This window comes from Cornus florida, unplaced genomic scaffold, assembly GCF_030987335.1.
Source record: "Cornus florida cultivar Cherokee Brave unplaced genomic scaffold, ASM3098733v1 CherokeeBrave_3.0.0_Hap2_Chr11, whole genome shotgun sequence".
NCBI lineage: Eukaryota > Viridiplantae > Streptophyta > Magnoliopsida > Cornales > Cornaceae > Cornus > Cornus florida.
In genome coordinates, this window is record NW_026775581.1 from 41,877,519 (window position 1) to 41,949,607 (window position 72,089).

At 36.3% G+C, this 72,089-nt stretch overlaps 2 protein-coding genes across 5 annotated transcripts; both read left to right on the forward strand.

Annotated features, from left to right (window-relative positions):
- Positions 1-5,402: 5,402 nt before the first annotated feature.
- On the forward strand, positions 5,403-55,278 carry LOC132282982 (uncharacterized). Of its 4 annotated transcripts, none has more exons than XM_059784839.1 (27): positions 5,403-5,644; positions 6,129-6,878; positions 13,777-13,888; positions 13,995-14,092; positions 20,514-20,615; positions 28,231-28,299; positions 28,651-28,773; positions 28,845-28,994; positions 29,158-29,289; positions 29,389-29,468; positions 31,068-31,162; positions 31,271-31,338; positions 34,525-34,626; positions 34,724-34,788; positions 43,111-43,218; positions 43,321-43,396; positions 44,336-44,472; positions 44,562-44,721; positions 44,869-45,048; positions 45,168-45,284; positions 45,609-45,764; positions 53,339-53,506; positions 53,641-53,753; positions 53,987-54,110; positions 54,575-54,670; positions 54,752-54,814; positions 54,904-55,278. In XM_059784839.1, exons 1-27 carry the CDS (start codon positions 5,486-5,488, stop codon positions 54,934-54,936), a joined length of 3,636 nt encoding a protein of 1,211 aa, XP_059640822.1. In that variant the 5' UTR covers positions 5,403-5,485; the 3' UTR covers positions 54,937-55,278. The 4 variants fall into 4 exon arrangements, with proteins under 4 accessions (XP_059640822.1, XP_059640821.1, XP_059640824.1 ...); XM_059784838.1 differs by having other exon boundaries at positions 20,514-20,684; positions 54,904-55,277; XM_059784841.1 differs by lacking the exon at positions 20,514-20,615.
- Positions 55,279-59,189: 3,911 nt separating this feature from the next.
- On the forward strand, positions 59,190-70,303 carry LOC132285034 (isoaspartyl peptidase/L-asparaginase 1). The gene is given in 5 exon segments (XM_059787190.1): positions 59,190-59,534; positions 62,797-63,030; positions 67,741-67,827; positions 69,437-69,808; positions 69,810-70,303. Coding segments are annotated over 5 exon segments (960 nt in total). The 5' UTR covers positions 59,190-59,372; the 3' UTR covers positions 69,915-70,303.
- The last annotated feature ends 1,786 nt before the right edge of the window (positions 70,304-72,089 follow it).

Here is a 72,089-nt window from a genome sequence, read left to right on the forward strand (position 1 = left end):
GCATGTTTTAAATTCTCTTGACCTGATTTATCTTGGGGGCATTTTGGGCATTCCAGGTTGTATATTACTTTTGGTTTGGACCATGGTTGATCAGAAAACATGATTTTAGGGGGGGTTACTTCACAACTTTTTCCCAAAAAAATCTATTTAAGCCTTCAAATTGCAGCATTTCCAAAACAAACCTGGGAGCATGCCATTTTCCGTTTTTATTTAAAAATTTTAAGGTTTCATAACTCTTTCATCCGGACTCCGAATCAGGCGATTCTCGAGTATAACTTTATTTATTTTTCATCGTCTTTCCAACGGTGTGCACGGTAGCACCCAGTTCCATGTAAAATGACCATTTTCCCCCTAGGGTTAAACTTAATCGTTTTCAAAACTTCATTTCCGCTTTTGTTTTCTTTTGAATTCCACGGCTTCATAGGAAGCAACTTTTGTGTCTTAGGGATGACGCACATCCCTAGAGACATTGTTTCTTTGATTCGCTTCCGCATTCGAGATCCGTTATCAGGTTACCTTTCAGGTCATCACTAATGCATTGGGCTAAAAAACCAGGACTGTCATAGAGAGTCTTTTGCACGCAATATTGTCTTTTCAAAACTGTCATTCAATATATTGTAGCATTGAAGACATTGTAACATTTGAATACAATACATATGCATAATAGAGAACCGAAATCAACACCAACACAAAATAGAACCCAACTTACAACAACATCATTACTTATCCCTTGTACACAAAGGCACAAACCAAAATTAGAACAGAGAAGGAACAACAAAAAAAACTTCCAATTAAGAGAGCCTTTGCAATTATAAGAATTAAACCACCATAGGGCCAACTACAGGTACTACCGGTGATGGTGGCAGCTCCATTGGTGATGGCAATTGTAGTGCAACAGTATGGCTTTGATTAGTCACCGCCCATTTTCAATATTTGCAGGTCTTAGTTCGACATTTCAAATATATCCTACCAGGATTACTATCGGAGTCAGATATGTAAACCACCGCCTTTAGCCCACACCAACATTTCCTATTATATAAACAATCAACTACTGATATGATGCCCTTGATGATGAAGCCATCTTCCTACAGATCACCAAACAAAAGAGTGATAAGATGCCAAAAAGAGCGATACAAAGTCACAACGCTCATAGAGAGAGAGAGAGAGAGAGAGAGAGATAATCACCTGGATATTGAGATTTGAGAACGAATGAGATAGAATTGTTGAAAATCGATGGTGAACGAGAGAGGATTTGTTGAGATTGACTGTTAGGGCTTCGAAATTTGGGGCTTTTCTGATAGGGATGGTGGTTCCAAGGGTCGCACCCCAAAAACCAACAGTTTGTGATACCAAAAGATAATGGTGTAGAGCTATGATGAATGTGGCCAAGTTTTACATTTAGAAATTACCACTACTACTTTTCACTAAAAATATAGTTAGGGCAAGTAGGGATCGTCCCAAGGGATTAGTGGGTCGTGCTAGGTTAAGGAATCAAGATTAAGGTTAGTAGGTCGAGTGATCAAAAGATTGATTGGTGGTTGAATTACACTAAGATGCAATTTAAACTAAAGTAGGCAACTAAATGTAATGGAGAGAAAATAAGAAAGAGATCTTGGGGTTTAGAGATCACCACTAAGCATAGTTTTTCTACACCCTTAATGAATGATTAATGAGGGGGAAAACATGTATTGCAACAAAGTGTGTGTGTGTGGTTGTTTCAACAAGCATGGATGACAAATTAAGCATATATTGTCTAAGCAACATGGTGGATAGCACAATATATCAAACAAAGCCATTAATCCTTTCTTTAAGCTCATAATCCCAACACATCATAAGATTAGAGATATGTGCTACTTGCTTTCATAAGTATGGAACATCAAACAACAAGCATGGATTGTCCTCCCATTTAACATCTAAACTACAATTACACTACAATTAAGCTAATGACATGAAATTAAACTAAGGGAGAGACACAATCCATCAAGAAATGAGTATGAACCATCAAATAAAACACAAGAGCATTCCATTAAGTACTATGTCTTGATAATCTCTAGATCTATAGCATTAATACACATAGACATGCATCAACAACACAAGAAATAGAGACAAACACATGAACATCTATTCTAGCATTAATAGACATATTGATAGAATGAAATGATCAATTGGAAGTATTAAACCATACAAATCATTGAATCAAGATGTAGAAAGCATGCTTAGGGCTAACTCTAGCCCCAAGAGGATGTCTAGCCACACATGGATGGTGTCCTCCAACCCTCAAAGGCTAATTCCATGGTAGAGAATGCTCCTCTTCTTGGTTGATAGAAGAACTCTAAGCTTGTGTCTCTAGCCTCCTCCTTTCTTTTCTTCTTCACTAAGAATATCAATATTGTGCCTCTATCTACTCTCAAGCATATCAAGTATATCCCCTAAAAAAGTGGCTCATATTCCTTATATAGGTAGGTCAAATATCACCCCAAATGAGCTGGGCTCGTACACCAATATTCCTTCCAATGATTGGATATGAGACAACTTTTGATGAGCTGGAATTTGAATTTTCTCGGGATTTGGGAAGTTCGATCGATCGAACTTGTGGTGAGATCGATCGAACATGACTGAGATCTATCGAATTTAAGCTGGATCGATCCTCTATGGCAGCGCCTTTTTGGATAAAAACAAATCTGAGATATTTTGAAGATATTTTTAGGAAAGAGACAAATGTGGTAGGTAGGTTGGTACAAGTGGATAAGATGGAATCTTTTCGATCGATCGGAAGAAAGTTGGATCGATCAAACTTTGTGGGATCTTTGGATAAGGATAAAAAAGCTTGGATCCATCTTGGAATGCTGAGATCGATGAACTTTCGATCGATCGAATATATTCTGAGATCGATCGAACTTGCTGAATTTTCACCATTTGCTTCTTTTTGCTCCTTTCTTTGATTCATCTCAAGATTGCTTCAATTATACTCTTATTTAGCTGAGTTAGCTTATTTCGGGGATAAGTACCTGAAAATGAAAATAATACAAAATCAATCTAAAGCGGGAAAATAAGATAGATAAAGGTTCTAGAATGCTTAAGTTTCGGGGATTTAAATGCGCACTTTTCAGTGCTCATCAAGGGATGAATATATGTATATATGATGAATATATATAAAAGGTTAATATAATACGTAGTCTATAACGGTAATAAGGGTATAAATGGTATTCTAAATCATGGCCAAGGCACATGGGTCACATGCTTCCTCTACTTGTTAATTCTCAAACAGTCAACTAACAAAGTTTGATTTCTTACAACAAATTGAATAGTTTAAGGAGTTAAGTGTATTCCTTAAAGTTCCCGAGAGAAAGAGAAGAAAGTTCAGGGGGTTTAGTGCACTTTACCCTAAGATATATGACAACAAATGTAAGCTATTCGTGTCCTAATATTATTTAGGTAACATGAAATTCAGTGTAAAGCATGAGCACATAAAGGGGAAATTTTAAAAAGAGTTGCGAAGGAGTTTTAGATGGAAACAAAATTATAATAAGAAAGAAAATAATTATAATGAGAAATTTATACACTTAATGTAGAAATATGAAAGTTGAGAAATAATAACAAGATCAAAAGTAATAATGATCTTAAAATCTTCAATAAAGAGAGTATTGGAGGATTTTATCAATTCTATTAACTAGTTTACATAATTAATTTTTTTTTTTGTTTTTTGCTCCTTGTCTAATAGAAGTATTGAGAAAATGGTTTCGATTAGACATGAGATGAGAAAAGTTGATAAAATATACATCAAGAGTCAAGCTTGTTTTCTTAAATTGAGTGTAATAAGTTTGTAGTTGCGAATTTGTGATGTAAGTTATAAATGACTAAGTAGATGTCTTGATAGTTTAGTTGATTAGTATCTCTTATGGATTTTAGAGTATTAGATTTCGACTTTTTGTATCTACTAATCTAACTTCTACCACTTGCCTTGTAAAAAAAAAAAAAGTAATAAATGACTTTAAAAAGAAGAAGAAAGACATGCAACAAGCAAAAGATGATATAAGTCATAATTTTGGATAACATTATTTAATATTTCTTTATTATTTTTAATATTTTAATTTACCTTTAAATAATAAGGTCAATTTTATTATTTTACAATCAAGTTATGACTTGCAAATTTTATTATTATTTTTTATTTTTTATTTTTTTATTGGACTCGCAAATCATATATATCAATTTTTTTTTTTTTTTTTTCCTAAATCCATATATATCATTTAGGCTCAGTTTGGTAGAGTGGAAATGGGAGGAAAGGGAAGGGAAAGTGATGGAGGGTGACTTAAAAATTGTATTTTGGTAAAATAGGTGGAAGGAAAGGGAAGGAGAGGGAAGGATTTGGAGGGTTATGTATAGCCTTCTACAGTGATTTGTTTAACCTCCCAAAAATGGGAGGAAATGGAAGGAAAGGGAAGGCAATGGTTGATGTAATATTTGTGATGCCAATTTTACCCTCAAAACAATATACATACAAGTTAGCAGTTGCAAAAAGAATGGAGAGACGGCGGGCAACGGCGAACCCGAATTGGAATAGCGGCGATGGCGAACCCGAAGTGGAACAGCGGCGAAGGAAACTTAAAAGATATGGGTTTTGATTTTCTGAACAATCTGATATACCAATACGGGTTTTGAATTTTTGATTCTTGCAGACAGAAAAATAAACTGAAATATATGGGTTTGGGATTCTTGTAGACAGAAAGATAAACTGAAATATATGGGTTTGGGTTTTGAACTTCTGAATCTTGTATAGAGAGAGAGAGATAGAGAAAGAGAGTTGAGAACGATAATAGAGATGGAGGCCGAGATTGGGGAGGCTGAAATGATTTGCCCTGGATCGGAACCTTCAAGAATGAAGGTCGCTACCGCTGGATTTGGATCGTCTAATTCTTTCTTGATTGACCTTCGTTCAAGAAAGAAATTTTTCTTTCCTTTTCTTGTGGCCTAGCTGCTAATATAGGAGAATATATATATATATATATATATATATATATATATATATAATAGAGATGGAGGTGAGACTAGGGAGATGAAGATTTGCTCTTATTTTTAAAAATATAATAAGGGTATAATAGTAAATTTATTATTATACTTCCCTTTCCATTCTTTTTTCAAACATAATTATTATCCTTTTTTTTTTTTTTTTAACTAACCAAATACAACGGAGGGTTAAAATTATCTTTTTCTTTCCTTCCCTTCCCTCATAACTAATCTTATCTTCTCCTTCAAACTCACCGTACCAAAAATACCCTTAAAGAACGGTGTCCTAACGAAAGTCGAACTCCTAGTTTACCCTTCTCCCGTTGAGACAAAGTGAATCCTCACGTGCCTGGAGTGGAAATGCACGTGACTTAGTAGAGGAGATTGAGAGAGACCAGACTAGTTCCCCGCCAAATGCTAGGTTTTCATTCGGAAACAAACCCTCGAACCAGTAGTAATCAAATTCGCAACAGAGGGAGAAATGGGGGAAAGTGAGAGAGAAATCGAAGTCCGAAGTCTGAGTGGTGAATCAACCACCATATCTCTTCATCCAAACACAACCATTCAAGAACTCAAACTCCTCTTGAAGCAGAACTTCCCTCCCGCTTCAAACTCATCCAATTTTCACCTCTTCTTCAAGGTAAATTCCTCCCCCCCCCCCCCCCCCCCCCTCTCTCTCTATATATATGTATATGTACTATTGAAGTTCCCATTTCTTTCTCAAAGCAACAACTCTCTCTCCCTCTCTCTCTAGATATAATCTTCATTTTTGTTTCCATAATCCTCATTGCTTGGCACTTCATAACTTTTAAAAGTTTCCTCTCTCTTTCAGTTTGCTGATTTAATTATTATTTTTTAAACATGTGACATTGATGCTTTTAGGCTGATTATTTCATCTCTCTGATGTTATGTGTGTGTGTGTGTTTTGGTATGAGTTTTCAGATGATAATTTGATTTCATTTGAATATATATATATATATATATATATATATATATATATATATATATATATATGTAGAGAGAGATAGTTCACATTGCTGATTGTTGTGTAATAATTCTGCAATATTTTTTGGTTGATTCTGTTGTCTCACACCGATTCTCATTGTCTGCTAATTTTGTAATAGGGTGTGAAATTAAGTTTGCACACTCAGATTAGTAGTCAATTGACTGGGTCTGGAGACTTCATAGTTCTTGTTCCATTTACAAAGAAGGAGGATCGGCAACAAATCCAGCAATCCTGTCAATTTGCAACGCCCTCAAAAGATCTGAGTCAATGTTCAGCCTCAAAATTTGCTGATTCAGCATGGTCTGATATGATGCAAGACCTGTCTTCTTTACGGGACATATCAAGCAATGAAAATCAACAGAATATTGAGTCAGAAAGCATGAATTCTGTAGATAGAAATGAATTGAATAGGGGATCTTCTGTTAGTCAGTCTTTGGGGAACAAATGTAAGAGAGGGTTCAACTGCGGTAAACAGGAAGAACACACTGATGACCTTATATTGGGCATCTTGCGATCATCCGAAAAGACTGAACTTGATGAACAAAATTGGCAAAGACTTACTCGGGTTTTGGAGTTGGTGGATTGTTTATCCAATCCAAATTCTGGGAACTGCATGTTAATGGAAGCAAACCTACATGATGGTAATAAGGACTTATCTGCGAATAAGAATAGTTTGTGCGTTTGTCCGTCTTGGCTGAAGACTATTATAAAGGCGTTTTCCTTCTTAAACATTTATTCTGCATTTCGTCAACTGCGACGGGAAGAAATCACATGGACTGGTTTGAAGGAAGCACTGGAACATCTCCATAAATTTGGACTTCAAGTTGGTATTGCTGACCTAGAGCATCTTTCTGTACTTTGTCCTAAGGTAATTGATTGAACTTTCTGAAAAATGTTTCATCAAATCATCTCTGGCGTTTCATATTAAATAAAAAATGTAGTAATTTTACTACTTCTCCCATCTGAAACTTGTAGAATTCTCCGCCTTATCTCCAATTCTGAAAAGATACCTTTAATAAAGAGTGGGGTTTTTAGATAATGTATTTATGCACACATGGGACAAACATAATACGGTAATCTCCGTCTATCATACTTGTTTAATCACATATACTTGCTTTAACTTGTCAAATTCACAAAACAAGGGGCTATAGTTGGTGGCATGTGATCTGATAGCTGTCTAGTGTACTGCAATTGAGTATGCTTCTTTTGGGGGTGGGGGACGGTGGAGGGAACACATAAGTAAATGATCTGTCTCTCATACTGTAATAGCATATTTTCTGTGTAAATCTTCTATGTGTGTTTGGCTGTGCCTGTGATTGTTGATGCTGGCATATTTCCAGGTGTTGTATTTGTCCAACCCCTATAGCTTTAACACGTGGGCCTATATATTTTAAAGGACCAATTTGGAACTCATGTATGAAGTATCAACTAATATAAATATAATGCATGAAGCACTATGAAACACAAATAATTCTATTCGTGATCTGCATCCACTTTGTATTCGTATGCATACATTGTCTAGTGGATACATGTATGATACTTCTTATAAGTATCCATAATTTGGAAGTATCTTTTATTTATTTATTTTGAACATGAATTCAATACTTGTCAAATATTTTGAGGCATATGTTTCACACATTTGAATAGTGAGATGCAGATTTTGTAGTATAGCATTTGTAGCCAAGAAATTAAAACTCGGTGCGACTTGGTGGTCTGCGACCAAGTCAACTAAATATCTTGATGAGCTTGGGAATCATGACCAACTTGGTGCAACTCGGACGGGAAGGCCATGTCATTACCGCCACGGGCCAATATGACCACCCAACTTTTTCCCCAGTTTTTGTCACTTCTCTCTTTTCCAAATGAGTATTTCAGTCCCCAAACATATTAAACAACAGATATACGAACCCAAAAGCAAAGAAACACAAGATATGACAGTAGATCTTCGACAAAGGTTTTCCGATCTGATGAATAATAATTTGGATTGTAATTCTCTTATTTCTATTTTTCAAGTAGATCAGACATGGAAATGTTATTTAACTTAAGTCTAACATATATGTTATTCCATCTTGATACGAATCTTTCTATCTACCAATTTTTTGAATATTTTCAAAAGGGATAAGTAAGTGATTCACAGTCATACAATATGTAAATCATTTGTATATATTTTTAATTTCTGTTTTTTTTTTGTTACCTAACTAATTGATTTTTTAAATTTTTAAAAAAATTACTTGTATAAGTACATTATTAAATTACAAAAGTACCATCATGCATGTTTATTAGACATAAATACTTTGTATCACACATATATTTCTACATCAATATTTTTTTCTATAAAAGGGTGAATAAAGAATCGAATAAACAAATTAGAAAATTATAAAAAAATAGAAATAAATAAATAATTTAGACTGCACATAAATTAGTCTACACAGCATTTTGATAAAAAATTAAATGAAAATATAAAAATTTGAACATATATTCAATAAAATCCATTAAATATATATTTGGTAAATTTTTGCTAATAATTCAACACCCAAAATTTAAGTTATAGTCTACTCATGTTAGAACACCTTTATATTTTTACTTTAGTGTGTTCTTGGAATTCTGGAGTTAAAAGTCATGTATCGGCTCGTTTCGAAAATATTTGTGCAGTTGAAATTTTTTAACAGTAGCATAGATACCATTATGAAGCCTTCGTTACCCCTTGCAGCCACGACATTGTACCTGTGTTGTTTCCTTGATTATAGCATAATGTCACGAGTAATAACAAAGTTCTCAAGTGATTGAACCATTTTTTCTAAGAAGAAGGTTGAGATATAATGAGGGTAAATTATGTTAAATATGGTCGCGAGTCCATCTTCATGCAACATAACTCTTAGTTTTCCATGTGAATTTTAATTATAAGTTAAAAATCATAAATATTGAACAAATTCATGAATAAGATTGTTGGTCATAATATATACTTGTATATCACTTCAAATAATTATGAGTTGTAATTTAGGAGAAACTTGAGAAATGAGTGTAGATGCAATGAAGATCGGGGATCAAGAGATACCAATAGTGAGCAATTTCAGTATCCAGGCTTGTGTTCGTAGAGTGGGATTGCTTGGAGATGATGTTGCTCCAAAGGGTGAACTTAAACCATGGTGGATTCATGTTTCTTTCCCTTTCTAACATCAAGGATTCCAAGTCGAACAGATGGATTCAGTTTCATTGGCATCTCCCTCAATCCATCTTTAGGTAGTCTGCTGCTTTTGTTCTCTGTTTCGTAGTGCTGTGTCTTTGTTGCTTTGATCTGCTATGATGTCATTTTGTTTTTGAGGGTATGCTCCTATTTTCTCTATGCAGTTTGGTTTTATATCTAAATTTTCTTACATGCCGAAAAGAAAAGAAATTAAAGTATGATAGGTCATATGTAGCAGCGCTTCTAGCATATTATGTGATCAACATATATCTTCAAAATTAAAAGATAAAATTTTATGGAAATGTTATAGACTGTTTAAGCTTTAGGAGATAAAATGGTGGCTGCTAATAAATAGTATGTTCCCTAAAATGAGCATGGCTGAACCATAGTTGTTACGATATGATTAAACACAAAAGGATAAAATAAAAATGATTACATTCATGAAATGGTTGTAAACTTGTAGCATTATTTAGAGATAATTGAAATTGACTAGGATGGTTTTCTTTTAAGCAGTAAAGACTAATATTGAACCAACAAGTAAGGGTAATGTTATCCGTATTGAGAGTAATGCTAATTAACATGGATTGATATAGTAAAGAAAGATATGATAGCATATGAGTACTAAAATTAATGCCTTAGAGTAGAATGGGGAAATATTCTTCGTGTAACAAATAGTTGGGACTCGGTTATGTTGAGTTGAGGTTTATACATATGAATATATATTACTTGGTCCGATGGTGAAATTTTGGGTTGTTGAGCATAATAATGGGGACTGAGTCTAAGAGGTACATTGTGCAAAATAATGGCAAAGTTAGGTTTTATCAAGTCCACCCTCCAACATCCAACTAGGTGGGACCAATATAGGTTTATGACTTTTTTTTTTTTGATAAGTAAAATTCATTAAAGGTGCTCAAAAGAGGAGCGCTCCCAAAGAACAAAAGGCGCCCAAGGTGACATTACAATTTCAAGCTATCTACAAAATCCAAAAGAATATCCAAAGATATACAATTTCGCCCATTAACCCAAAAAAAGAGAGAAGATAGTATATTGAATACTCCTCGCCCTTAAAGGATCTCATATTCTTCTCATGCCACAAACCCCTCCATAAACAAAGGGAAGTGGCCCTCCAAGCATCTATGAATCGGGTCTCCTCTGTACACCCTTTCCAAGGCTTTAACATATCCACCGTGGACCCTGAAACAATCCAATCCACACAAAAAATGACCAAGAGCATAGACCAAACATCCCTTGCCACTGGCAGTGCAGCAAAAGATGATTCACAGATTCTCCCGACTTCTTGCACATGCGACACCAATTCACCTCAATTTGATGTTTCCTTATGAGGTTGTCGAGAATGAGAATGCTTCTAAGGGCAACACTCCAAGCGAAGAAAGCCACCTTTAACGGGGCTTTAGTCTTCCATATAGCTTTCCAAGGGAAGGTGGGGCTTGGAGACTCCATGAGGCTTTGGTAAAATGACCTAACCTCAAACACCCTTCCACACTATAACGTCCATACCCACACCCTCCACCACCTGCCTATAAATCAAACCTAAGAAATCTAAGACCTTCAAAAGCTCACAATCATTAAAATCTCTACGAAATTGCACATCCCAAGCCACCCTTCCATTATCGAGCTGATAATGGTCAGCAACCACAACATACTCATTCACAGAGATCCATAATTGATTTTTTTTTTTATTTTTTATTTTTATTTTGAACACATATCCGATACTTCTCAAATACTTCGACCACGTATCTAATACTTTTCAGATACTTCAAACATATTTTTAACAAGTTTTAAACCTTAAAATGTAACTTTTCCAACAATAATTTAATAGTATATTTTTTAAGAAAAGTTCAAAATATAATATTAAGTGATGACTAGGGATGCTTGATTTATGTTTCGTGAAATGAACTCCTATGTTACATTAATGATCGCATATAGATTCATAATATTTTGAAATATTGACCAAAAATATATTTATTTATATATATAAAAATATGATTTATTAATTTTTATTGTCGTATCCCTACCGTACCCGTGTCCTTTTTTTTTTTTTAGATTTGCCGTATCGCCGTACCCATATCGTGTCGTATCCATATCCGTGCTTCCTAGACTACTCTATAAGGGCTTTGTAGTAGCTGTATGCACATAAAAGATAAAGTAAAGAAGATGTCTTGTGCAAGAAATGTTGGAGTGTTTGATACTGACACAGCTTAGGCATTCAAATTTTTTTAGTTGTCCATTAGACACAACGATTGTGACCGCATTAGCAGCTTGTTCTAATTGTACTAGAGTGAACTGCAAACATGCAGGTATCCTAATTCAACTCAGAAATGGTCTTCATTTCATCTATGGACTGGATTATAGACAATTTATGTATGGACAACATATGATTTTTTTGATTTTTTTTTGTGCCCGGGGCGCGCGGGGGGGGGGGGGGGGGGGGGGGGGGGGGGTGGCTGGTTTGAATTATTAGTATTTTTGTTTTTTTTTTTTAATGTAATATTTTTCTTTGTAAAGTATTTCCAGAGGTTGGATCTAAGAAAAAGCATTTCATAACTCATCGAGTGCACAAAATAAGAAGAATATTAGGTATAGGAGTTATATTTGAACTTTTTGTCAGTTTGTCCTTTTCCTTCAAATTTAGATTTTGAAAATAAGACTCAAAAGGACCCAAATTGAGATTTTTACAAGTTTTGGAGGGTCACATATTATTTTTTACTATTTATAGGAATCCTATGTTATAGGAATTTTACAAAAATTTGGAGGGGCCACAAATTAAATCTTTTACTATTTTATAACTCACTATTTGTAGGAGGTGTATCTTTTAGGTATTTTGAAATATTTTGGGGTGCCATCTCTTAAGAGTTCTGCCCTGCCTTCCCTGGGGTATCGCACTAAAAGGATGCAAGTACTTGGCTCCATCATTTAAAAGCTACATATATTTTGCTAATACAAACTGCAAAACTTCTGCCATTTCTAGAAATATGAACTATGTGAGTTATGCGGTGCGGAAGCTGTTAGTTGATTTAGTTGTGATTAACTCCCTAAATGACCTAAATGAGATTAATAGGTTAACTTGCCCAATTTTTGTGATTGATTAAATTACCTAAGCAATATGATCAATTAAACATCCACAATCACAGAGATAAATATTGAAAGGTAAAGCGAGTAAAGTTCAAGAGATGACACTAGGATTTTAGTGAGGAAACCCCATTTGGTAGAATAGACCAATTGGTGTGGGAAAAACCTTGTGGACTGTGCAGTCCAGAGCAAAACGATCCACTATGTTTGAAATAAAGTACACTGAACTTTGACTCAGGCTCACACCCTATCGTTCTACCAAAAACCAATTGTTGACAATCTTCGGCTTTGCGATGTCCCGTCCAACAGCTCGACTCCAGGCTTACTCTTGATCTCTGTAGAAGGATTGCTGGTAGATCAAATAACACTCCACGAATGCTTTGACCCCTTCAAAGTGTGATCGCTTTACCCCTTTTCTTCAAGATTTGAATTTGATGTAGAAGAAATAGATCTGTTTTTCGGAATCTTTGAATCTTCAATTATGCTCCAATTCCAATGAGATAGAGAACAACACAACTAAATCACTCATGTATAAATGTGCGTGTTCTCAAAACAAAAACAGAAAAATCAGAATTGATTTTCTGAAAAATATATCTCAAAAAGGCTTCTTTCAAAATAATGAATTTGTGTTCCAAAAGCCATACCTCAATGTTGAATGAAAGAGAGATTATATAGAAGTTTGGAAGACCTAAGAATACTTGGAAGCCAAGTCAAATTCGTGCATAGCATTTTGGAAGGAAGTCTAAACCAAATAGGAATCAAAACAGACCATAAAGGTAAGTTACCAAAACATATCTGAAGACCTTGAATTGGTTCAGGGTGGTTGAATCGGTTCAAGTTGGCTAGTAAGTTTTTGAAGAAAACAATATAAACTTTCTGTGATACTTGAACTGGTTCAAGTTGGCTAGACTTGAATTCCACCAAAAAGCCTCAAAATTTGAACCTGTTCCAAAATTCTTGAACCAGTTCAAGGTGGGCAGAATGTAAACACTTCTTAAAAACTTGTGTTTCAAACTTTCAAAACTTCCTAAGTCTTCTCACACACTCTCGTACCTTTCTAAAGCATTGTTCTCATCATCTCGGAGTGTATTAAAGCATGAACACTTGAACTTCTTCAAATCCGCTTTCGATCTTCAATCTTGAAATTCTTAACCGAAATTTTACAACTCAATCGGACTTGTTTTGACAACGAAATTAGCCAATTACAAAATATATATCTCACAAACTACACATGCTGAAGTCAGGATTTTATTCTCTGGAGTTGGTTCTAAGAACAGTTGCAACAAATAGTTTTTTCATGCGAACCATATTCTAAATCAAACAACCTCCTTTCCATACTTGTTTCTCTTTTTTTTGTTGGTATAATCAGTTCTCATATGTACTATTAAATCATAATGTGAACTTTTTCATTCTCTAATCCATTATCATACTAGATTGTGATTTTGTGACCTTCACATTATTCAAGCACATATACATACTATTTCCTTTTCAGGTTGTACATTTTGTTAACAATGAAACAGAGGGTACGAAATCACTCAATGTCCTTGTTATTGTCAAATCTTCAACGGAGTGGAGAAATCAAGTTGAGGCAAATCCTTGTACTGGTATTAGTGATGATATATATGTTTATTTCTGCCATTTTCCTAGTTGATTATGATTGCATAGGCATCCAAATGGGTAATACATTGGTTTTTTATTCTTTTTTAATAGCTCTGAAACGTTCACCTATATCGAAGATTGTCAATGCAGTGAAGAAACGGGAAGGTGCATTCAGAACAAATCTGTTGGGGACTGTTAAATTGTTAATGGTAGTTGTACTTCAAATTCTCTACCTTCTAAACTTTCTGGATTCTTTTACTAGTATGCATACCTGTTCTTGACATCTCTGACTTCTTGCGGTCTTTCATATGATGTTTGTTTCCTTAGTGTGCATCAATTTGGAATTTAACCAATGATACAAAAGCTAGTTATACTTTCAATGCCTTCTTTAAGCCTGTCGTGTGATGGTTTGTACTCATATATGCAAGGGTAATAATATATTTTTCACCTTACGATATTAGAGGTTGCAACAATGTACTAATGTATTTATTTGGAAGCTGGTGAGCCATAGTTAAAATTATGTGATTCGTTTACTTTCTTTTCATATCTTTATCTCTCAGATACTTATCAAAAAAAATATCTTTATCTCTCAGATAAAAACGTTGCAGGACTATGCCTCATAGAAATAGTTAATTTGTATACACTGTAGTACTTCTACTTCTCAAAAGTTCAACTCTGTTGAATTGGAAACTTAGGCAGGCCACTGTCTACCTAATTTTGATAGGACTATGACTTAAAAATGAAATTTTTACCCAGGATGCATGATCATAAGAAATCATACTGTTGGCCCCAAGGTTTCAAGCCAAGGGCAACTTGGTAATTTTGATGATAGCAACCTATTAATGCGGGAATTTAAGAGTTTACTCGAGTGTGATGCATTTCAGGATATAATACAAAAGTCAAGTACTATGTAGATCCATGGATTAAATGAACAAGCTTGTATATGGATCAAGCTCATGGCAATGAAACTCAAAGTTGAAGATCAAGTTCAAGACCATGGGGCAAAGGGTTCAGTGAGAGCTAGAATATTTGTAAAGTAATAGTCTGTCGCATGTTGATTTGAAAGCTCAACCCTTAGGAATCAAAATACAGACCTAAGCTGAAAGTTAAATAAAATGTTTTCAGTGGCCTAGCGGTATGAGGCCCTTACTTTCCAAAGGGAAGTCAAGGGTTCAAGCCTCGGTGGAGGCACGTGTGTGTGAGTACAAAAAAAAAAAAATAATATGGTCCTTAAGGAAAAATAACTTAGCCCATACGCTTGAATGATTTTCATGAAAAAGGGGTAATAGAGTCATTTGGGGTCACTATGTTTCACTTCTAGTGCCGAAACACTTTAATTCAAATTTGGGAAGTGAAATGGACGTTGCTTGTTTGTTCAAGTCATCCTTATCTAAGTGATCTGGCCACAACAGTGGATAAGTATGAAAGTACCAGGTACATGCTACAAGATGTCTGCTAGTTTCACGCTAGATGTCTTTCCCTTCTGCAATTGGCAAACAACCTAGAGTGAGAAATCTCAGGTTAGACCAACAAGACATCTACTTGCAAAAGGCAAGACGTTTGCAGACAAAGGATCAGGAAAAGTACTGAAACTCATGACTCTCCGAATAGACCTGTTTCCAAAAAGTCTCAAAAGTACTCTAACACTATAATACAAGGTTCCCTCACCCGTTTGTGTATCACTGTAGCAGAACTGTACATATCTATTGAAAAAGATTTTTGAGCACTTTATTTGAAATATATATATATATATATATATTAAAGCTAAAACAGTTTTGGGGGGAAAACCTTTGAGCAATCTCAGACTTAAGATCTCCATTGAAAATCAATAAGTTGATTCATTCTCTAAAAGTTGGGCTTCAATCGCTTACTTCATCTATTACTCTAGAGAACGAGAGCGCTTTATTGTATATCTTTCTATTGAGAGAAATTTGTAGTGAGCTTCAGTTGTAAAAACTGTCCAGAAAAAGGGATACCATTGTTGACCTGTAAACTGCAATATCTTGAGAGAGATAGAACAGAAGGTTGGTGTAACCTTCTTGAAGTCTAGGTGGGTGCTGCTCACTTAGAAAGGGTTGCTCGCGGAGCAATTGTAAAGCTCATGAAAGAAGAGAGTAAAGATTCCTTCTTCACCCGTGAAGTGAGGTGGTAATTTGTGAATCCTTGAGAGGTGTTCTTAAAGTGAGGATATAGGTAGGGTTGCCGAACCTTTTAAATCTTGGTGTTCTGAGTCTGCATTTCTCTAACCCTAACTCCTTATCTACTGAGCATTGCATACTCTGTTTTTGTGCCGAAAATTGTTAATTTCTGTTAGCACACTGAGCACAAAACTGTCTCACCTTGGTAGCACACAAACACTTAGTTTTCATACTCTGTTTGTGCACAAAGTGATGAGCTCCTGAATACTACTCTTTACATTAAGCTTTCATTAGATATACTCTGTTTTGTGCAACAAGTGTAAACCCAGACCGAAAAGTTGCTAAGCTTGCCTAAAAACTCAATTCATCCTCCTCTTGAGTCATTGTTTGATGAAACAGTGAAGGTCAGTCGACCCACATACCACCCGAGAGTAGATCTATGGCAAGCTCTAGCAGTACTCCTAAAAGGAAGGTCAGTCGACCCGCATACCACCTTGGTTCGATGAAACCAACTATAGTTATTGGAAGGCCAAAATGATGATATACCTTCGGATCTTAGAATATCAAGTGTGGGATGTCATTGAAAATGGACCAAAAATCCCCTTCAAAAATAGATGGAACTCCTAAGCACAAAAGGCAATGGTCTGTGGCTGATTCAAACTTGATGAAATCAATTATAAGGCCATGTCTAACATGTATTACACTTTATGTGAAGATGTGTTCAACATAATTTCATCATGTAAGACTGCCAAAGAAATCTGGGATAAACTTGAAGTGACCTATGAAGGCACTAGTCAAGTTAAAAGGGAACTCCTAAGGACAAAAGAGAATGGTCTGCGGCTGATTCAAAGTTGATGAAATGAATTACAAGGCCATGTCTAACATGTATAATGCTTTTTGTGATGAGGAGTTCAACAGAATTTCATCATGTAAGACTACCAAAGAAATCTGGGATAAACTTGAAGTGACCTATGAAGGCAGTAGTCAAGTTAAAGATACTAGGAGGCTATTTCAAGTGGAATGCTCCTAAAGATGAGCCTTCTAAGAAAGATCCTTTCACTTGCTTCGAATGTGGAAAGCCGAGACACATCAAATCCGACTATCCAAAGCTTAAAAAAGAAAGTAAGGAGAGCAAGAAAAAGAAAATAGCATTCAAGGCTACTTGGGATGATTCCGACGAAAGCTCATCAGATGAGGAATCATGTGAAAATGAGGTGGCCTATTTTTGTCTCATCTCACACGAGAATGAGGTGTATGATTCTCTTGACCCCTCTAATGATGCTCCTTCCCATGAAGAGCTTCAAATTGCCTTTGAAGAGCTACATTTAGAATTAAAGAAAATTGCTTTGAAAAATATAGCTCTTAAGAAAACGAGGAAAGAGATGATTCTTCTTCTGAAATTGAATCCTAAATTGCTCTTGAAAACATTGATTTAAAGAAAAATGTTAAGGACTTAACTACTTCCTTAGCAAAGTTCACAAATGGTACTGAGAATCTTAATGCTTTGCTTGGGAGACAAAAGGTATGCCAATGACAAATCCAGGATTGGATTCAATCCTTTAATCAAGCAAAAATGCTTGGTAACGAAGTTTTTCAAGGTTGTCTCTTCTATTCTCCAAGACTACTTGTGAACATTATGAAGGAAATGGACATAATGCTATTTTATGCAAATTGAAGAAGAAGAGAATTAGGAAGATTTGGAGTTCTAAACTTTCAACTCCTTACTTCTAAGTTTGTAGTTTTATGAATTGACAAAGTCTTGATGTACATTTAACTGATCAAGTTTCTATGGATAATGGGTTTTATAGTTATGTAATGTACATCAAATATACACACACACACACACACACACAACATTAATGTGCATCATGTTGGAGAAGAATTTCTTACCGTATGCTTTGCTTTTTTGTTCTTTATTGTTTGTTTAGTTTATGTATGTGTGTGTGGTTGATGAGTCAAAAACATTCACTAACGATAAAAAGCATAGGAAATAAGAAATAGAAAAAGGAAAGAATTTTCATAGCATATATCTTACCCCAGGATGATTTTAAATATGACAAAGTTTTCTCAATTGGGAATTTAATTTTTCTAAATAAACTCTAAATTTTGTGCAAATGTCGTGCATATGATACTGTTTACGCTCATGAATGATAAAAAAAATAAGAGACAGAAAACTTCATGTGCATATTTACTGCGTGTAAGGTACATTGTACAATGCAAACAACTATTTATCCATTTTAGGCTTTATAGAAGGATGAGGGAACGAGTCTTCGTGATCGCTCATTAGGCACTATAGAAGTATGATGGGAAAGGTGTTTCCGATTTCTCAAAAGGGACATTGAGTTTTACAATGGTTGAGGAACTGAGGGCTAAGGAGTATGAAGAAAAACATGTAATAACTAGAGGTACAAGGTTCTCAGGATAACACCATTTTCTGATGTAAGACTTGAGGTTTCCTAGTGGTCATTGTTTTTAAAGCATTGGTGATGCAGCAGCTGGTAGGGGCGATTCAAGAACAGAATACAAGTAACTAAGAAAGAGGTTAAGATAGAGATTGAGAGAGAAATAGAATAAGAATAATAGGGGAAGAAATCAGAATGAGGGAGAAGAGAAGAATAACAGAGGGGGAAATCAGAATTGAGGGAGAAGAAACCACAATAATTTCTGAATAATAATCAATAATCAATATCAAAAGCTGTCTTTCACAATGTCTAAGGGCCCGTTCGGCATGCGCTTTGTTTTAGGCGTTTTGTTTTTGGCTAAATTAGAAATAGTGTTTTTGCTGTAGGAGTGTTTTGGAAAAAAATCGGAAGTACGTTTGGGAACGATGTTTTGCTATGGAAATGTCGAAAACAGAAACATGAACAGTTATGGTTTTGGGCCATGAACAGTTGTCAAAATAAGAAAAAACAACTTTTTGGTGTTTTGGTTTTGGGCCACTGTTCACGAAGTGTTTTAGCACTGTGTAAAATAAAACAAGGCCGCACCAAACATGCTTTTGTTGCCAAAATCGACGCTGTAGCAGCCCAAAAACAAAAACAGCAGAAATAAAACACACGCATGCCAAACGGGGCCTAAACCAACATATAAATAGGCCTCGAAGAAAAACCCTAAAATTCCTATTACCATCAATAAAACTCTAAAATTCAATAATAATTATAAAAGCAAAAGTCCTAATTCTATCTTTCTCTCCTGCGTCTTCAATAGTAGGTGTGGGCCATATGGACTTCAAGCTCTTGGGCCAGGCCAGTTCTCCATCAATTGGTTATTTTTTTTGTAGATTTTTTTTTTCCTCTTGAATTTCTTCTATTTGATAAATTTTAAGGGAATGCATCAACACGTGCTCACTGCCATTGTTCTTAAACTCTTCACATTTTAATGAAAAAAATCCATTAAAACTTATCGAAATGACTTTGATTTTCTATTAAAATAGGCCAAAATGTAACATAAGCAGCTTTGTTTTCCTACGATTGTTGCTGTTAATAGACAGGTAGGGATCCAGGCTGAAACTCCCCTCCATCAAAGGCACCCCTCCCAGACCTCAAAAAAGAAAAGTGTGTTGAAGTTAACAGCTACTGTTTTTTTTTTCTTCTTTTGAAACCAAATAAGTTATCTTTTCAATTTATTTCACACATAAATCTGCACTGAACTAGGTCCTCTGGATTTTAGTTGTCAATTTTTTGGATTTATTGTTTGTTTTAGTTGTCAATTCTCTGGAGTTATTCTTAAGTGAATCTTTTCGTTTATCTACTTCTCTTTCTTTATTACTGATTAACTAATTGAGGTATTTGAGCAATTTGTTGATTGGTAGGATCTCACAATGCTTTAAATCATATAGAGGACCCTTTTCTGTCCGATCTAGAATCTCCAAATTTGACAACCTTGCCGCGGCATGTACCTGCTGTCATTGAAGCTTGGCAGAAGCTTCTTGCAGTCTGTTTTACACTATTAATGACATAATCCTTGAATTCCTGAGCATGGTCAAGTTGGATTGTAGAGTTAGACCAAAGCAAGATCGTGCTTACCTTTTCCACTTTTTTATCAACCAATGTGGTACTAAATTTTTAAGAACCTTTTATGCACGCTTCAAGCACACAAAATTGAAGGATACAATAAATGGAGGAATTTGACTAGCACACTGGCGTGTTGCCTTTAGCTTTTTCTCTTCCCCCCAACCAAAAAAAAAAAAGAAGATAATTTTTAGTTTTTTCCATTATAGGGGAAGAAATTTTGATTGCCTAATAAATAGAAAGTACAATTTGTGTTTTCCATATACTCTGCATGGGGAGAGGATTTTTCTTGTTTCGAACCAGTGGCCTCCAGGTCACAATGGAGCAACCTTACAGTTGCGCCAAGGCCCGCCCAGACCCCATTCTAGCATATTATTAAAACACTCTAGCATATATATATGTATATATATATTTTTTGTTGCACATTCACAACACATCTTTCATATTTGGTCTGTTGGGTAATCAGAAATGTTTCTATGCAGCGTAAAAGTGGATTTGAGAGTGCCAAGTTCTTTTCCTTGGAAGATCTACTCACATTTGTGAAGGAAGGTGGCACTGTTGCAAGTGAAAATGAAGCCAAACGGGTAAGGAGAAGTTTGGCTTCAGGTTTAGGTTCATCTTCAGGTTCTCATTCATTCGAAGCACGATGTCATGTAGGTATTTTATCTTTTTATTTGTATTTATGTGGTTGGGGTGTTTATTCATGTATCTCTTGTTAGATGCTACAACTGGCTTGTTGGCATGGAGGAAAACAAAGAGAAAGAAAAAGAAGAAATAACTATTAAATTTGAGGGTTCGTAAGTGTTAGCATATATAATATCATGATTTATGGTATGACTTACCATAATAGCAGAGATTTGACTATGCTATAGAATATGCCATAGAATATGCTTTAGAATAAGTTGTGATTTGATTTTGATTTGATTTAGTTTCTTTTTTTGTAATATGAGCATGTGCTCATTTTATCTATAAATACTAGAGCTATGAATGAGTAATTCATATCATTCAAGCCTTTACGCAATTCTCTCCTTTCTCTTCTTTTTATATATTTCTACTTGGTATCAGAGCCAACACCTTTTCACACCTTTCAGCAGCCTTGCTACTTGTGCGACAGCTACCTTAGGCTGTTTGTGACATCGTGTGACATTGCCTACACATGTTTTGCTGTGTTGCTGTTTTGTGGTCGAAAACAGGTATTTTTAAGTTTTACAATTTCTTTTTCACTCTTCTAGGGTTGGGTAAATTGGGATAGTTGGTTTCCAACACCTAGAAGGGCTTGGGTAAAAAAAAAAATTAGTCTACAAAGAGGTTCCGGATATTAAGAAGGAGGCTGTCTGGCTATATGTAAGTGGGCAACGCTCCTTAAAAAAGGTATGTATTTGGATTTTTCGGGAATGGTCTGAGGAGACATTGTTATTGTTTATGGTCTAAGGAGGCCCTTTGATTTATTAACAGAATTTGTGGTGTTTTTGGAGTTTTTTATTGTCGTGTGACAAATTATGGCAGATTCAGGGTCCTCGACTGTTAATCCTCTTGACTCAAGTTCTGTGGGTGGTGGTGCCATTTTTCCCACTAACTCATCAAAAAATCTAGAACTTCAAATCAACACAGTGAAGTTGGATGGTTCCAACTATTTGATTTTGGCACAATCTGCCAAGATGTTCATTGGTGGCAAAGGCAAGATTGGTTATATTACTAGTTCTGAGAAAGAGCCAGTTGAGTCAAAGAAGGCATATCCACAGTGATTTGCAGATAACGCTATGGTTATGTCTTGGCTAGTCAATTCGATGCAACTAAACATTGTTGTTGGCTATATGTTTATGAAGATTGCTAAGCAGATTTGGGATTCAGTTCAACGCACTTATTCTCAGAGGCAGAATAATGCACGAATTTTCCAGCTGGGGCGAGATATCACCAGGATTTCTCAGGGTGACTTGACAGTTTCAGGTTACATCGCCAAGCTTCGTGCTATTTGGGAGGAGATGTCATATTATGATTCCTTCCACTGTTGGAAGGATCCAGATGATGCAGTTTTATATGTAGGAATTGTGGAGAAGAATCGAGTGTTTCAGTTTCTTGCCCGGTTGAACGACGAGTTTGAGTATGCTCGTGTTCATTTATTGGGCTTATCTTCATTCCCTACTCTTGAGGATGCATACTCCTATGTGTTGTCAGATGAGAGCCGCCGGACTCATCCATTAGGTGTTGCTTCTGTTAATCGTTCTGCTATGGCAGTTTGGGTTCCCAACCTTTTAGGAACTTCACCATCCCAGTCAGTTTAGAGCACTACCACCGGTCCTCCTCTGGGACGACGTGGACGGTGTGACCATTGCGGAAAAATTGGTCACATCAAATCTCGTTGTTATGCTCTACATGGACGTCCACCGCAACAGAAACAACAGCCTCGATCCTCTGCACATTCTGTTACACAACCAGTCTCGTTGTCAACTCCTGACAACCCTGCCTCTACATCTTCTACCACAGTTACCTCGACTCAAGCTGATTTGGACAAGTTTAAGCAATTCTTCAACCAAATGGAGGCATCATCTCAGCCAACCTCCACTTATGCCCACTCAGGTACTATTGAGTCTGCATATAGCGTATCTACATCTTCAACACCATGGATCATTGATTCTGGTGCTTCAGACAATATGACTGGTATGTCCTCACTTTTCTAATCTTATAGTATCTGCTCTGGCCAACGCAAGGTCCACCTTGCGGGTGGGTCTCCATCTTCCATTGCTGGGAAGGGTCACATATCAGTTACTCATTCATTAACTTTGTCAAATACACTTCATGTTCCAAAGTTGACTACAAATCTTATTTCTGTTAGTAGCGTTACCAAACAATTAAATTGTAGTGTAACGTTCTTTCCCTCTCATTGTATTTTTCAGGATTTGGTGTCGAAATAGACGATTAGCAGTGGGCGTGAAGTGGACGGTTTATACCTGTTGGATGCTCCTTTGTCACCTTAAGCACATTCAACTTCATTTTCTAATATCGTTTCATCTAATAAAGCCCAGCTTATGCGTTGGCAAATGCGTTTAGGACATATTTCTTTTGGTTATTTGAAACATTTATTTCCTTCCTTATTTTGTAACGTGGTAGTGTCAGATTTATCCTGTGAAACATGTCATATGGCTAAACATGTTCGTTCCAATTATCTTGCTAGTAGTAATAAATCTGCTTTAACACCTTTTGATTTTGTTCATTCAGATGTGTGGGGTCCTTGCCCAGTTACTTATAGTCTTGGATTTCGATATTTTGTGTTGTTCATTGATGATCATAGTCGTGTTACTTGGGTTTATCTTATGAAAACCAAAAATGAGGTATACACCATTTTTAAAAATTTTATGACAATGGTTCAGACTCAATATGGTCGTACCATTAAAAAATTCAGATCTGACCAGGGTACAGAGTACACTTATGGGGAGGTACAACGATTATGTATAGAATTTGGGATTGAGCATCAGATTGCTAATGTTAAAACTCCTCAACAGAATGGTCGTTCTGAGAGAAAGAATCGCCACATCTTTGACTTAGCCAGAGCAATCTGCATTGGCATGAATGTTCCCGAGTCATTTTGGGGAGATGCAGTTCTTACCGCTGTTTACATCATTAATAGGACTCCTTCTAAGATTCTTAACTTTGCAGCCTCACTCTCAATCTTACATCCTAATTCATCTATTTTTTTGATTCCTCCGCGAGTCTTCGGGTGTGTGTGCTTTGTTCAACAGTTGGGGTAGACTTGTACAAAGCTTGACCCCAAGGCTTTGAAGTGTGTGTTTTTGGGCTATTCTCACTCTAAAAAAGGTTATAGGTGTTACCATCCTCCCGGTCGTCGGCGGTTATATCCATGGATGTTTCTTTCTTTGAGCATACACCACACTATAGTGGTTCAGTTGGTTCTCAGAATGAATGGTTCCCATTGAATATAATGGATGATCACCTTCTTCCGTCTTCAACTCCTCTACCATTACCTATTTCTTCTTCTATAGTTCCTCCTCGTAATACCCCTCCAGTAGGGGGAATTGTTCCTTTTTCACAGGTTTATAGTCGGAGACAACAGGTACAAGCTTCTACTCCTACGATCGACTGCCCTGTTCCTTCGGCACCAGCTCCGCCTTCTCAAGCTATTGTTTCGCTTGATGATCGCCCCATTGCTCTTCGCAAGGGTAAACGTTCTTGTAATTACCCTATTTCTAATTTTGTTTCTGATTATGCTCTCTCACCCTCCTATCGGAGTTTTCTTGTTTCTGTTGCCTCGGTTCCTGTTCCTTTTAGTGTTGCAGATGCACTAGCACAACCTCAATGGCGTGATGCTATGACAGAAGAACTACAAGCACTTGAGAAAAATCAGACTTGGGACATGGTTCTGCTTCCTATTGGACGAAAGGCTGTGGGTTGTCGTTGGGTGTTTACAGTTAAGCATAATCCAGATGGGTCAGTTGCTCGTTACAAGGCCCGATTGGTTCTAAGGGTTATGCTCAGACTTATGGCATAGATTATCGGGAGACTTTTGCCCCTGTTGCCAAGATGAATACCATCCGTGTATTATTTTCCGTTGCTGCCATTCGATCTTGGCCTCTATTTCAGTTAGATTTCAAGAATGCCTTTCTCAATTGTGATTTGCAGGAGGAGGTGTACATGGTTCCTCCTCCGGGCTTTCGTTCTCCTTCTCATTCTGGTATGGTATGCCGTCTTCAATGTTCTCTGTATGGCCTCAAGCAGTCTCCTCGAGCTTGGTTTGATCGCTGTGGCACTGCTATGCTCAAGTTTGGTTTCAATCAAAGTGCAGCTGATCATACCTTGTTTTTACGTCATTCAGGCGATAAGACGGTTGCTCTCATTGTGTATGTCGATGATATTGTTCTTATTGTCGATGATACTACCGGAATTGATGAGATTAAGAGTTATCTCGGCCGTCAGTTTGAGATTAAGGATCTTGGTCCCCTACGGTACTTCTTGGGCATTGAGGTGGCTCGCTCCAAGACTGGCATTTTCATCTCTCAACGCAAGTATGTTCTTGACTTGCTTTCTACTTCTGGGCAGCTTGGCGCTTGTCCTGCTGATACTCCGATTGAGCAAAATCATCGGTTGGCTGATTCTGAGGGGGAATTGTTATCAGATATTGGTCAGTATCAACGACTTGTGGGGAAGCTCATCTATTTATCCATGACTCGACTTGACATTGCTTATGCCGTGAGTGTCGTGAGTCAATTCATGCACTCTCCTTGTGCCCCTCACCTTGATGCAGCTATTCAGATCTTTCGCTACTTAGAAAGGTGTCCAGGCCGTGGTATTTTGTTTGCCAATCATGGTCACTTACGTGTTGAGGCTTGGACAGATGCTGATTATGCAGGATCAATTTCAGATAGGAGGTCTACTTCAGGTTATTGTACGACTATTGGTGGTAACTTGGTTACTTGGCGCAGTAAAAAGTAGGATGTTGTCTCTCGATCTAGTGCAGAGGCAGAGTATAGGGCTATGGCTCTTGGGGTAGGTGAGTTGCTTTGGTTGAAAACCTTGATGACAGACTTGTGCCTTCCAGTGTCACTTCCATTCTCACTCTACTGCGACAACAATTCTGCTATTAGCATAGCAGCAAATCCCGTTCAACATAACAGGACTAAGCATATAGAGGTGGACCGTCACTTCCTTAAAGAGAAGATCATCTCTGGTCAAATTTGCACTCCATTTGTCACAAGCTCTCAGCAGCTTGCAGACATTCTTACAAAGGGCATCAGCAAGATTGTGTTTGAGAATGCATTGTCCAAGTTGGGCGTTTCAGATATCCACGCACCAACTTGAGGGGGAGTGTTGGCATATATGATACCACGATTTATTGTATGACTTACCGTAATAGCAGAGATTTGACTATGCTATAGAATATGCTTTAGAATAAGTTGTGATTTGATTTAGTTTCCTCTTTTGTAATATGAGCATGTGCTCATTTTATCTATAAATACTAGAGCTGTGAATGAGTAATTCATATTATTCAAGCCTTTATGCAATTCTCTCCTTTCTCTTCTTTTTATATATTTCTATAAGTTTGGATGGCATTCTATTTTACCTGACTTGTGAATGTGTAGTGTTTTCCATGCAATGTACTTGTTGCATCGAATCCCATTTTGATCAAACTTGTTTTACTGTACTTCATTTCTATTATGCCTTGAGAGATCTGATATCAAATGTTTCGGAGCTTATCAGGATTTAGATTCCCTTCATATGAAACGAAAGGGCTACAATTAGAATGGTAAGGTGGCATGGATTCTTACAGTTAAATAATTGTGAATAGAATTTTATTCTGTTTTTGTTCTGTATAGGACTTTGTCTTTCTAGAGTAGCTCATTGCTGGTTTTTTCCTCAATTCATTTCATAGTGTTGCAAGCACCTTACTTCTCACAATTTCTGTGTCTTTAATACAGTTACATTCTGTTACCCCCTCTTAATAAAGAATTTATGCATAGTGGGAGTTGTGAATAGTGTTGTAGAATCATAATTTTGTGAAATTACTTCATTTTCTTAATTCCAAGAAAAGTAGCATCCGAGCGTGGGAATTTTACTTTGTAGAGAATCTATGGGTGGTGGGAGTAATGAATAATGTCGCAGAATTAGTATTGTGTGAAATTTCTTTATTATCTTGATTTTAAGAAAAAGAAGCATGGGAATTTTAGGAGGAACATGGAAACACCAAAGAGGGGATTGGCTTTATATGGTAGTATATATCCAAGAAAATGACGAATCTATGCCAGATCCTGTAAAGTATAGTATAATGTGTTGGCAAATTTGTTTCAACAAAACTCTATCGAGTTATATTTTAGTTTTTGTTGAGACGTGTCCAATAAAAGCTTCAGGACCATGTACATTGTCAAGCAAAGTGAAGTTCTTTGACCTCACGAATGATCAGTGGTCACAAAATGAAAGTTATGTCAGTGATGTGAGGCCATGGTCCCTCCTAGCCTCCTCTAGCTCCGACTTGTCCTCTCCAGTTATTTTTGACCAAGACTCACGCCAAACTCTGCTATTGCGTTCCTCACGCGATCCGCCCTTCCTCTGGCCCTTTGTACAAACCTTGATGTTGTGTGGAAATTCCTTGCAGTGTTGAAACCCTTGTCGCTCTAGGATTGTTCATGCTCAACACTCCAAACACACTAACCATCTATTTGCATGGATGATGAATGAAAGAAACAAAGTCTAGAAATTAGATTGCTAGGATGAACTTAGATATGTCTCACAATTTATGTTCTAGGTATGCTTTGTGTTTTCTTTTTTTACTTTGCATATTATTGAGAACTGGAGGATGTTTCGTAAAGCTTGGAGGTTAAAAGAGATTAGGGTTATTTGAGTTCAATCGAAAACGAGTTCAATCAATTGAAACTGGGCCAGGATATTCCCCTATTCTTTGTACTTCAGGATTTCAAAAACGAAACATTCTAAAATTATGCATTCAACACATTATTTTGAAGATCAAAGCATGAACTTTGAAATCCCTAACATGTTCAATGATCCCTAATATTGGTGAGTGCACATTTTAAAAGTTAAAGTTCTTTTTAGCTCTTGCTTGAGGCTTTGAATTTCTGTTTTTCCCTTGGACCAGTTTTAACTCAACTAACTTTTGAAACAATATTAATAGTTGAAATAAACCATTCAGACTTTTTTTTATTTTTTTTATTTTTAAATTTGCCCAGTCCTATTGACCTCCAGTGTTGATTCACAACAATAGTTTGAGGGATGCAGCAGTTGGGTCTGAAGGCACTTAGTGGTTACTGGTGCTGAATTTGAGGTGTTGGCAGCATCTAAAAGTCTGATTGAGGGTCTGTCTGAGTCAGTACTCTTTGTTGTACTTCTTAGTATTTCATTGTGTATTTTTCTTGTCAGACCTATAGCTTTTCTCGATTTTGGTTTTCCACGTAAAAGATCGGTCTTGTCTCTTGTAATGGTTACTTTATTTATTTGTTTTGTGTGCTTATTAACACATGAACTGAAGCAAGTTAAAAAGATCAAAGGAGACCCTCCATCTGATCATTCAATGGTGATTTGTGTGCACCCCCCTCTCACAGATCCTTGACTAACCAAGATTATTAGTGTTAGTCTGTGCTGTTCAGATTAAAATTTTTGTTGTCCTTTAATTATTCAATCCCGTATTTATTTGGATGAAGTCCAAGGTGTTCTTCCTAAAACTTTTTCATTTAGCAGGACACAAATCAATTGCAACCTATGGAAATGGTTGAACATCTGAGAAGGGGCATTGGATCTCAAGGGCAGGTTTTTTTTATTTATTCTCTTGTTCTGAAATTAGTTCTTTTTTTTCCTTTATATTTTTATTTTTATTCTATATATATATATTGAAGGGAGTGGGGGTAGGGGAAGGAAACTGACTGTCCAACTCAAGGGACCTCTTTTGACCTGGTGGCCTCACACTTCAAATAAAAATCTATATATATATATATATATATATATTCTTTTAATCTGCTATACATATGCTAATCAGGCCATTATGGCCACGGTAGAACCTTGGAATGCCTATGTCTAGAATTTTTTTTTTTTTACCCTTCAGTAGTGTCTAGAACAATTCTAATGTAGAAGGCGATGCCGATGGGACACTGTTCTGTGCAGGTGGTGCATATTGAAGAAATCAGTGCCAGGGTTGCCAACCATGTCGAAGTACCAAATGAACTTTCAGATAACACAAAATCTGCTCTTAAATGTATTGGAGTGACTAGGTTATACAGCCACCAGGTACAAATGTTGTCTTGAACTTGTCCTTTCCAAGATAAATCTAATAGTGTTCTTTTTTGTGGTATCTGTAGGCTGAGTCAATTCGGGCTTCCCTCACTGGCAAGAACATAGTTGTGGCAACAATGACATCCAGTGGAAAATCTCTTTGCTATAATGTTCCAGTTTTGGAAGCATTGTCCCAAAATTTGTTAGCATGTGCTCTGTACATGTTTCCGACAAAGGTTCATAACAAAAGATCTCGTCTAATTTTGATGTTTCATTCCTGGTGTTGTGTCGTTGGTTTTACAGAATTCACTAGAGCACAAACTTTGTATTCTAATTAATTTTTGTAAGATTGTTGTGTTTTTGGTAGGTCTTTATATGATCCAAATTGTCATCATGCAGGCCTTAGCTCAAGATCAACTAAGAGCATTGTTAGCCATGACAAGAGGATTTGATGCTAACCTGAATATTGGTGTATATGATGGGGACACTTCTCAGGCAGACAGGATGTGGTTGCGTGATAATGCTAGATTGGTATTTTAGTTAAGTTTTGGTTGTTTTAGATAGGATATTTTTCTTTAGCTGGCCAGCTCACCTTATATTATACTGATTTATTTATCTGCTCATGTTCAGTTGATCACAAATCCTGATATGTTACACATGTCAATCTTGCCATTTCATGGACTTTTCCACCGAATTTTATCAAATCTTAGGTAATGTTTGTTGATCATCTCTAATTTTACTCACCACATGACTAAAAGAGCATTATTTTTGTTACTCTGCTAACCCGATTCTGATGGGTGACGAGGGAGGTAGGTATCTTTCATTGGATGATACTTTGGAAAAGTGTTAGGTCAATAATACTTAGGTTGACTAATTTCGTTACAAAAGCTTGATTCTATACTTTGTTTAACCTTTAGATAATTTCTAGTTAGAGTGAGTTAGTTACCTCAGTCCAAGGGCTTATTTGGAAGTAAAAGCTATATTTCAAGGGCAACAAAGTAAATCCAACACTCATACACTCACCATTAGGGTTCATGCATTCATCAATTGTGTTTGAAGTGCATAAGCTTGTTTTTGGAAGCTGTCTTAAAAAAAATCCTAAAAATGGAGCTGGTTGATCGATCAAAAGCCACTGCCTATTTGTCGATTGACCAACACTTGGCTTGATTCGGTTGAACTCTGTGAATGTAGTTTTCATATAGAACTGAATCTCTTTCAAATGTAGTCTCTATAGGCTTTCAAACTCCACATAGAGACCACCCATGTTAAGAAAACAAATGCAAGCTATCTACCATTGTCTTTGTGCATAGTTATAGCATGTAGAGCATAATTATGATTGCATTGTAGCAATTCTTTGCCAAAGCTTTCTTTCTTTCATTTTCATCATTGCATCTAGTACTATGATTTTGTGTTTGAGGTGATGGTCATCAATACTGTTTTGCTTGCAAAGACTTCAACACCAAAGTAGTTTTGCACAACAAACACATTGCATGGACGACTAGCCATGTAGATCAATGTGCTTGTAAAGAAGCAAATTGCGGGAGGAGCGAATACTGTTAAAGGAGGAGTATCCTGGAGGCTCGAGTGAAGTGTTTGGTTCCAAGATGTAAACGGAGGTTTTTAGGGTGGAAAACTGGTAACCTAGTTGCATAATCTCTCTCTTTCCTCATAGTGGATTTGATCTACTTGAACTAGGTCCCATGTTTTTTTTTTCTCTTTGGGGTTTCCATATAAAAGATTTGCATGTTCATTGAGGGATTGTTGTGTTTCTACTTTACAATTTTTTGTAGGCTTTCAAACATGATGACTAGATTGATTTACATGCTTGCAAGTTAGTTTAATTTTCTGAATTGTCATTGAAAGGGCTAGCTCAGTGCAAAGGGCTTCCGCCATTGTAGGGTCTGGGAAAAGTCAGATGTATGCAATCTTACCTCCGCATGGAGAGGTTGTTTAATTTTTTGAATTGTCATTATAGTAGTTAAAATCTAAAAAATCAGTTAAAAAACAGTTCATTTGGTAATTAAGACCTACTCACCCCCCTTAGTTCTAGGTTACATTCTTTATTTTTTTGGATAGTTGAGTCTCACATTTTGTCTGGTTGATCGTTCTGTATATTTTTGGAGATATGAGCTTAGTCTTTGGTCATTTTTATAGTTCGTTTATACCTCACATGTATACCTCACGTGTACATTGGTCGCCTTCCCAATTCATGTGCTCTTAGTGATATCTTTACTTTGAAAAAAATAGTCGTATTTATTACGTCTATATTTGTTATGTAAGGAGGTTTTCCTTGTATTCTTATTTATCAGGTTTGTCATCATTGATGAAGCCCATGCTTATAAAGGAGCATTTGGTTGTCATACTGCTCTTATATTTAGGAGACTTCGCCGGCTCTGTTCTCATGGTACTATTTTCCTTGTATTGTTTATGACACAGATGAGGGATTTTAGTTTTATTCAATTCTTCCTTCTTTGAATTAAAATATACCTTCACAGCTTGCTTGTTTGTGCAGTGTATGGTAGTGATCCTTCTTTTGTATTCTGTACTGCAACTTCTGCAAACCCACGTGAGCATGCGATGGTAAGAATTTTCATAAACAAATCACAGTGTACTCCTACTATTTGTGGCAATGTCGAAGTTTTTGTTTTTGGCGATGGTTGACTTCAATGGCCATACTCGAATCCTTGGCTTTGTCAATAATAGATAAACGGTTCGGATTGGATCAGTTTTTTAGAATAATTGGAACCGATTCAGGTCTCACGGTTCCAACAAAATTGTAACCGATCAACATTTACCTCTGTTATTCAACTATTCTTCGAGTTCCTCTGGTTCTTGTTTTTTCTACGAAACTTAATCTTTCAGCATCGCAAATTCAAGAACTTCTTTTATTATGCCGAGGCCAAAACAGATCAAGACTAATGTTTCGCCAACAAAACCTTATTATTAAAGTGACAGCAGGCTTTTTCCCTAGTTCTCGTGGATTACGCCAGGGGGATCCTCTTTCCCCCTTTCTGTTCATCATTGTTATGGAGGCCTTTAGTAGATTGATGGGGAGGACGGAAGAGCTTGGCTTTATCCAAGGATTCTCTATGGGTAGACTTCCCAATCAGCTCACAATCTCTCACTTGTTTGCGGATGACACTCGTTTTTTGAGGTGCTAGAGTTGATCAGCTGAGATACTTGAGATGTGTGTTGGCTTGCTTTGAAGTTGTTTCCGGACTGAAAATCAACATTGGGAAGAGTGAGTTAGTCCCAATTTGGTTGGTGTGCCTTGTCGAGGAGGATTTCTGTTTGGGACCCGGTTGTTGAGAGATTTGAAAGGAGGTTGGCGGGTTGGAAGAAATAGTACTTGTCGAAAGGGGGGAGAATCATGCTCATGAAATGTACCCTTTCAAACCTCCCTACTTATTTTATGTCACTTTTTCCGATGCCTAAGATAGTGCTCCAAAGGCTTGATACAATTCAGAAAAAATAGTTGTGGGGTGGTGTGGGGGATGAGTTCAAATACCATTTAGTGAAGTGGGAGAGTCTGTACCCCTATTTCAAATGGTGGTTTAGGGATCCAAAGGTTGGATATGTTTAATAAGGCCTTGTTGGGCAAGTGGCTGTGGAGATTTGGGAGAGAGGACAAAATTATGGAGGTGGGTTGTCTCTTGTCATTTTGGGGAGGGAGATGGAGGGTGGCTTTCTAGGGAGGTGAGAGCTCCAGCGGGTATGGGATCTTGGAAACTCATTCGGAAGGGTTGGGATGAGTTTTCCAAACGCATCCAGTTCAAAGTTAGGAGCGGGAGGCACGTCAGATTTTGGGGGGATCGATGGAGTGGGGACTTTGTGCTGGCTTGTATATTTCCTCGTCTTTTCAGGATTGCTGTGAATAAGCATGTTGTAGTTGCTGACCGTTATCGGCTTGATAATGGAAGGGTGACTTGTGATGTGCAGTTTCGCCGGGAGTTGCATGATTGGGAGCTTTTGGAGATTTCAGATTTTCTTGCTCTGATTTACAACCAAGTGGTGGAGGGTGTGGGTATGGATGTGATGGTGTGGGAGGGGTCATTGAGAGGGGTGTTTGAGGTTAGATCTTTCTACCAAAGTCTTATGGAGACCCCTGGCCTTTCCTTCTCTTGGAGAGCTATTTAGAGGACTAAAGCACCCTTGAAGGTGGGTTTCTTTGCATGGTTAGCTGCCCTTGGAAGTATCCTCACTCTCGACAACCTCAAAAGAAGGCGCCAGGTTGTAATGAACTGGTGTTGCATGTGTAAGAAGTCGGGGGAATCTATGAACCACCTTCTAATTCATTGCCCTATGGTGAGGGACATTGGGCTATGTTCTTGGCTGCCTTTGGTGTGGCTTGGGTGTTCCTTGAGTCCACGGTTGATTTGCTTGAGGCTTGGAAAGGGTGTATAGGGGAGAGCAGAGTCAGAAATGCTTGGAGGACCACTCCCCTGTCTTTGATGGGGCTTGTGGCGTGAGCGAAATAGGAGATCCTTTGAGGGGGAGGAGTCTCCTATTTGGTCTCTTAAATACAATATTTTGTCTTCTTTATTTTTTTGGGTTAATGGACGAAACTGTATATCCATGGATAGACTTTTGGATTTTGTTGATAGTCTAAAGATGTAATGTCGCTGGTAGCGGCTTTTTGTTCTCTTGGGAGCGCTCCCCTTTTGAGTGCCTTTAATGATTTTTACTTATCAAAAAATAAAATAGTTGGCCATCATCGGTTTTTGTGTATTTCCTTGGGAGTGCTCCCCTCTTGGGCGCCTTTTAATGAAACCTTACTTATAAAAAAAAAATTATAATAGGCAAAATCATAAAGATTTGAAGAATGAGGAAAGTTTGATTACGTCAAAATTGAGAGCCTTTAAGATTTTCAACAATTTGAAGAAGGCGAAACAACTGATCTCATTGGTTCACCGTCTCACTCACTTTTTTGAGACTCTGTTTATAATGGAATTGGTAAGAAGAAGATGAAGAACGGTTTGAGCTGAATTGAACTTTACCACAATCTGAATTTGAAGAGGAAATCGAAGTCAATACAACACAAGATGGTAAATGATGGATGGTCGGCCGGAAAAGATAGTGGATGGCTGCCGGAGAAGACAGTGGATTGCTGCCAGAGGAGATGCGGATGACTGCCGAAGGCAGAGAGTGAGTAGTTGAGGGCTTTAGGTTTATTGTTAATGCCTTAATGGGCTAATAATTGAGAACGTTGTATATATGTATGTGTTGGGTAATTTAGAAAATAGTATATTATATATATAATACATATTATATATAATATACTATTTTCTAAATTACCCAACACATACATATATACAACGTTCTCAATTATTAGCCCATATTATATATATAATATTTAAGTTGGGTTTTGTTGCCAAATCTGTGAACCGAACGGACCCGGGCGGTTGCCTATTCTTCGACCCGAGCCCAAACTCGAATTGATAATCATGTGAAACCGAACTACATGGATCGAATCGGGTTGGATCCACAGTTTGGTGGTTCTGCTGTTCTCAGTAATACACTCACCACCCTCTCAGCCACCAGTTCGTGAGGAAATAGACGAATTCAAATTCTCATGGTGGTACCCTTCTAAGATCGTTCTATATGAAATTCCATACTTTTAGGTGTGCAGAGTAACATTAAAAAAGAGGTCTATGATGATTTGTTAGCAATCATACTAAATTTTTTTAATACTCATCAATATTTTAAATTTTATCTATCTTCTTTTTTTTAATAACTTTATTATTATTTTTTTTCCTGATGCTTTAGGAGCTCGCAAATCTGCCAACAATGGAGTTGATTCAGAATGATGGTAGCCCTTCTGGTCCGAAACTTTTTGTCCTCTGGAATCCTCCTTTATGCCTGAAAACTGTGGGTTCTTAGATGCTACTCTGGTTTTCTATCATTCAGAACCACTTTAGATTAGGAATATTTCTTTACCTACTTTGCTAACTCTACCAGCTTACAGGTTTCAACAAGTAGCATGGACGCCAACAAATCTTCTGATAAGAATGTTATTTTCAGACGCTCAAGGTAAGAAATCCCATATGTTCATAGTCATGGAAAGTTTTGGGGCATTGACTTCTCTATTATCTGTCATGAAATTCTAGTCTTTATAGCTGTTTGTAAGCTAGTGTAGTGTGGATCCAATGGTAAGTAATTTTTCTTTTTTTTTCTTTTTTTTTTTTTTTTTTTTTTTTTTTTTTTTCTGATTGTAGTTTTGTAAGTCATTTAGAGAATGATACTTTTCATCCTTGGAATAAGCAGCGTGAGCTATTTATTCTCTGAACATAATTTCTATTAACTTCAGAGGGATTTTGAAAGAAAATAATTAGTAGGACTCAATTTTCTTGCTGTAATTTGTTTATAGAGTGATGCAACACAAACAAGGAATGAGATGGTATGGGGAATCTGTGAAATACTCTTGAGGTTTATTAAGTTCTAAAAATATTGATGGATAAAAGGATTAACCAAAGTAGTGCATACAAGTTTGTAATACCGCATAATGAACAAGTTGAAGAAGGCCGTAAAGGCCGTTATCTAGTTTTGGTCCCGCAAATGAAGGGTACTAAAGGGATGGATTAGATTCGGACATGGCTTTATTATTCACACAAAAATGGCTATTCTCAAACTCACTGCATTATGTTTGACTACCCGAGTTTTTTATATTAGAAAATACAAGATAGAAGAAGTACAAGAGAAATATGTAAAGGCTTGAACGAGAATTCTCATTCATTCACAGCTCTGGTATATATATACTAAAAGAGCACATGTTAAATATTACAATAAAGGAAACCAAATTAAATTGCAGATTCTATGCCTAAATATATGCGTAAATAAAGTCAAATTCCATGATTCTATGCTATCATATCTCACTAATATAGTAAATCACATCCCATGATTCTAGGCTATCATATTTCGGCTAACACTCTCCCTCAAGTTGGTGCATGGATATTTGAGACGCACAACTTGGACAATGCATCCTCAAACATGGTCTTGTTGACGCTCTTCGCAAGAATGTCTGTAAGCTGCTGAGAGGTAATGACAAACAGAGTGAAAATTTGACTAGAGATGATCTAGTGAAAATCTGACCAGATATGATCTTTTCTTGAATGAATTGTCAGCCAACCTCTATATGCGTAGTCTTGTCATGCTGAACCGGGTTTGCTGCAATGCTAATGGTAGATGACTTGTCACACTAAGTGAGAATAAAAGTGACACTGGAATGCACAAGTCTGTCATCAACGTTTTTAGCGATGGCAACTCACATACTCCAAGAGCCATAGCCCTATACTCTGCCTCTACACTCGATCAAGAGACAACATCCTACTTCTTACGGCGCCAAGTAACCAAGTTGCCACCAATAGTAGTACAGTAGCCCTGAAATTGATCCTGCAAAATTAGCATCTGTCTAGGCCTCAATTTGTAAGTTACCATGATTGACAAACAAAATACCGTGGCTTGGACACCCCTTCAAGTAGTGAAAGACCCGAATAGTTGCATCAAGGTGAGGGGTGCGAGGAAAGTCCATAAATTGACTCGCAACAAAAGCAATGTCAGGCTGTGTCATGGATAGGTAGATGGGTGTGGAGGGAAAATTCCGCTCCAGTAGACATATACGCAAATAACAAGCCAACATCGGAGTGACATGTGGATAGACCATAGGAGGGAAGAAGCACAGGCCCATCAGCTTTGGAGGACTGACCCGATTGAAGCAAAGAACCCAAAGTGAAAGAGTTGGATCAAGCTCACCGGTCCCGTAGGCCCAGTTCACGTGTGGAAGAATCCAAGCCCAATACCGAAGCAATAATCATGCATGGGAAAGGAAATTGTAGACTTGTGTACTAAGTAAAAAATATATGTGAGTTAATAAAGACCTGATAGGAAAGAAATACAGAGAAGGAAAGAGCTTGGTGGACAAGCAATGCGAGTCCTACTCAAACTTAGACATTGTAAATCAATATAAATAGGGGCTTAAACCCCCAATAAGATGCATGAGCAAATTCAACAGAGCTCTTCTGACACAGTTTTTGTTCTTGTCTTCTTCTTCTTCTTCTTTTTATTTTTTTTATTTTTTTATTTTATTTTTTTTTAATTGTTGTGTGTGTTGCATTAATTGTGTTGACCATTATTAACTATAAACACCTAACAACAACCCCCATCCTATCGTTTAACAGGAAGCGGAACCATGTCCCAAGTCTGATTTTTGCAACACTAGAAGGAAGAGGAACAGAGCCAACATAAATAAGAAAACCTTGATTGGAGGGTGAGAGAGCACAATCAGAAACAAAATTTGAAATAGGGTAAGTGCAAAAATGTTTACACTTTTGAAGAGTAGTGGGACGATCATTAAGCGGAACAATAGCTTGAAGGTGGAGTTTGTGCCGAAGAGATAGGGGCAGTCGGTTGTGGGAGTAGAAGCTTAAGCTTGTTGCCTGTGAAAGGAACAATTCCCTTATTGGTAAGGCAGTTGAAGAAGAAACATGAAAAGGTAAAGGTAAAGAGTGTTACAACTAGTCTAGTTCACTCACTATGAACACTAGCTAACCTCCAGACTCAGCAAGATACCAGACTTTCAATGCTCGTTCACCCTGCCGTTGATTACTCCCACCCGTTTCATCCAACGCCGTACTAAAGCACTCCAGAAAGTCTCCAGCTATCCTCCAACCGATCCATCTAACCATTACATGATCCCATTGATCCATATCAATCCCACCATGCACAACTTCTTCATCTCAAACTTGTTCCGTCAACCAATCCTTTCACCACTTTGTTTTTGGTCGATTTTGGCTTTGTGAATATGCACTTCTTGGCCTTGTGTTGATGTTGAACTTTCAGCTTATATCGCAGCAATATTATAATGAATACATTATAATCACCGTATCTAATGTAGAGTACATGATATGTGTGATTGATGCAAAAACAAATAACACATGATATATAAGGTGTATGTATATATATCAAGTGTGGTGCCCTCAACACGCATAAGAAATATCTCTCACACAGACTCTCTTATGGATACACAGAAGTAGAACTCTCACACAGAACACTCATGGATAAATTAAAAAACAAACGAATGCTTTTAGCAGAAAGCACTTGGGGCTATTTCATTTGAGAGATGCAGCTTAATGATGCAAAGCACACTTTGTCTGTATTTAAGACTTATTATATATAGAGAACAATTCTTGTTTCAAATGATGTGGTCTCCAAGTAAACTTGTTTTCCAAGTTGTGAATATGATACCAATAAAAAATATAATATAAAATTATATTTTATATATAAGAAAAGATATTTAGAAGAATATATATATATTTTAAAGTATATGCGTATCTTTTCTTCTGAAAACATTTTAAACTTGACCTGCTTACTATTTTAAAATAATTAAAATGATCAAGTAAACTCAATTATAGAAATTAAGTTTTATCCTTAAAATGCTTCTGTCGATCTAAGTAATTGAGCCTTTGATCGATCGAGATATGCTAAGTTCGATCGATGTCATTGGTGTAGCATGTCGATCGAAGTTGTAAAGGTGTCAATCGATCAAGAAGTGCTAGGTTCGATCGAGATAGTAACAACTTGCTATTTTCGACTTCATTGACTAGTGACCGACTTAAAATAATTATTCATGTGTTTTAAGCATAGAAAAACGTGCATGAAGGTTCTGGAATAATATTTTCTTGATGCACACTGATATGTAGTATCTAAGGAAACTTAGAACTTTATCAAAATTATGTATATGCAATCTTTCAGAAAATATTTCCTTGATGCTCAAGTATGTGCTAAAATAACAATATGGAAAGTATAAGTACTCTTAGCAAACTGATCCTTTAGCCTATTGACCTTCTATATACATTTAGGAAAATTTATATCACGTATATATAATTAGTATAAAGCTCTAGAAACTCAACTAAATATAATATATATATTTTATCATGAAAACTCATTTTTCCTAAGATATATATATATAAATAATATACCATAGGAATTACCATGCACTTCAAAGCATATGATCATGAATAATATATATGCATGAACCTAAATGGTGATAGATGAAATTCAAGTGTGATTCTTACCTTTGAAGTTCATACTTGAGAAAATTGACATCTTTACCCTTGAAGTTGATCTTCGGACTATTCTGCCTCACTTTGTAGAACTCTGGACGATTTTGCCCTTGCAATGGTTCTTAGACTAACTTGTAGTAGAACTTTGGACTATTTTGCCCTTGCAGTTGTTCTTAGAATATTTTGCCCTTTGAGGTAGAACGTTGAACTATTCTGTCCTTGTAGTATTTCTTGGATTGTTTTACCCTTTGAAGAAGTACTTTGATTGATTTGCCCTTTGTAGTAATTTTGTCTTTACACTCAAATCATCTACCTAATCTATTTCTATCTCGCTCACTAAACATATAATCATTAAATTACAATAGTGAGTTTTGTACTAAGAAATTTGCCAATTACAATATTAGAATTGCTAAATTCCTAACAAATTGGAACGAACATGTTTAGCTAGGTGACACATCTCACAAGATAAATCTGGGGGTGCCACATTACTAAATAAAGAAGGAAACAAATGTTTTAAATGACCAAAAGAAATGTCTTAAATGCAAGTGTCGGCGCACAAGCTGAGCTTTATTAGATGAAACAAAACTAGAAAAGAAAACCGAATGTGCTTGAGGTGACAAAGGAGCATCCGACAGGTATGGGCCATCCACTTCACGCCCACTGCCAATCGTTCACCTCTACACTAGATCTTGAACAACAAGTGAGATGGAAAGTACATTACAATTTAATTTAGTAACGCTACTAAGAGAAATAAGATTAGTAGAAAGCTGTGGAACATGAAGCTGATCCGATAAAGTTAAAGGAGTAACCGATATGTGACCCTTTCCAACAATGGAAGACCGAGAGCCATATGCACCTTGCGATGGCTAGAGGAAATACTATTAGATTGGCAGGAGGACATACAATTATATTGTCTGAAGCATGAGTTAGTGATCCATGGTGTCGGGATATGAGTTCCCTAAGGCTCCACCAAGTTCAGTGTATTGCTCGTTCATAAATTCACTTGACCACTTTGATGTAGATATGCTATGTGCAAAAGCAATTGAACCTGAGTGGGCATAATTGGAGGTTGGCTACGATGATACCTCCATCTGATTGAAGAACTGTTTGAACTTGTCCAAATTAGCCCGAGTCCTGTTGAGGAGGATGAAGAAACAAAGTTGATGTGACCAAGCTTCCCGCAATGGTCACACAGTCAAAGAAAAATTTTCTTTTGGGGGGGGGGGGGGGGGGGGGACATTGCACATTATAATATATATTTATTGAATAATGTGTGTGCATATAAATCGGTGTTTATGGGGGTGGATATATATAGAAAGATTTTGATATTTTTGGGATGAGTTAATTTAATAAATTATATATATAGAATATAAGGGAGGGAGAAAATCTAGGGGGGGCATGTGCCTCCCTGGACTTTAACTCCCTCTGTCCCTGACAGCGCCCATTCTATCGTGCTGGAGGAGGGCTTGTGTTAGAACTTTGAATCAACTGGAATGGTGTAGTTCTTAAAGAATTGGGAACACCAACTGCCATTGCAGAATTGTCAGCAGAAGCGGCACCTAATGGATGAGTCTGACGGCTCTCATTTGGCTACATAGACAGTGGACAGAATGTGGAGGTCGGAGAGGGCCTCTTCTTGCCAGCTTTCCCATAGGAGTATGTATCTTCCAGAGTAGGGAATGAGGACAAGCCCAACAAATGAACACGAGCATACTCAAACTCGCCGTTCAACTCGGCGAGAAACTAAAACACATCATTCTTCTCCACAATCCCCACATATAGAATTGCATCCTTCTAAGAGGGGAAGGAATCATAATATAATATCTCCTCCCATATAGCACAAAGCTTGGCGATGCAACTTGCAACTGTTGTGTCACCCCGACTAATCCTGGTGATATCTCGCCCCAGCTAACAAAGATTGTGCCTCTAAGAATTAGTGCGTTGTACTGATTCTACCGAATCCCAAATCTGCTTAGCGGTCTTCATAAACATATAGCCAACGACTATGTTTGACTGTATTGAATTGACTAACCAAGACATAAACATGGTTTTATCAGCAAACCACTGTGGATATGTCTTCCTCTCTAACTCTACTGGCTCTTTTTCCAAACCAGTAATATAGCCAATCTTGCCTTTATCACCAATGAACATCCTGGAAAATTATGTCCAAACAAATGGTTGTAACCATCCAACTTCACTGAGGTGATATGAAGTCCTAGATTTTTTGATGAGTTGGTTGGAGAAATGGCACCGTCACCCACAGAATTCCAGTCATGAGAATAAACAATCGAGGACTCTGAAGCTGCCATACTCTATTACACGACAATAATCAACTCCAAAACACCACAAATCCTGTCAACTAATCAACAATGTCTCCTAAGACCATAAAAAATCAACAATGTCTCCTCAAACCATTCCCAAAAAGTCCAAATACACACTTTTTTTTGGGAGTGCTGTCCACTTACATATAGCCGGACAACCTCGTCCTTAATATCCGGAACCTCTCTATAGGCTCACAAGAATTTAACCAAGCCCTTCTAAGTGTTGGAGACCAACTATACTAACTTACCCAACCTTAGGAAAGTAAAAAAGAACTTGTAAAACTTAGAAAAAGACCTGCTTTTGATCATGTTAACAACCATTTACTCCAAAAGCTTAAGCTATTAGAGAGGGTGTAACTTTAATATTTAAATTCTTCGACACGCCCCTTCACGAGTGGCCACACGTGTTTTTCAATTTTAATTTTCAGCGTGAAGGTGAGGTTTGAACTCGAGACTTTTGGCTTTGATACCATATTAACAACCATCTACTCCAAAAGCTTAAGTTATTAAAGAGGATGTAACTTTAATATTTAGAGAGAATGTAACTTTAATATTTAAATCCTTCGACACAGGATCATGTGTAGGCAACGCCACAGGGTGTCACAAACAGCCTAAGGTGGATTTTGCACAAGCTGCAAGGTTGCTGGAGGTTGTGGAAAGGTGGTGGCTCTGATACCAAGAAGAAAAACAAGATAGATTAAGTACAAGAGAAATATGTAAAGGCTTAAATGAGAATTCTCACTCATTCATATCTCTGGTATTTATATACTAAAAGAGAACATGTTAAATATAACAAGAAAGGAAACCAAATAAAATCACAGTAGATTCTATGCCCAAATGTATGCTTAAATAAAGTCAAATTCTGTGATTATAGGCTATCATATCTTGGCTAACAATATTGCACCAAGCATTGACCCTTGCTTAATGGACAGGCAATGCATATTATATTGCAAAACACTATCAACATCTAGGAAGCACAGACACGCCTAGAAGAGCAAAGAATCCGTGTCGGACACCGACATGCACCACACACGCCCCGACACGTTCGGACACACCAAAATACATGTTTGAATATTTTATATTCTTTCGAATATCCGGACACGCCGTGGACACGCTTCCGACAAGCCATGGATACGTGTCCGACACGCGTGTCCCATTCTTTGGGGATTCTTAAGAAAGTTTTAGAACAATGTTGAGTTGAATTGTAAATATTAGGAGTTGTTTAATTACATAATTACTTAAAAACTTCTTGTTTTATGAAACAATTTTATATTCAAACAATTAGATATTTATTCTTATATTTTAGTTCAAAGGTTTGAACCCTTGCACGATCATCTTTGACTCTCTTGTTGTCCCACCAACCAAGCTTCGCTACCGGTGAATGGTCTCTCTATCTCTTTCACCTCTTCTCTCTCTTATTCTTCGTCCTCCTCCTTTCTTTCTTCTTGTTCTTCACAAACCCTAAATACTTCTTTTTTTCCTTTCACAAATCTTTTTGTCCCTTTTTCCTTTTTCCTCTGTTCCCCATGAACCTTTTTTTCTCTTCTATGGATTCTTACCTTTATTTTTAACTAAGGCCAAATTCTTTTTTAACAAAACCCTAATCATCTTTCTTTTTTTTTTTTTTTTTCTTAACCCTCTTTCTATCATTGTTTTCTTTTTCTAGCAAAAAAACATTTTTTTTCATCATGAGATTTAAAAAAAATAATATTACTCTTAATTTCTTAAAGTACAACATCATATATATACAAAATTTATTTCTTATTTGCCGTGTCCGTGTCCTAATTTTTTAAGATCTTCCATGTCTCCATATCCGTGTCCCATATCCGTTTCCATGCTTCTTCGATCAACATGCTTGTACTCTCTTAATTGCATTAAATCATGTCATAGAATAAAGTTGATACATCAGGGAATGAAGTTTTACAGACGGTATCAGTACGCCAATGTTTGACAGCTTCAGTTCTGCTTTGCAGCCCAATTTTGGAGGTTTCACGTCTCTTTGCAGAAACTGTTCAGCATGGACTTCGTTGCATTACATTTTGCAAATCACGCAAACTTTGTGAACTTGTTCTATGCTATACGTATGTGCCATGATCCCATTTTATCATGAATTTGTATTTTCATGCTCCATCAGTATTTGAATGAGGAAGATGGCTTAATTTGGTATCTGTATTTGTGATAAGGCGTGAGATTCTTCAGGAGACAGCACCTCATCTCGTTAACTCTATTTGTGCGTATCGTGCTGGTTATATTGCTGAGGTTAGTATTGTTTTGTTCTTTGTTTTTAGTTAATAATGATCAAGGTGGTTGGGGGAAAAAAGTATTTGAATTGACAAAAAAATATTGGTGTTCATGTTATTTTTATCAAGGTGTGGCAGAAAAGTACTTTTCTATATCCAAAGAGGTGGAAAACGGGTCTATGCTGAAGCTTTAAAATCGTTTTCCATTGGTTATAGTAATATCATGATCCTAGAGAGAGGAGCAATAATTCAATACCTTTGGGCAACTTGAAGATTGCCAACAGACATGACCAATTGAATTAATCCTTAAAGGTTAAAGCTCTTCCTACTCCAGACGCAAAACAGGACCTACAACTTTAAACTTTTGCTGGCAGCAACCACGAACTCCAAAATTTCTGATTTTGCATATGTTTTAGCCACGGAAGTTAGCTTTCCAATGCCGCTAACCTTGGGTCAATCTGACTTCAAACGAAGGAGATATGCCCGTTTTAGTGACTACTAGTTCTGCTGGGAAAATCCTGCGAACTTCACCTTTCTAGCCTTCTTCAATGGTTGCAGTTTTGTTGTGTCTATAAAGGGGTCAATGCCTAGTGCAATGATGGAAACACGGACTGACAACCTTTAGGTCTCAAATTCGAGTCTTTGAGCAGCCACTTTGTGTATAATATCGAAGGTTAGGTTTGTCTCTGGTGACGCTAGTGTAGTTGGGACATACAGTGGACAATACTCTTTGGTTTAATTGTGTCTCTGTAGTAGTCTTTAGTTTACCCAGCAACCAAGAAAATAAATAAATAAATAGTATGTATACAAATCAATTCTCTGTTTGTAACATCTTACGTCTACCTTGGTTTTTAATAATTCTTATGAATTTGTATGATGATTTCTACTTTAATCATTGACATGTTCAATTCTAATTTACTCAAGATCATGTCTTGACATTAGCTGATGGATAGAGCAGGATAGGAGGAGAATCGAGAGAGACATTTTTGGCGGAAATATTTGCGGTGTTGCTGCTACAAATGCCCTTGAGTTGGGCATTGATGTTGGATACATTGATGTGACGCTCCATCTAGGCTTTCCTGGTAGTATAGCTAGGTATAGAACTTTATAATTTCTGTTTGTGTCAATAATATAACTTTTTCCTTGAATTCTTCTCATCTATGACTGTTAAATTTTATATCTAGTCTGTGGCAACAAGCTGGAAGGTCAGGGAGAAGGGAAAAGCCATCACTTGCTATTTTTGTTGCATTTGAAGGGCCTCTTGATCAGTACTTCATGAAATTTCCCCAGAAACTCTTCAAGAGTCCAATTGAGTGTTGTCATATTGATGCTCAAAATTATCAGGTTTCTTTAATTTTAAATACATGGTGTCATTTACAATTTACAATTTCTTATTTCTTATAGTAGCCATATTACTTTGAATAGGCGTCTGTTATGGATTCCGACATAGTGGGAGAACATACCCTCATTTTTGGTGCTTTATTTTTGTAGGTTCTTGAACAGCACCTTGTATGTGCTGCTCTTGAACACCCATTGAGCTTAGTTCATGATGAGAATTATTTTGGTCCCGGCTTAAAGAATGCCGTTATGGAACTTAAAATTAAAGGAGCCTTGAGTGTTGATCCATCACGTGATTCTTCTGCTAGAATATGGAGCTATATTGGGCATGAGGTATGTTATTTGTATTCATGGTCTAGATCTAATATTTCTTTACTTGTCAATGATTTGTGTGATAATGTGTAAAATCCTATAATTACATTCCACTTTTCTGGTTATATTTCTTTTTCTAGAAAATGCCTTCACATGGTGTTAATATTCGGGCAATAGAGACTGAGAGGTACAAAGTAATTGACAAGCAAAAGAACGAAGTCCTTGAAGAGATTGAAGAAAGCAAGGCTTTCTTTCAGGTAGAAAGCTTATTTTATGCAATTTCATAATATTTATGTTTGGCACTTGATTTTTGATAGTGAAGTGGTTGCCTCCATCTATTGTTGATCTTCAGAGTGCCTTCTCTGCGGTGCTTTGACTTTATCTTCTACTTACTTAGACATGGATCTACTTAAAAAAAAAAATCACACTTCAATTACCATCTTTTATTAGCTTTGTACCTGCAAATGTAATCTGCCTGCTCCCTTTAAATGCCATAATTGTCATACTTGGTGCTCATGCACCATCTCTTTGGTCTATGCTGCTATACTGTGAAGAAAATATTTTTTTTTTGGAATTTTCAGGTTTATGAAGGTGCCGTGTATATGCATCAAGGAAAAACCTATCTGGTGAAGGACTTGGATATTTCAAGTAAAATTGCTTTGTGCCAAAAAGCTGATTTGAAGTATTATACAAAGACTCGTGATTACACAGATGTTCATGTCATCGGCGGTGATATAGTATGTGGGCTCTTATTATCTGTTTTAATGCCACTTCTTATTACTTACATACATTCTGCATTTTGGTATTCTGCACAGATTTGTGCAACTTTGCGTGGTGTTGTCAGTGAGAGAATCTTGTTTTGTATTCTTGAATTTATTTGTTTTTGTTAACCAACATAAAATCATGGCTACTGTTGGAACCTTGGACCGCAGCATCTCAATTATCCTATAATAAGTGTGTGCTGATTTAACTACCCCATACTTAAGATTCACATTTGCATTTTTAATTGTTAAGTCACGCTTACACACTCACTTTGTCCCATTTGAGACCTGAAACACTTCCTCTTTGAAAGATGGAGGATGCCACTCAAGCTAATGCTTGGTGGTGACATTGGCAATTATATTTTAGGCTCCGCTTCATTGTTTATTAGAGCTTTTGCCACCTGAGTAGCATAGGGATTCTTAGAAACTATTAACACATTGTGAAAGAAGATAAAAACAAAATTTAAAATTTCTTTGCTCCAGAATTATTTCTGATATTCTGATGCTTTGATTGATGTGGCTATTTTGTTTGGCAAAAGTGTGACAACTGACAAGATACAACACTTTATGAAGACAGGACGCCCGAACCCCCTGAGCACATTTTTTTTAAATTGAAAAAATCTAAAAATAGAACAGCATTGATATGATGAGATTTCTGGAAGTAGAAAATTGAGGCGCTAGGTTTGTAAATGCATTGTAAAATTCATTGTTACTTGGGCTTGTCAGTGGATACATTATTCTATAATCCATAAATGGTCTGAATCTTTCAGATCCAATTTAGATATAGGTTGATCTAATTCATTAGCAATTTGCATTACTCAATGTATGTTCCACCTAGTTGGGTTGCTGGGAGGGGAAGATTGGAGTTTGACCTAACCATTGTCATTAATTAGGAATTTATTTTGTATATATATGCTGTGTTGCATGTATCATGCAACTAATTATACATTATAAAGGGTATGATGGGATATAGCCTTTAGGTTGTTTTGGTCTGTCACTGCCCCATAAGATGTTAGAATCTCCAATTTGTGTGCTTCTCCTCTCTAGCTGGTCTGCTGAGGGAAAGGAGAAATAGGGGGTATAGCCCTCTTTGTGCAACTGACCCAGGTTCCACAGGAAGAGATATGTCCTCAAATTTGGAATCAAAGTTAAAGTCATATTAGAAGAAATATAATATAGAAGAAGGAGAAGAGAAATGTGTAAAGGCTTGAATGAGATAAATTACTCATTCATAACTCTAGTATTTATAGATAACAGAGCACATGTTAATATTAGATGAAAGGAAATTAAATAAAATCATTGCAGATACTATGCTTAGACATGCGTAAATAAAAAACTCCATGATTTAAGGCTATCATATCTCATATAATATGGTAAGTCACATCCCACGATTCGTGGCTATCATATCTCGGCTAACACTCCCCCTCAAGTTGGTGCGTGGATATCTGAGATGCCCAACTTGGACAATGCATCCTTAAACACGACCTTGCTTACGCCCTTCATAGGAATGTCTGCAAGCTGTTGAGAGCTAGTGACAAACAACGTGCAAATTTGACTAGAGACGATCTTCTCTCGAATAAAGTGACGGTCAACCTCTATATGCTTAGTTTTGTCATACTGAATGGGATTTGTTGCAATGCTAATGGCAGACTTGTTGTTACCATAAAGTGAAAATGGAAACGACATTGGAAGGCACAAGTCTATTATTAACGTTCTTAGCTATAACAACTTGCAAACTCCAAGAGCCATAGCCCTATACTTTGCCTTTGCACTAGATCAAGAGACAACATCTTGCTTCTTACTATACCAAGTAACCAAATTGCCACCAACAGTAGTACAGTAGCCCAAAGTTGACCTCCTATCTGAAATTGATCATGCATAACCAGCATCTATCTAGGCCTCAACCTATTAGTGACTATGATTGGCAAACAAAATACCACGGCCCGGACACTCCTTCAGGTAGCGAAGGATCTGAATAACTGCATCAAGGTGAGAGGTGGGAGGACAATGCATGAATTGACTCACAACACTCACGGAATAAGCAATGTCAGGTTGAGTTATTGATAAATAAAATGAGCTTCCTAACAAGTTGCTGATATAGACCGACATCCGACAATAACTCCCTCTCAGAATCAGCCAACCGATGATTTTGCTCATTCGTATTAGCATGACGAGCACCAAGTTGACCAAAAGTAGAAAGCAAGTCAAGAACATACTTGCATCGAGAGATGAAAATGCCAGCCTTGGAGCGAGCCACCTCAACCGTGCCACCTCAACCTTGGAGCGAGCCACCTTGGAGGAGACTGCTTGAGGCCATACAATGAGCAATGAAGATGATAGACCATACTGGAATGAGCAGGAGAGCGAAAGCCCGGAGGGGGAACCATATACACCTCCTCTTGCAAGTTATCATTCATAAAAGTCTAACTGAAATAGAGGCCAAGATCGAATTGCAACAATGGAAAATAATACACGAATGGCGTTCATCTTGGCAACAGGGGCAAAAGTCTGCTAATAATCTATGCCATGGATCTGAGTATAACCCTTGGCAACCAACCAGGCCTTATAGCGAGCAATTGATCCATCTGGATTATGCTTAACTGTAAACACCCAGCGGCAACCCGCAGTTTTTCATCGAACAGGAAGCAGAACCATGCCCCAAGTCTGATTTTCTCAAAGTGCTTGCAATTCCTCAAGCATAGCATCACCCCACTGAGGTTGTGCTAGTGCATCTGAAACATTAGAAGGAAGAGAAACTGAGGTAATAAAAATAAGAAAACTCCGATAGAAGGGTGAGAGAGCATAATCAGAAACAAAATTTGAAGTGGGGTAAATACAAGAACATTTACCCTTCCAAAGAGTAATGTGGCAATCATCAAGCACCACAATAGCTTGAGAAGGCGAAATTGGTGCCGAAGGGACTAGGCAGTTGGTTGTGAGAGTAGAAGCTCGTGTCTATTGCCTACGACTGCAAACATGTGAAAAAGGAATAATTCCCGGAGGGGTATCACAAGGAGGAATAACATAAGATGAAATAGGCAAAGGTAGAGGAGTTGAAGACGGAAGAAGGCGATCATCAATTGTGTTCAATGGGAACCACTCACTTTGAGAACCAACCGAACCAGTATAGTATGGTGTATGCTCAAAGCTATCTTACATGGACTTGGGTACGTGTATTTGACACGGGTATGTATCTATGTGTCGGACGTGTCAAATCTCCAAACAGAAGGACACACGGACACGGCTAAATATTCATTTTATTAGTTATTTTATTTTATTTTCTAGAGTAAAGTAATGTTTTTATCTAATAAAATGTTCAATATAGGCGTTTAACTCATTTTAAAGTAATAATATAATATCATTGAATGATTTGATATGTTTTTTAAGTGCATGTCCAACAAAAAATGTCGGACACATCCCACACCTATGTCCGAGCAATATGTGTCCGACACAGGTACTTCACTACTTTTGAAAAGTTCATGTAACATAGGCTCAAAGAAAGAAACATCCATGGATATAAACCGTTAGACGACTGGGAGGATGGTAACACCTGCAACCTTTCTGAGATTGAGAATAGCCCAAAAAAACACACTTCAATGCATTGGGATCAAGTTTTGTACGAGTGTGCCCCAACTACTGAATAAACACACACCCCCGAAAACTCGCGGAAGAATTAAAAAGAAAAAGAAAAAGAGAGATTGATTTGGATATAGGATTGAGAATAGGGCTGCAAAATTAGGAACCCTAAAAGGGGTCCTATTAATTATGTAGACTGCTGTAAGAATTGCATCTCCCCAAAATGACTGGGTGACATTCATGCCAATGCCTTTTTTCTTTGGCTAAGTCAAGGATGTGGCGAATATTTTCTAATGACCATTCTGTTGAATGGTTTGAACATTAAACCTCTAATGCTCAATCCTCTTTAAATAACCGTTGTACCTCCCTATTAGTGTACTCCGTACCCTCATCAGATATGATTTTTTAATGGTACGAACTGAGTCTGAGCCATGGTAAAAAAAATTAAAAAAATGGTGTACACCTCAGTTTTGGTCTTCATAAGATATACTCATGTAAAACGGCTATGGACGCAAACTATCAAAATCCAAGACTAAAAGTAATAGGCCCCCACACATTTGATTGGACTAGATTAAAAGGTGTTGAAGCAATTTATTACTACTAGTAGGATAATTGAAACAAACATGGTTAGCCAGATGACACCTCTCACACGATAAATCTGAGACTGCCACATTACAAAACAAGGAAGGAAATATATGTTAATAACCGAAAGAAATGTCCTAAACGCAAGTGTTAGTGCATAAACTGGTCTTTATTAGATGAAATGGAATTAGAAAAGGAAACTGAATGTACTTGAGGTGACAAAAGGAGCTTCTAATAGGTATAGGCCGTCCATTTCACACACACTACCAGACATTCGTTTCGACACCAGATCCTGAAAGACACAGTGGGATGGAAAGAACATTATACTACAGTTTAGTTTAATTGTTTAGTAACACTACTAACAAAAATAAGATTTGTAGTCAACTATGGAACTTGAAGTGTATCAGATAAAGTTATAGAATGAGTAATCTATATGTGACCCTTCCTAGCAATGGAAGATGCAGAGCCATTTGAGTACCTTACGATGGCTAAAGTAGATGCTATAAGATTGGAAGGAGGACATACCAGTCATATTGTCTGAAATAGTAGTTACAAGTGTCGAAGATGTAGATGCGCTGTGTGCAGATGCAATAGAACCTAGTGAAGATAAGTGGAGGTTGGTTGAGATGATGCTTCCATTTGATTGAAGAATTGTTTGAACTTGTCGAAATTAGCCTGAGGCAAGGTAACTGTGGTAGAGGATGAAGAGGCAGTGTTGTCATGAAGTGAATGAGACTAGTTTTGTGAAATAATGTCTAGAGGAATGTGGTTGTTGTTGTTTCTGCTGCAGTGGGCATCCATGTGGGGCATGTTAACTATCATCTACTCTAAAAGCTTAAGCTGTTAGAGAGGTGTAACTTAAATATGTAAACCCTTCAACATGTTCCCTCACGTGTGGCCTTCTTTTTGGTTCAACACGTGTTTTTTAATTTTTAATTAGGGTGACAGTGAGGTTTGAACTTGAGACCTTTGGCTCTGATACCATGTTAACTACCATCTACTCTAAAAACTTAAGTTGTTAGAGAGGATGTAACTTAAATATATAAATCCTTCAACAGTGCATAACAACGAGATTTGATGTGACCAAGCTTCCTGCAATGGTCACACCGCCCGCGTTGTCGTCCAGGAGGAGGGCCGATTCTAAAACTCTAAACTGACTGGGATGGTGCAGTTCATAAAGAGTTGGGAACATTAATTGCCATAACAAAGTAATCAACAGAAGCAACGCCTGGAAGATGAGTCCAATGGCTAAGTAGGGAATGAAGACAAGCCCAACAAATGAACAAGAGCATACTCAAACTCCTCGTTCAATCCAACAAGAAATTGAAAAACCCGATTCTTCTCCACAATCCCCGCTTATAAAATTGCATCATTTGATCTTTCTAAGAGAAGAAGAAATCATAATATGACATCTCCTCCCATGTAGCACGAAGCTTGGCAATGTAACTTGAAACTGTCAAGTCACTCCAAGTAATCCTAGTGAGATCTCGCCCCAACTAAAAAATCCTTGCATTATTCTGCCTCTGAGAATAAGTGCGTTGTACCGAATCCCAAATCTGCTTAGTAGTCTTCATAAATATATAGCCAACAGTTATGTTTGGCTGCATTGAATTGACTATCTAAGACATAACCATGGCGTTATGTGCAAACTAATGTGGATATGTCTTCTTTGACTCCGTTGGCTCTTTCTCATAACTAGTAATATAAGCAATCTTGTCTTTGCCACCAATGAACATCCTGGAAGATTGTGCCCAAATCAAATAGTTGGAACCATCGAACTTCACTGTGGTGATTTGAAGTCCTAGATGTTTTGATGAGTTGGTGGAAAAAATGGCACCACCACCCACATAACTCGAGCCTTGAGAATTAACTGTCGAGGACCCTAAATATGCCATTATCTGTTACATGACAATAAACAACTCCAAAAAACACCACAAATTATATTAACTAATCAAAGGGTCTCCTCAGACCATAAACAATAAAAAATGTCTCCTCGGACCATTCCCGAAAAGTCCAAATACAGATTTCTTTTAAGCAGCCCTGCCGGCTTACATATAGTCGGATAACCTCCTCAATAACCGGAACCTCTCTGTAGACTCACGAGATTTTACCTAAGCCCTTGTGGGTGTTGGAAACCAACTATAACAATTTACCCAACCCTAGAAGAGTAAAAGGAAAAAAACTTTAAGAGTACCTACTTTCGATCACAAAACAGCAACACACGGAAACATGTGCCGGCAGCGTCACAGGGTGTCGCAAACAGCCTAAGGTGGCTGTTGCACAAGCTGCAAGGCTGCTGGAGGTTGTGGAAAGGTGTTGGCTCTGATACCAAGAAGAAATATAATATAGAAGAAAGAGAAGAGAAATGACTAAAGACTTGAATGAGATGAATTACTCATTCACAGCTCTAATAGCATATGTTAATATTACAGGAAAAGAAATTAAATAAAATCATTGCAGATCTTATGCCTAGACATCTTCTAAATAAACTCAAACTCCATGATTAAAGGCTATCATATCTCAGCTAATATCTGATATGGTAAGTCAAATCCCATGATTCGTGGCTATCATATCTCGGCTAACAATATTAAACTTCCAAAATAGTTTGGAAACATTGCACGAAGTCTGAAATTGATGATTGGGACATGTTTTCTAAAATTAGAAATTCAGAAATCAATTGATTGAGACATGTTCTCTAAAATTAAATTTCAGAAATCTTGAAACTGTATCATGTACTCACATCACTCGGTTACCCATTCTTAGTTTGTGGTGATGATCAGTCATGAATTTTTCAGCCTTTTGAGGACTGATATATTGACTTTGAATCTCAAATTTGGAGACTCAAAATAAAACAAAATTACAAGTTGATCCCCAACACGGATTGAGAATTCTAGTGTAAAACCATTCTATCCAACCTGTTATAAAATAAAGGCAAGATACCCTTGGAATTCATTGGCAATCGTTGCACAAAGACGGTTGTTTTAGTCCTGAACCCAAATTCAACTAAGGTTCTTAATTTCTTGTGTCCAACAAAATCTGGAGGTTGATGCTGTGCACTCTCCCTGGATATTCTTCCCTTTGGTCTGGATAATTTGTGAAATATGGATCTGAAGGGCATGAGAAACTCAACATAAGCAGCTCCACTGTGCATCATTCTTGAATAGAGAAGATTATAGTCGGCCACTAGATAATGATCCTGGATATCCTGTAGTAATTCAATCGCACTTACATTATGTTAATATATATTTCAGCAATGTCATTTAGGAACTTAATCCTATTTGCATAAGGGCATTTGTACAGCTTCATTACTATAGCAATTTCAACATAGAAGCCCCTATTTGATACTGGTGGAATAAATAATGCTAACTATTTCAATGCTTGCTGTTGTTTAGGCCTATCCAGCAAGGATTTCCGATATCCAGTTTCCAAGAACAACTGCCCATGCAAATTCTTGCAAAGTAACAACTACTTGGTTTGGTTTCCGTCGTATATGGAGAGGAAGTAACCAAGTCTTTGATACAGTTGAACTTTCACTTCCTAATTATTCATATGAATCACAGGTGCATGCCAGTGCCAATTGGCATTATTATGTATCTCTTACTTTTGATTATTTTTGTTCATGTTGTGGTTCCAGTCATTCTCCTGTGACCTTTTTTTATTATAAGTTTATATTTTTACCTTTACATTTAAACAGGCAGCTTGGATTCGAGTCCCGCAATCAATAAAAACAGCTGTGGAGAATAAAAAGTTATCATTTCGTGCAGGCTTACATGCTGCTGGTCATGCTCTTCTTAATGTAGTGCCTCTGTAAGTCACTAACATTCGTAATATCTAAAAAACCTTATAGCCTGTTTAGTGTCTGAAGGATTCTGAAATATGAAGATGATTTTGAAGTTAAGATCCTAAATCTTTATTCAGGATCTTTCCCACAGTTTTAATGCGAATTATCTATTTTCTTTGGGGAATTTGAAGGTGCCTGTAACTCCCTTGTGATCTTGATTGGTTGTTAGTCTTACTGTTGCATGATATTTGTCTTGCAGACATATAATTTGCAACTCGTCCGATCTGGCTTCAGAGTGTGCAAATCCTCATGATACCCGCTATGTTCCTGAAAGAATTCTATTATATGATCAGCATCCTGGAGGGACTGGCATTTCAGCACAGGTATGTTACGAGCGACACTTTTTTTCCCCTCATTTTTTGGGGACAAGAGTGACATCAATCAAACTAAGGGGCCAATCTTTGGTGTAGCGGTGAGAGAGAGAGAGAGAGAGGACTGTTTAGCGTGAGGACAAGGCCTCAAGTCTGAGGCAGCCACTTTGTGCAACTAAAAACAAATTTAGGTCTTTAACCAGTCCTCCCTTCTTAATACCCTCAGTTAATGGGTAATCGCCTTTTTGGTGTATAAAATTGAAGTACAGCTAATTTTATTTTGTAAAGAATATAGGTGAATTTTGATTGTGGACTGACCCCAGCTAACAAGAATGGAAATTGAGCTACCATTTTTTTAGATTTGCAACCCAGAGCAGTTCAGAAAGGGACGCGGGGTTTCTAGATTTGTGCACTGTCAATTGCAGACAAGAATAACATGCTCACTTCCACTGTTATGAAAATATTTGAGTGTGCAGGTTCAACCACTTTTCACTAAACTATTAACCGCTGCTTTGGAACTTCTCATATCATGCTGCTGCTCAGGAGATACTGGTTGCCCCAACTGCGTTCAAGTCAGTATCGAATTCTTATTTTTTTTCTTTTAAATTAATTTATCCCTCATCGGAAACTCTATAGATTTTTGCATGTTGCAGAGTCTAGCCTGTCACGAGTATAATGAGGTTCTGCACAAGGATGCGGCCATAATGATTATTGAGGTTGTGTTTTGGAGCGCAAAGATTGGTATCACTGTGCCACTTCTATTTTCTTCATATAGCAGCTACTGAATTAATCTTTTTTTGTTCAGGGTGTTCTAGACGCTGAGAAGTCCTCCGGCTAACTTTTCCGATTATAACATTCTCTAAGAGGAGCCACAATGAAATATTTGTTTTATTTGTTCAGCAACAAGCTAGAAAAAGTAGCTATCATATATATTTACATGCAGCCCTTGTTTTATTCGAGAGGGTTGAAATTCATTTTCTGTATTTTTCTTCAGTAGACCAAATGTTATTGTAACTTACGGAAAAAAATAAAATAAAAAATTATGTTATTCATAAAAAAATTATGAATTGAACTATCTTATTATTTATTTATAATAATAATAATATCGTTAAACCTAAAAATCTATATTGTCCGTTCCTTATTTCATCTTGAAAATTTTTTAACTGCAGGTCACTCAAGTAAATCAAAGCAAATATTAATATAACCCCGGTTGATATAGTTATCACAATTAAGAATGAACTTAAATTAGTAACAGATAAGGAAAATTACTCAAGATGGCTCAAGTACTTTTTTGCTTATTGATGATTCATTCAGTGTGTCCGGCATGTCAACGCATTTGGTTCTGAATCATCTCATCTAGATGACCGAGACAAGCCACTCAATTTCACTCAATGTTTTTATCGAGTTAAAAATCAACGATTACACCCGTAAAATAGAATGTCAAATTCTATTTTTTTTAGTGCAAATATTAATAATTACGAATATCGATGAATTTATATCTCAAGAAACTTATTTAATGTATGTATATATTCATTATATTATACTCCATTAATAAGCAATTAGCTCAAAAACTCTTTCAACTACTCAACACAATAATTACAATTAAACTAGTTAATAGAGAGAGGTGAAGTTGGGGTTGTGTGGGTGGTTAGCTTGTGGTTGGTGGGTGGTTGTGGTTATTGTTCAGGAATGGTTTGGAAGTCAATTTGCATAATGTGTAGGGGTAATTTGGACTTAAATGTATATGAGTTTACTTGTGTATAGTTGTCATATTTTGTAATACATTTTATTAAAGTGACACTTTTTATCTATTATTTTTGGACATAGTTGTATTTGTAATATCATCAAAATAAATTATTATTTATTAAATTATCCCATAATAAATGAGATTTTATTAAGAAATATCAATTTAGTTCAATGACTTTTCAGTGCACTCACAAAACCTAACATTACCTCGTTCTTCACCTATATTTAGGTCCTTTGTGCACATTGTTATTCATGCAATTCAATATTTACATTACAATTCCTCTCTATATATTTCTATCACTAAAGATTTTCCAACACTAAAAAAATTTTAAACATTGATTAAAAATCATGCATTTTGAGCACGCATCTTTTTATTCAAAAAAAAAAAAAAAAAAAAATTGAAATTAAGAATCGTGAACATGCAATGGATGAAATTAATTGGTGAAAGTGCACTAAAGGGTATATTGACCTTTTTGCCCTTTATATGATGAAATTGACATTTAATCTTCATTGAACCTTGTCTTCACGTTTTTTATTTTATGGCCAAAATTTAATCTCAGGAAGAAGAAGATACTTAGTGAAGGAAGAGGCAAAATTATGATTTAGGTATATAATTATCTTTTGAAAGAGGATTCAATGTAAAGTTTGGATCATATTTTTGTGAATTTGGATACTCTAAAATTGTGGCCGATGTAAATTTCTAGTAGTTCAAGATTGGGTGCAAACTTGTGTGGCATGCAAGTGATTAAAAGATAGAATATTAATGAGTTGATCATCGGAGATTGGTTATCATTTTAAGTCATATCACAATGTATATCATGTTTTCAACTCAACAAAAGTTGGTCACAAATTCACAATTGATGCACCTAGTTCTAATGCGTATATGGGCGTGATGTATGTGGATTGGGAAGAATGGAGAATGGCTGAGAGTAGGGAGAGAGAGTGTGTGTTGAGCTGAAATCGAGATGCCCAAAAATTTGTTCGTTTAGCCATAGGAAGCACTGATACTCGGTCAATGGTGTCGTGATTTCTCTTCTGAAAGTATCAAAGGAATATATATGCTACTAATTTTATAATATAAAGGTGTTATGTGTACATTACTTTATATATATATATATATATATATATATATATATATTAAACTTTTTTCTTTATATATATCTCTAAACATCTTCTTCTTCTTCTTCCTCCTCTTTATTTTTTTATTTTATTTTATTTTTTTTTAACTTTGAGAATTTGTGGGATAAAGATTTGAATTTTTTGAGATTCTAGTTTACTCTTTTTTACTATTTTTTTTTTTATTTTTATTTTATTTTATCTTTTTTCGTACCAACATTGATAAAAAAAACTAAAAAAAAAAAAAAAAATCCCAATATTAATGTGCATTGGTTTTCGGAGTTTGGAAATTTTTTGTTTTCTTTAGTTTGCACTTTATTTTTATTTTTTATTTCATATTTTTATCTTTACTTTTCTTTTATACTTTTATTTTTATTTTATATTTTTATCTTTACTTGTCCATTGTCGGCGTCCTCTAATAATTTCATTTTTGGTCATTTTATAAAATTATTATTATTTTATATATTTTATAAAATGCTTCAGAAAGGATAATTTAGTCAACTTAGGGTTTAAATTTGTCAAAGAGACTTATTTGCACTATATTGAAACTTTCGGAGTATTTTTTTGCATGAGAGGGGCATCCTCCAATAGTGTCCTTTTCGATCATTTTACAAAATTATTTATTTTTATATATTTTATAAAATAATTCAGTAGGGGTAATTTTGTTAACTTAGGGTTTAAATTTGTCAAATGGACCTATTTACACCAAATTAAAACTTTAGGGTTGCTTTTGCACGTGAGTGGTGTGATATGCACCGTAAACATACTTTAAAGATGTTTGCTGCACTTGACCCTATTTATTTACTTATATAAGTTTTGTAATCAAGGATGAACCCATGCAATACCCCAAAAAACAGAAATTTTGTGTTTTTTTACAACTAAGCTCTACTATTTTTGTTATTTTGATATATATATATATATATATATATATTTATGAGATATTGCCTTTGCCCTCCTCACATGAGTTTATGTCCGCCCCTTTTTGTAATGCTAAAATATATTCAAACATTACGTTATTATATATAATAGTTTTCAACTGCATGGCAGTATTTTCACTGTCTAATCTTACTATAATTACTTAATTAATTTTTCTCTTTGCTTTTTTAAAGAAATTTATTATTATTTTTTCTTTATCATTAAACATTATTATGGGAAATGACAAAACTAGACCCTTTGAAAACAAAAATAAAATCAATTTTACCAACGGGTTAATGGCCCAGCGGTATCAGCATTTTACTTCTCAAAGGGAGATCAGAGGTTCAAGTCTCAAAAGAGATACTAAAAAAAAAAAAAAAGGGACAATTTGGCTACTCTATGCGTCCCATAAAAAACTACTTTCCATCCCGTTTAACTATTGGAACCAATAAAAAAATTCACAAGGAGGGAGTTGAAAGAAAAATATACAACGATAAGCCTTTATTAATTCTAATAATAAATTAAGAAAACACATTGTATATCTAAATTATTACAAACAATAAGAAGTCCCTCATCAGCTATAGAAGTGGAAGTAGCCAAATTGTCTTTATTTATTTATTTTTTTAACGGTCTAGTTTTGTCATTTTAAATAAAACTATTTATTTTGGTTGTATGTACTGTATTTTCAATGTAAAGTATTGGAAGTGCATCAAAAATAAGGACATTTTGATATGCTTTAAAAGTTTAATATTGGCGCTCTAAGAAAATATTATAACATTGAGTTCATTATAATTTTTAAATTGAAATGACAAAATAATTCTAATTAAACTTTCTTTAATTGCGTATCTATTTTTATCCTTTCTTTTTTTATTTTCCCCTGACCTTTATTCCTTTCATGGCGCCTTCCTTTTTCTCTTTCCTCCAATTTTACAGACATCGACGCCAATTTGATAAGACTCTTGAGCCTTTTTATTGCATGACCATCGAAAAAGTATATACGAATAACAATAAAGTTGATTTTGCATTTAAATTTTTAATAAGTTTTGCAAAGATAGAGAGTTAAAAGAAGAATTCGGATTTACTAATAGGGAGGAAAAAAATAGTAAAAGTTCAAACTTGTTAAAAATAATAGTATTGGAAGCTAGAGTACTGATGCTAATATCAATATCCTAAAAGAAAAATAAATAAATAAATAATAATAATTATAATAATAATAATAAAGTAAGAAGTACATGACATCTTCCCTTGAAAAAAAAAAAAAAAAAAAACTTTTTTCTTTCTTCGAATTCCCTTTAAATTAGCATAATACCCCAACAAATTGCACCCGTGAAATGCGGGAAAAGGACATATTCCTCGTGACAACTACTACGAGCCAACAAGAAGGGAATCTCACCTGAGCAAAGTGACTCGAATTGACGAAGCCAACAACTAGGAGAGAGTGTGCGCGCGATAAAGAGGGGATCAATTCCCACTTTCCAGTGGAGTGAGAGAGTAGGAATGGGGTGGGCAATTGCCTTGCAGGGTGGCGCCGGCGACATACCACTGACTCTACCTCCGGAACGCCGGGAGCCACGAGAATCGGCCCTCCGCCATTGTCTGCAGATCGGCGTCGCTGGTCTCAAAGCCAAACAGTCTGCTTTGGATGTTGTAGAACTTGTGGTATATATATATATATATATATACATATAATACTGAAATTTATGGTTCTTACACTTATATCACCACTTGCTGGCTGATGATGCCATATCATTTGCCTGACTCAAATAAAATAACAAATTAACAATGTTTGAGCTTCCTTGCCCATAATTTAAATCTTTTTTTTTTTTTTTGGTTGTTTAAATTTGTTGCTATAGATTCTAAACCCTTATGGGTCTATAATAACAGTTTTCTATAGTCTAAAGGCTTCGATTGATCATATCAGTGTTGATTTCTTTTTAATACTAAGACATATTTTGTATTTGTGTGTATAAATTTGATGAATGACATATATTATATATATTATTAAATGTTAATTTCTGTTTTAATTTCCTCGCTTCTATTCACTTCTACATAGAAATAATCCAATTCTTTCCATGCATGGGTTTCACCGACAAAAAGGAATTCTTATTCCAATCCTTTATCCCATATCTAATGTAAAACCCAATTCAAAGCAAGCCTCTAAATTGCGCGCGCGTGTGTATATATATACATATATATGCCACTATAGATTTAAAAATATCCACATCAAAGGAAACTTGAAAATAATTTTTCTTCACTTTAATCAATGTAAAGGATTTATCTAAAATACCAAAATCCCAAATAAAGAATTGCCGTGGTTGAGTGTTAACTTTGAATAAATTATGAACCACTATTATCATATTCAATTATATGAAATCTCAATTTAAAATATTAGATGGGATAGGTCATTACATGCTTGTTCTGTATTATATTCTTTTGTTTAAAGGATTATCTATTAAAAAGAGGGTTTAATTACAACGACACCTCCTGAGATTTGTTATATTGACAGTCATATACAATAGTCATTTTTTGGACAAAGACACCCTGTGAGAATTTTGATCCAAGCAAGCCCTTAAAATGTTTGAAAAGATGAGATTGCCTCTCAGTGTTTAATTTATTTTTTGGATAAAATATTATGACTTATGAAAAGTCAAAATTGCCCTTATATATATACACACAATTACATCAGCACCATCATATATAAATTATATAAGTTGTATATGGCTATTATATCTCACCGCCTCCTTCCTCCACCTCTGCCATCGCCTCATCCACATCCACTGTCGCCATCTTGATCCGCCGTTGCCGCCTCTCCCCAACAACAGCCGCCGTCATGTTTTCTCTCCTCCCTTCTTCCCTCTGTTTGTTCTCCCTCTCATCTCAACCTCCGAACACCACTACCCCAACCACGACGGCCACCGCTCCCTGCCACAACCACCACCATGCTAAAATAGGTCGATACCTAAACAAAATTGGCACATCTAGAACCTTAATCACCCTCTACAACACCGGAATCGGCTCCTCAAACCTCACCAACTACATAAAATCGCCACCACTACATGCAAGCTCATCACCAGGTCCAAGCTCAAGTTGCCGTCGACGACGCATCGTTCGAATGACATCGAAGCTTTGAGTGTGTGGTCCAACAACTTGCTCGGGCCATCATCAGCGGTGATAACTAGCTTGGTCGGTGAAGTCATTAGCAAAGGTGATGGAGGTTACCTTGAGGCCGACGATGTTGTTTTGGGGTGTAACGCTTCAGATCGGGCGAAATTGGGTTGGATCTGTTGTGTTGTGTTGTCATCGGATGGTGATTTGAAGCGGCGAAATTTTTGGACACTCTCAGCCACTGTTATTGGATTGGGTTTTGCGATTGGGTCTTACAATTTTTTGGATTGGATTTGGTGAGATTGGGTTAGGGTTTTTTCTTGGTTGTAGATGGTGAATGTTGTGTACAGTGGTTTACAGTGGGTGGTGGTTATGGGGTGGAGGTTACGATGGTGAGTGGATAGTGATAAAGAAGGGGTGGACGGCGGTGGAGATGGCAATGATGGGTGGTGGTTGTGATTATGGGATCGTGGGTGATGGTGGGGAGGTTGTCTATTTTCTTGTAGGTAATTGTGGGGGGTGATGGTGGTGGAGCTGCCAATGATGGGTCGTGGTTGTGATTCTGGGTGATGGTGGGGGAAGTTGTCTGTTTTCTTGTAGGTGATGGTCGACCCTGTGACAGTGGGGTGAAGGTAGTGGCGTGATGGTGGTGGAGATTGGGGGTAGTGATAGGACATTTTGGTTAATAAAAAAATAATTGTATTAGATAAATTGGTAATAGAATGTGTCAAAGGACAGTAATGTCAATTCACCTTGTGCAAGGACCATTGGGGTGTCTTTGTTAACTTTATTAAACTTAAGTGGGTGTCTTTGTTAACTTTATTAAACTTAAGGGGGTGTCTTTGTCTAAAAAAGGGCTAAGTTGTATATGGCTGTCAATATGGTAAACCTTAGGGAGTGTCTTTGTTAACTTTATTAAACTTAAGGGGGTGTCTTTATTAACTTTATTAAACTTAAGAAGGTGTCTTTGTCTAAAAAAGGGCTAAGTTGTATATGGCTATCAATAAGGCAAACCTCAATGATGTTATTATAATTAACCCTAAAAAGAATTTGATTCTTAAAATCTGTGCCTCTTGCAAATGTCGCAGAAATGGTGCTGAAATGGTATAAACGAAAAAGAAAGAAGCATAACTAAAAAGAATAATAGCTGCTTCAATCATTTGGTCATAGGTTTTGTGGTTTTTCTCCTCTTTTCTTCTTTACGCAGAAATTATCAGCTTCTGAGAAGTAGTAATAGCTTGTACAATTAAGAACTTTAGTGAAATAATCAACACATAAACGAACGAAGGGCTAAGGCTTTGCTTCTAACCCCAAAAGGAGATATAATGAGTGATGCTGCTGAGCAGTGGTCCCTAGCGTGTGACTGAGCATACAATGTAGCTGTTCTTCTAATTGTTTGTTTCTGTTGGAGAGTATGTAAATGTAATGATGATATCATAGTCTCTGCACCATGGGCTATGGGTTATAGCTTTTCCTAACAGGGTTGTTATGACAATGTACAACAATGGAAGAACGGTTAAAGCAATAGTACACCAAGAATTGATTCGGGAAAATGTAAATTTATCATGCAAAATCTTCTTAAAGATATATTTCTTCCTTCACCGGGGCATGCTCTCTAACTTGACCATTTCAAAGTGTGTCAATGCAATTGGGTTGCTCGTACTCCTGCCCCGTGATGGATACTAATTACCTTGTACACAAACAGTGACCTTTTGCCGCCCGTGGGGCACGCGTGGGGGAGGGTGTGGGGGGTTGTTTAGTGTGATTGTTCCTTGTTTGTCTTCAATGAATTGCTTACTGAATCCGGATTATGCAGGTACGTGAACTGGAAAACCATCCGAACTTCAATGCTGGTAAAGGATCTGTCCTAACCAGCGCAGGCACTGTTGAAATGGAGGCTTGCATCATGGATGGTAATACAAAGAAATGTGGAGCTGTTTCTGGTCTCACCACTGTTGTTAATGCCATATCTCTAGCTAGGCTGGTTATGGAGAAAACACCTCATATATATCTTGCATTTGATGGCGCAGAGGCATTTGCAAGGGAACAGGTTAGTGCAGATTTTATTCAGTCACTTTGTTGTTCTTGCTTACATGATGCCTTTGTGCAAGGGCCCATCTATTCGTGTATTGCATTTCCCTATTTTCTTTTAATACTTACGTTTATCGTTTATGTTACTGAAAATTTTGCTGTGCTTTTTAATAGCCTTTTTTATTTATTTATGTGAACAAAATCAACTCAGGAAGCATCATCTAAATTTTTTGGGATCGACTCTAACTTACTGTATATGCACCCTGTATTTATTTGTATTGTTGTAGTTTTATTATTCAAGAGAACATTTGATAAGTTCTGGTGAGAAATCTTATCTTTTACAATTTTAAATTTGTAGCTTTTATTTGTGGATTTGGGCCAAGCAAGCAATTGGTACACAATTTTAAATTTGTAGCTCTGTTTTATCTCCTCATTATTGGTCTTGTTCAACGTTCCGCCACTGTATGACCTTAAAATGTTACTGTAACCAAGTATCATTTTTCTTTCTTTTGTTTTCTTTTCTTATCTCTTTGAATTCTGAGTTCTTATTGATCCTCTCTTTCCCTCTCTCTCTTTCTCCATCTTTCCCTCTCTCTCTCTCTCTCTCTCTTTCTCTCTCTTGCTCCCCAAATATAAAATGTAGTACTTTTATCATGAAAGATTTGTAACGTTTCCAATTCTCTCCATTTTTCAATTTTTCAGAATTTCATTGATGCAAGGGCATTTCGATCTTTTCATATGTTACGCGCAGGATTGTGGTTGGGTCCATTTGCAATTGATGCATTTTAATTTATATGATTGTGTAACACTTAATTAGTGGTACACTTGTATTTATGTGGTGTGTATTAAAACTAAAGGAAAAGGAAAAGTCAAAGGTGGAAGTGGCGGGACCCACCACCCATGTACATAAGTGGTCTAAAGACCACATTTACTTGCCATTTTCTCTCTCCCGGTATCTCTCTCTCCCTCTCAATATTCCATTTCATTTTCTTTTCTTTTCAAGCCAATCTTTGAAGCTTGATTTCTTCTTCGTTACTTGGCGGATTTGGGTGCTGTTTGAGGCAAAACGAAGCCCACGAGAAGCTCTACACATCCATACCAGCAATTCCAGATTTGGTGCCCTCCTTAATTTTCGAATTCCTTGACCCATTTCAAGGGTTTTGCTCATTTTGAGGTAGGGGCTTCCTAATTCACATTATTCATGCACCTTTGTGAGTTATTCTACTTGAATTGTGTTATAGCATGCTTGTTGGTGTTAATTGTAGCTTAAAATGTCTTGATTGTATATATGTGAATACGTGAAGATTTGTCTTGATTGTGCTATATGAGAAGCATGCTTATATAATGAGTTCTATGCTTATTGTATTGTTCACATGCTATGAATGGTGTATGAAAGCATGTCCTATTGTATTTAGTGATAATCCATTATTGTTTAAATATTAAAAGTATGAGATCATGTTTACTTGTGTTATGTCAAATTCCTCATTTTCATAGAATTGAGATTATGAGACATGCATGTACACCATTGGGTTGCATGAAGGGAAGAAATTGTTTTTGAAATGAAAATAGAGAGTTTTGGGAAAGAATATTTTGATGGAAGTGTTTTGGGAAACCCGGTCGCTGCGAAGTTACCAACGGGCCGGTAGGTTAATGTAACCTAGAGGGAACTAAGGAGATTGCCCTAGCATGGTTAAGCTATCTGGGCCCCATAATGACGTTGCGGAGTCACTAAAGGTCAGGGACATTAGCCAATCCTTCTCTCGGCGCTACGGAGTCATCAAAGGGGGTTACATTAACAGTTTGAAAGTGATGATTCTGATTGTGAAAAAAATGGGGAGCAACATCGGCATGCATTGCATCTCCATTGCATCTTATTATTTGTGTTGAGAAGGATAACCATGTTGTATTCTCCCTATTTGGTATAACCCCAACTCCTATTGGCCTATTCTTTGTTTTGGATTCACGGGGTCTCATGAGGTGCGTCTTAGGCGTCACCTACTGAGCAAATTGCTCACCCCACTATATTATTATATTTTTCAGGTTACGGCAAAGAAACGGCGGATGAAAATCCACCACTGAAATGAAGGAACTTGGAAAATCTATTGGATGTATTTTTTGTAGAACTTGAATATATCAAGTAAAGTACATGTTCTAAAATGTATCAAGTTTATTTTGGCATGTAAATGATGAAACCTGAATCTAGAATTCATTTCGATGTATAATGACCATGATGTAAAGCCTATGTATTAAATTCATGGATTTGTTTCTCAAAGGATGTTTTAATGTGATTGCGGGTTGGTTCCCTCGTCTTTGATCGTAGAATAACTTTGGGTTGATGATCCATTTCGAGTTTAAACTATTGATAAGTTTCATTTCCAGTTTAAACCATTGATAAGTTTCATTTCCAGTTTCCCTTCCATTTTCATGGTTCAGCAAGTTGATTTATGGATCCAGACTCGGCATAGCCATTTCGGTCGACCGAAATGGTGCATCGGTCGACCGAAACAGGATTGATTGCTCTCAGGACCTCCACTTCGGTCGACTGAAATGAAGCTTTTTGGTTAAGCTTTCTCCTCCTCTTTGGTTGCTCTCGGGATCTCCATTTCAGACGACCGAAGCTTCACTTCGGTCGACCGAAATGAAGCAGCTTGATTATGCTTCCTTCTTTCTCCAGCGTTTGATTGATTAAATGACGGATTAGGTGATGGGACGTACTGAAGTTGTTATTCAAGCGTTGTAAAGGTGTGTTGACTATAGAAACGTCGTGATGGACCTAGGTAATCTTGGGTTCGAGCAAGGACCCGGCTAACGGTTCGGGCCTTCGGGTTCGGGGCGTTACAAGATTTTTCTAGCTAGTCTATAATTTATTAGACGTTCTTTTATTTCAAAGGAGACTGTTTGATTATTAGAAAAAGATGTTTCACTAATTCCCTATAATCTCCTTATTTAGGGACCTTTATGTCCTTGTTCAAGGTTTCATTGGCTCAAAAGTTGGACAAATTTTTAGCGGGTCCTGATTTTTATGAGAATTTTGATTAAATTTATGCAACCTGATTTTATTATGTGGGATTAGCAATTTGTGTACAATTACTAAAAAGAAATTCACGCATAATTAAATGTCATGTACTCACATACTTGTATTAGGTGGACGGTTGGACCCCATATGCTCACATGACAAGATTTATTTGGTTGGTGATACCATGTTAGCAAAATGATATTAATTTATTTATTTGTTGACATTTGGTTGGTGATACATGACAAGATTTATTTATTTATTTATTTGCTGACATGGTATCACTGTTGTGTTGAAGAGTTTATCGTATCAAGATACATGTTAGACTTTCTCGTATTAAGATACATATATATGTGCGTCCATCTTACACATGTACATCAGATATTAATAACATGCCTTAATTTTTTGTAACCCAACTTCATGTTATATTAATAACATGCTTTTTTTCTACCTAGTGGCTTCCTGATTGTTCCTAAATTTTTGTACTTTCAATTAACTTTATAACTGGTACCTGATTTATCCACCTGTTGTTACCAATCCAGCTGCTAAAACAGTGCCTTCTATATGTATTGTATTTTAACTACCATTTAGCCACAAATAAATACAAAAATAAACCATCTTACAGTTTTGAAACTAGAAGCTGATTAAATTTGCCATTAACAATATGAAAGCTGTTATTATCTACTTAATTTATTTATTTTGGCCTCTTTGATGTATGCTAGTGCTAGGCACTCATCCTAGTCTCTGTAACCTAATGACCAACTAATTTGACTTGATTTTGCTCCATATACACCCGCATTTGGTCATAGGTTGGGAATACAGGAACCTGTGACGCATGAACACTTCCTAAGAGGAGCTGTGTTCCTGTCAAACAACTTTCTCCACTGCTATTGGAAACATGTGGTGCTTGCCTTTTATTATTTCCAATTTCCAATTTCCGTTTCCTTTTTTCTTTCTTTTTTCCCTTAATTTAGTTTTAAGTAACTTATATTGTAAGAGAGAAGTTGTGCAGCGGTAGATAGTAGTTGCAGTAATGCATTACATAATTATGTCGGTATTGCTTATTCAGCTCTCCAATTATGATTGTTAATATAGGGAACTTGGATAACTTGATCAAAGGTACTTCTTTGTGCAAATAATACTGGAATATATATCAAAAAGACTTGCAAATTGTCATCCCCCTGGTCTTGTCCTACTTTTTCAAGTTTTTTCCCTATCATTGTAGTATCCCGTGTCTATGCTGCATAGATGAGTACCTAAGGTCAACATTTCAGATTGACACCCTTATAATTTGAGCCAACATGCTAGGATTGGCTCGAACCCTTCAACCTTCACATGGATTAGTGAGGAGTGCAGGTGCACTCTCCTATGAGCTTTGATACTCCTACTGGGTAGTGCTTGTCTTTAATAGTATTACCTATGGTTGATGATTTGATGGACTTCAATTGTGAAAAGTCTGTAGGTTTGGGGTTTAAGTGAGTGGTAGGACAATTGAAGGCTTTCTGGATGGGACAGGATGGAAGGTATTTGGTAGCAAGAAAGCTAAGAAAAAGGCTGTTGGAGTTGCTTGACAAAGTTAATTTTTATATTCTACATTATTCTCTATATCTCTGTCTTTTCAGTTCTTAAATTTTTTTATATTTGGTGACCGGATATCTTTAAATATGTTTCTATTGTTAACATTTTTGTTGTATTCTGTCTGATTGTATGCATTAGGGGGTTGAAACTACAGATACACATCATTTTATTACTCCAGAAAATATTGAGAGGCTAAAACAAGCAAAAGAAGCCGACAGGGTTCAGGTATGCTTATTACATCTCTTCCCATTTAACTTTGACCTTTATACCATAACTGAACAAAATTTGACTTGTTTCCTCAATCATCACATGTTAATTGCTAGCAGTAGCTTCTTCAGGGTTATTTTTAATTTTTTTTTATTTTTTATTTTTTCAAGAAAAAAATTTTATAGACAAGTTTTGTTTTACTTCTAGTTCCCACTTGAGCTGTTCCTGAAACTAGTTGCTGGAGTTGTATATAATTTGTTACGCAGTGTTTTGTGCCGAGGTGGATCATGTACCTTTGGTGTATTTTGCCGTTATGATTAAGAAATAGTATTCTAGTATGGAAGAAGGATGAATTGCCAAAAAAAAAAAATAATAAAAAAAAATTCCATAAATAGGATGAATTGCACTTGCCTTGCCAGAGCCTTTTGAAATTATGGAGACCTCACATAACATTTAAAAAATTACATTTTCTCCTTGCTTGCTACTGAAAGTATCATGTACCTTCCCTCCCTTCAAATCTAGTGACTGAAAATTATTGAATTTTTGTTGTTTTGTTCCAGAAGAATGGGTGTAATCAGATTTGATCTGTTGGGTCAATTCCCTAATTTAAGCCCATATTATTATGCACTAATAAGGGTTAAAAAATCATTCTATTAGGATAACACACAGCACTTGTAAGTACAGCTGTTAATCAAGCCTTGAAGCCTGAGCTCGGCTTAATTAAGACTTTCTTATTCTATTTGGTTCACTCAAGCTCGACTTGTATGAACTCTTGAGATTTTATAGTTGTTTATTAACGGACAAGGATCCTTTCCAGCCAAATCTCTCTCCTAAATTCTGCAGACCTCAATCATGTGGTACAAATTCAGTCACGACATCATTTGGTCAAAGGCTACCACCTACAAATTCAGTTGTAACAAAATTCCCAACATGGACTTTGACCAGATGATGACATGGCTGAATCTGGACCACAGGATTGAGGTCTGCGGATTTCAGGAGAGATATTTGGCGGGAGAGGATCCAAATCCATTTGTTATCTGCTGTCATGTAGTATTTGATAACTCTTCATTGACATCTTTTAATTTTACCAAGCAACATATTAGACGTGCCGCTTTTCATATGTGAATATTAATAAACAGGTAATTTTGTGGAAGTAGCATTAAATGAAAATAATGAAACAGGTGCTTCTGTGAAAGTAACCTTAATTTTGAATATTTCTCCTCTGACATGATTTCAGAGCGAGAACTATTTTTGAGTTGCTGTATGTAGTATTTTTAGAACTTTTTTTATCATGTCTCTCGATTGCAGTTTGCTGTGACTAGACATGTTTAATTCGAGATTCCCTCTTCTTTTTTTTTTTTTCCCCCCTTCATACATGTTCTGGTAACTTTTATATTACTATGACAAAATATAGACCTTTGCTTTACTGCTTACGGCTTGGTGCATGATTTTTAACTATACATAGTTATTTCTAATTGCTTGGAAGATTGTATGTGATGCATCAAGAGTTTTATAATCAGGACTTTTGTGCATGCCATAGAACCGTTTTTTGAATTCATGAAGGACCGACCTTTAGAATATTTCGATTCAAATGGAGATAGCTAAGAACTCTCTTATCAATTTGTAGATAGATTATACTCAACCCATCCAAAAAGATGCTGAAAAAGAAACACCAGCTGCTGATGGGGATAGCCAAATCGGCACAGTAGGATGTGTGGCAGTTGATAGCCATGGAAATTTAGCTACCGCAACATCTACTGGTGGGTTTGTGAACAAGATGGTTGGAAGGATTGGGGACACACCCATCATTGGCGCGGGCACATATGCCAACAGTCTGTGTGCAGTCTCTGCCACGGGCAGAGGTGAAGCAATAATACGTTCTACTGTTGCGAGAGATGTGGCAGCCCTTATGGAGTACAAGGGGCTCTCTCTCAAGGAGGCAGCAGCTTATGTCGTAGAAAAGTGCGCGCCAAAAGGCACTGCTGGCTTGGTTGCTGTGTTTTGCCACCGGAGAAGTCACAATGGCATTTAATACGACAGGCATGTTTAGAGCTTGTGCCACCGAAGATGGATATTCTGAAATCGGAATATGGCCATCTGTTTGAGTTTGTGTGTTATGTTTCAGTAGTGTAATCTGTTTGGTTTTACCAAATACCAGAATGTTGCTGTAAAATCATGGTTTGAGCTGCATAGGGCCAGCGAGACTTGGTATTTTAAAATGATCTTGGAACCATGAAATTATTATTATTATTTTGGTATTTTAAAATGAAGTGAAGAGTATGAATGTAAGAGATTGTTTTTAACATTTGCAGCACTTTGTGAACTAGAATTCTTCTTGAAAGTACCTGTGGTACATGGTTCAAAATTGCTTCTTTTTTTCTTTTTCTTTTTTTTTTTCATCAAGTTCCTTTAACGAAAAAGGTCTTAACTCATCAATTCTAAAATATGATTTGCATTTTCAGAAAAGAAAATAAAATAAAATAAAATAAATAAATTACTTTCCCCTTTTGCAATCAAAACCTTATTTTTTTTACTTCAAAGTTCTCACATGTTTTTCATTTCAAATTCGTTTTTTTTTTGCACTTATGCATGATGTACGTACTGTAACCTTTTTATTTTTCTCTTCTTATTCCTTTTTCTCTTATTAAAATTTATTACTATAATTTTATAAACTCAATGTGTCTATTTTATATCAATAGATATTAGCAATCAATATTTTGATTCTTAATCTTATATTTGTAAGTATTTGTCTCTCTTATAATACTTCTTAATTAGCATAGTATTCTGCAATGATTTTTTTTTTTTGTTTTTTCCCTAGTTTACCTTTTGATTTGAACAATATATATATTTTTTCCCCGAAGTACACAATGAAATAAATTTCTTGTTCTGTCCCACAATGAAATAAATTTCTAATTCCGTCCCACGGTCTTTTTGTAAATAAAATTTTTTTAACCACTTCTACACTGCGCAGCTCTCAATTATTGTTCAAGTAGGTTGTTCAAAATTTGAGTTGATCTTTTAAGAAAAAAAAAAAATCAAGACCTTTTTTCAAATTTTTTTTTGTTTTATAAAATAAAACGACCGTTCTTGTTCTCAAATAACCTCTTGAGAATGTGCTGATAGGATCATTATAGATGAACCTAGCATATCTTAGTCATCTACTAAATTAGTATTGATTAATGTCAACTCTAGAGCTTTAATTGTACACTATAGTTTAGTAACACCTATTGAATATTCATAACTTTGACACGCATAAAATTTTGAAATTATTATTATTTGGGGTGTATAGAGAGAGTAAGGTGTGGATTTGATTAAAATTATTGAGTTGGTCGGCATCACTATAAATTTTTGAGTTAAACTTTCCTCCATCTAATAAAAATTAGAATTTGACTTTAGAATCCACCAAATCAAAGAAGATAATGCTGAAAATGATTGAGATGATGAAAATTCTCTTGGCTAGAAAATTTAAAATGTTTCTAAAAAGAATTTTCTCCAGAACAAAAGGGGTTCGAGTTCGATGTGAGTAGAAGCATATGCAAGTATTTACGTGATCCAAATATTTATTTATTTATTTATAATCTTGGCAACAAACTATCACATTTATATTCCCGCCCCGGTGAGTGGATTTAAATTCTTGAACTTCAATTCGAGTTCAATTTGAATTCTTGACCTTCAACTTTAGAACCTGAAATTATTAACTAAATTTTAGAAAAAAGAGAAATCTTTTTGTGAAAAATGAAAAAACACGAGTAAATAAATAATAAATAAATTTAATGGACAAAAATCAAAATTCGCATTTTCAGAACGGATAAAAGAAATTGAAAAATCCTCAAAAGTTTCTTAAAAGAAATTTGAATATTACAACTTGGATGAAAAAAACAGATGATTTTGCATCACTTTGTGCCATTTAAGGGCGAATTTATGTGTATGTTTAGGTGCCTCAAGTCCATTTCAAAAAATAATAATAATAATAAAATAATAATAATAAAATAAAATTTACTACTAGTATTTGCTCATACCATTAATAATTCCTGAATCCATCCTTGATGCCATTTAATTCTTTGGAAAAATCGTCTTAAGAAATTAAAAGGTGCCAACCTTACCTTCTAGATCAATAGAGCTTATTTTGAAGACTCGTGGATGGAGTTACCGCGAGATCACTTTGGTATTTGCCGTGGAGGGGGACCATTATGGGAGAGCATCATCTCCAAAATATATATATATATAATTGTAATTGTAATTTTTTATTTTATTATTATTATTAATTTTTTTTTTCCTAA

Excerpts from the sequence above, each read along its gene's own strand:
- LOC132282982 (XM_059784838.1), top strand. The coding sequence starts at position 5,486 with ATGGGGGAAAGTGAGAGAGAAATCGAAGTCCGAAGTCTGAGTGGTGAA. Across the intron at positions 28,995-29,157 it reads TGTACATGTTTCCGACAAAG|GCCTTAGCTCAAGATCAACT; the intron begins GTTCATAACAAA and ends GTCATCATGCAG. Across the intron at positions 29,469-31,067 it reads CGAATTTTATCAAATCTTAG|GTTTGTCATCATTGATGAAG; the intron begins GTAATGTTTGTT and ends CTTATTTATCAG.